This window comes from Dermacentor andersoni, chromosome 4, assembly GCF_023375885.2.
Source record: "Dermacentor andersoni chromosome 4, qqDerAnde1_hic_scaffold, whole genome shotgun sequence".
Lineage (NCBI taxonomy): Eukaryota > Metazoa > Arthropoda > Arachnida > Ixodida > Ixodidae > Dermacentor > Dermacentor andersoni.
Window position 1 is genome coordinate 186,715,561 of NC_092817.1, and position 72,089 is coordinate 186,787,649.

Consider the following 72,089-nt stretch of genomic DNA (forward strand, 5'->3'; position numbering starts at 1 on the left):
TGCTGACATAAACTGAGCAGAACTAGAGTGCATGGTGACTGGGCGACAAAACGGTCTGGTAGCATAAAATAGGCTCTCGTGGATGAATCCGCTGCAAATACGCTTCCATTCCACCCTGTGAAAGTGGATGCATAGCGAAGCTGTTGTCAATGTTAGACGAGCACGACTGTCGTTAGACGGCGTTAGACAAGCACCACCAGCAGCGACGTACGTCACGCGCGCCCGCATTTGGGCGGCAGTGCAGCACACATCCTTATTCTTGCAGGCCCTCCTCCAAGCGTCGATGCCTTATTGAACTAATTTAATTTTTCAAAGAAAATTGCGTCAGAAGATTCGTAAAGTGCAACTTACACACAAGCTGCCGACATGATACCTTCGGATTGTAGCTCAAATATGCGAGAAAAGATATGTTTGTTACGCGGAAACTCAAAGAAAAAGCGCTCTTCCGGCTGCTGTTTGAAGTCTGTCTGAGTTCGATAGGTGCCAGTACTGTTTTTGGGTGAGCATAGAACGAGCCCGCGAAAACTCCCGACCAACTGGAGGCTAACAGCTTCGCTGTAAAAAGGCTTTGGCACTGATTCACGCCCTAGTTGCCTGGTTCACTCAGTCATTGATCTGTGCTGACTTTTAGGTTATTCTGTAATTAATCGCACTTAACATTGCACCACCGCTTCGCATGTGCACCAACTTGGCAGACTCATTTTTTTATGACGGTTACCTACTCCTTTTCCCGTGTCAGTCATTATGAATTGATAACTATTGCCATGAACAGCATTCACCTGCGGCGCTTCTTTCGAAAGGCTCAAAACATTGGCTGCAGTGATAACGCTCGAAAAGTACCACAAGCGGACCTAAGTGCTGCTGCGCAGAGCAGCCTTTTTTACTTTGTGCTTATTGAATGCTGCGTGGAATTAACTGTTTTATAGAAAGGTGATACCTTCAGATGACATACCACATAACCGACCGCATTTTTCGTTCCACATTGTCTTGTGGCGCAGAATCTGCAAGACGCAGCATGACAGTTGTTTTTTTTTTTGTGCAGGGAAATCCGCCTTGCTTCGCGGCTTACAAGGGCTACGAGAAGGCGCTCGGAATTCTCTGCAGGGGAATCATACGCAACGTGGTATGGCAGCGTTGTAGTCATCGTTATCCCCGCCCTTTGTCACTCGCGATGCACTATGTGGGCATGTTTTCAGCATGACGGGGCAATGGTGATTTGAAATGTTATCATAGTACGAAAGGAAGATTTAGGGGAAAGGTTTTTGAGATACGGATAAGGTACAATAGAGAGATTCAGTATAGCGTACGCAAAGCCCTAGCGCATGTTACGAAATAGCGAGTCCAAATGCGCATGCGCAGAACGATATGAAGAGCTTTGTGGAAGCGACAGGTGCGCATGTTCTTGATTCAGCGCTGCTGGTGTGGCGTGGTTCGCGTGGCTAGCGCCTCTATTGCCGCCTCCTTTAATTGGAATTCAGCCTTTTTGCTAGTCTTTTTCTTCGTTGCAACAAAATATATGTGGAGAAATAATCTTTCCCTTTGTCTTAGCTGTCTTCGAGGACCAGGTGTTGGTGAGATTTTTGTCGTAGTTAAGTTAAGCCCCCTGTTCTTACGCGGCCAAGCATAACAAAAGACGCCGCCATTGCAGCGAAAGTGGCTTGATTTCTATATACCAGCTATGGCGCTACCGCATTTAGTGTCAGCCAACTGTTCAGCGTCCGGAACTTAATACGTATAATTTCGAACTTTCATATAGTGTTGCTGTAGATTTTATGGCATCACGTACATTTACAGCCGCAGCGCTTCACTGAGTTGCTTACTGAAGCATTGTTTTCAATACTAAATGTGAGTACAAATATTGCGAATACAAATATGCAATTGTATTCGTTATCATGCTGGCTATTTGTGTTTTAAATACACGAATAGACTCGTATTCATTTTACTGCATTTGGATATGTGTTTTTGATTCTGTACAAACAATCCACATAATATTGCTACGGAACAGTATTTGCAATCACGAAGAGGCGAGTAGTGTGAAGACGACGACGACGATTAGAGGCTAGCGCGGGCTATTGCCTCTTGGCCAAGCGCGGCGCATTTTCTTGTAAATATACTTGTATATAGCTTTTCATCTGCGTCTTTCCACGTAACATATCTGGTGGAGGTGGACGTTGCCTCTACCTCGTCACGGAGCTTCGCAGTGGACGGTACGTCGAGCCTTCTTTCATGGCTCCCGGTGACGACAATTCAACTCCGCCGGCTCCGACACCTGCTGCCACTTCGACGACCTACATCACTCTCCCCGCTCCCCGTGTTCCTGGCGTATTCTCGGGCAAAGATGGGGAAGACGTCGAGGACTGGATCAGCCTGTACAAACACGTCGGCCGCAATAACCGGGGGGACCCTATTATCATGCTCGCCAACGTAGTCTTTTACTTCGGTGGCACACCTCGAGTTTGGTTTCGGACGCACAAAGATGAGCTCACCAGTTGGGATTTACTTAAGCAAAAGCTTCGAGACTTGTTCGGCAACCCCTACGGTCACCAACTTGCCGCGCAGAAGGCACTTTCCGGCCGTGTGCAGACGTCAACAGAGCCCTATGTTACGTACATTCAGGACGTCTTGGCTCTGTACCGCAAAGTTGACGCACACATGACTGAGTCAGACAAGGTTCCCCACATCCTCAAAGACATTGCCGATGACGCCTTCAACTTGCTCGTTTGCGACAACGTGGCGATGGTGGATGCAGTTATAAAAGAGTGCCGCCAGCTTGAACTCGCTAAAAGCCGAGGTATTGACCAGCAGTTTGCCCGTCTGCCCAACACCCCAGCGACATCTTCCTGTGCCGACGCTCTTCGTCCCAACAACACTGCCAATGTTACCAGGATCGTCCAGCGTGAGATCGAGGCCGCCTATCCGGCTGCCGTCGACTCCAGTCCCACCAACGCATCTGCAGTCACGGTTTCCCTTATCCAGGCAGTTGTCCGCCAGGAGTTCGAAAACATGGGTCTTCACACCATATGCTCGGCCCATCACCCTGATAGCCGCCCGGCTTCTTCGATTCCGCCACGTCCCGCATATTCTTACCCACCACGTTCCCGCAACCCATCTGAATGGCACACTGCTGACGACAAGCACATTTGTTTTCACTGCGATCGAATCGGGCACATTTCCCGGCACTGTCGAAGTCAAGTTGCCCAACCCGGTCTACTTATACTGCCTACTCTCGCCCCCCAGGGGGCCCTTCTCGTCCCTATGCCGCACGCTCCGATAATGCCGCCGCTGATTCTCTTGCACCGAACCATCCCTATTCTCGTTCGCCTTCGCCCCAACGATGACAATCCCGCTCTCCCAGCCCCGTCGCTCCTATTCGCCGACTCCCTTCGTACGCCGCTCCCAGTCGGAAAACTAGACGATGCAGCGCTTTGAGGTTACTCTGCATTGCTCCCTGCACCGCCAAATCCTCTACTGACGTTGCAAACTCATCTGAACCTTCTTGACGTGCAAGTCGATGGTGTTTCAGTGTCTGCACTTATAGACACTGGGGCGCATTTGTCGGTAATGAGCGCTGACCTTCGTAACCAGCTCAAGAAAATTATCACGCCCGCCACGACCTCTGTTGTCCGTGTCGCCGATGGCGGAACAGCCCCCGTAATTGGTGTGTGTGCCGCGCGTGTCTCCTGCGTGGATCGCTCCACTATCGTGCTATTCACAGTCATCGCCCACTGTTCCCACGAGATCATCCTCGGCTTAGACTTCCTCTCCGCTCATTCTGCTCTCATCGATTGTTCCGCCAGTGCTCTTCGCCTTGACCTGCCTGTTCTGGATCCCGCTGAACTACACACCAGTCGCCTCAGTTCGGTCGACTTCGTTCGCTTGCCACCTTCGGCACTGACTTACGTTGACTTAGTGTCATCCCCACCAGTCCCCGACGGTCAATACATCGCGGCTCCTATGCAGGACGTCCTCCTCACACACGGGATCGCAGTACCTCATACAGTTTTATCTATTACGGCGAATTGCGTCTGCCTGCCAGTGGTCAATTTTCGCTTGACGACACAAGTGCTGCCACGCGGGATGTCTCTGGCCAAGCTTTGCTCAATCGAGGATCACTCAATAGCGTCCGTTGCAGTAGACGACAATTCATCCGATCCTCCTCTACCATCGCAGTCGGCAACTTGTACCATCGCCAACTTACAGAAAATCATTGCGCCCGACTTGCCATCCGAGCATGCTAGTGAGCTCTACCGCCATCTCTTTTCCTACCACGATATTTTTTACTTTAACGATCGTCCTTTGGCCCAAAGTACAGCTGTTAAACATCGCATTAATACCGGCGATGTCCCTCCTATTCATCGCCGCCCGTATCGAGTGTCACCGGCTGAGCGTCAAGTTATTCACGCAGAAGTTCGCAAAATGCTTGCCAAGAACATTATTGAACCGTCATGTAGTCCATGGGCGTCGCTTGTTGTACTGATCAAAAAGAAGGATGGCTCATGGAGCTTTTGCGTGGATTATCGGCACCTTAACAGGGTTACCAAAAAGGACGTGTATTCCCTACCTCGGATTGATGACGCCCTTGACTGCCTCCACGGTGCTCGCTATTTCTCCTCTATTGACCTTCGCTCCCGCTACTGGCAGATTGCCGTGGACGATCTCGACCGCGAGAAGACTGCTTTTGTAACACCCGACGGTCTTTAACAATTCACAGTGATGCCGTTCGGTCTAAGTAACGCCCCTGCCACTTTTGAACGCACGATGGACTCCCTTCTTCACGGTTTCAAGTGGTCAACGTGCCTCTGCTACATGGACGACGTTATAGTATTCTCCCCAACGTTCGCTACGCACCTCGAGCGCGTCTCCGCAGCCCTGGACGTTTTTCGTCGAGCCGGTCTGGAACTCAACGCATCGAAGTGCCAATTCGGCCGTCGCCAGATTACCGTCCTTGGACATATCGTTAACGCGAACGGAGTGCAACCGGACCCAGGCAAGATCCATGCTGTTACGCGCTTCCCTGTTCCGAAGTGTGTCAAGGATGTGCGCAGCTTCATCGGCATTTGTTCATACTTCCGCCGTTTCGTGAAAAACTTCGCCGTCATAGCGCGACAACTAACCCAGCTTTTGAAAAAAGATGCCCCTTTGTAGTGGGGCGATAACGAGGCCTCTGCATTCTCGCATCTAATCGACCTTCTCACAACGCCTCCCGTTCTGGCCGATTTCGATCCTTCTCCGCCTACCGAAGTCCGTGCTGATGCCAGCGGTCACGGAATTGGCGCAGTACTAGCACAACGCCAGCGCGGCCTCGACCGTGTTGTCGCTTACGCCAGCAGGCTCCTCTCACCCAGGTAGCGCAACTATTCCATCACTGAGCGTGAGTGGCTGGCCCTAGTTTGGGCGGTTGCAAAATTCCGCCCATATTTATATGGCCGACCCTTTTGCGTTGTCATAGACCATCACGCACTTGGCTGGTTATGCTCACTGAAAGATCCTACAGGAAGACTTGGTCGCTGGGCCTTACGCCTCCAAGAATATTCGTATACTGTCACCTATAGATCTGGCCGACTACACAAGGACGCTGACTGCGTGTCTCACTACCCGGTAGACGAGCCTGGCGACGCCCACAGTAGTAGCGCCAACGGCATTTCCTCTGTGTCTGTCTTCGCTAGCATCGCGGATGAGCAGTACCGAGACCTATCGCTGCGAGCACTCATCGAGCGTCTGCGCTCTACACCTACCATCGCATCCGTTCGCCGATATGTCCTCAAAGGCGGCGTTCTGTATCGAAGGAACTTCCTCCCTGACGCTTCTGACCTTCTTCTTGTCGTGCCAAAACATCTACGACAGGCTGTGCTCTTTGAGATGCATGACGCACCCACTGCAGGACATCTTGGAGTAACCCGCACGTACGACAGCGTCCGCCGCCGCTTCTTTTGGCCTGGTCTCGCTCGCTCCGTCCGACGCTATGTTGCTGCGTGTGATCCCTGCCAGCGTCGGAAAACACCTCAGGTGCTACCTGCCGGTCATCTCCGGCCGATCACTGTCCCTGTGGAACCGTTCTTTCGTGTTGGATTAGACCTCCTCGGTCCCGTTCCCATGTCATCGTCTAGGAACAAATGGGTAGCCATCGCCACTGGTTACGCCATCCGATACGCTATCACGCGGGCTCTCCCTACTAGTTGAACCACCGACGTCGCGGACTTTCTCTTGCGTGACATTATCTTGCTTCATGGCACCCCGCGACAGCTGCTTACTGACCGCGGTCGAAACTTCCTCTCGAAAGTTATCGCCGACATTGTGCGTTCCTGCTCCATTCAACACAAGCTGATTACCTCATACCATCCTCAAACCAATGGCCTGACAGAGCGGTTAAACCGAACTCTTACCGATATGCTGTCCAAGTACGTTTCCAAGGACCACCACAACTGGGACATTGCCCTTCCTTACGTAACGTTTGCGTACAATTCTTGCAGGCACGACACCGCCGGATTTTCTCCATTTTATCTACTGTACGGTCGCGATCCCACCTTGCCCCTAGACACGGCACTTCCTCCTGCTGCGATCCCAACAAGCGAGTATGGGCGCGACTCCATCGCCCTTGCCGACCATGCACGCCAGCTTGCCCGTGCTCGACTGACGGCCTCACAAACCACTCAGCAGTGTCAGTACAATGCCCGCCATCGTGACGTACAGTTTTCGCCTGGTGCGCTCGTGCTCCTGTGGTCGCCCTCTCGTCACGTCGGACTTTCAGAGAAGCTCATTTCTCGATACACAGGGCCCTACCGCGTGCTGCGCCAGGTGGCGCCTGTGACGTACGAAATTGCTCCTGTGAGCTCAACCTCCTCATCTACTCTGGCATCTAGTGATGTCGTGCACGTCAGTAGGCTCAAGGCCTACTACACTGTTTCCGAGTCTGGCCTTTAGTCGCTCCGGGACGGCGCTTTTGCCGCCGGAGGTAGTGCTACGAAACAGTATTTGCGATCACGAAGAGGCGAGCAGTGTGAAGATGACGACGACGAGTAGAGGCTAGCGCGGGCTGTTACCTCTTGGCCAAGGGCAGCGTATTTTCTTGTAAATATGCTTGTATATAGCTTTTCATCTGCGTCTTCCTACGTAACAACATTGGTAATCAGTGTTGACTGTGAGGAGAACTCAGGACCGAACATGCTTTATGAAATACTCAAGAATGGTATGTGAAAGAAAACCTTACAGCGAATGATATAAGCAGCATTAAAGGTATCCGATCTCGGCTCGCATAAGTTGATGCATCGTTTAAACGGTGCAGCTACAAACGATAGTAATGGGAAGAGAATAGTGAACACGGCCTGCGAGCCAGTTGAAAGGTAAACTGAACGAGGCAAAAATAAAATCAGCCACAATGTTGACACGTGTACTGGTGTTTATCGGGCGACACGTCTCACCGCCTAACAAATGTTATCACACAGAGCAGGACGCGCTTGCATGTGTCGGAAGTTTCTGGAATGTTATCGATGGTTCCATCCGCTGTCTGTTGTCGCCGAACCTTGTGTAATCTGATTGCATGTACGCGCGACGCAAATGGCGTAGAACTTTGTGGAAGACATGCGGGTCCCAGCGATTAGTCGGGAACATTCGACGACTGATCTATGAAAGCCGGCACGCTTGAGCCGCTGATCAGATTTTCGACGATCGCCGACCGTGTTCGCCGCTATCGGTGTGCTATATGTATAGCCTGTTTTTGTGGGCACATGTTCGTCCAATAAAAGTTCGTTTTGTATTTCACAGTATTGCTACTGTGTTCTTCAACGTCACCACCACGTGACAATATTATCGTAATCTATAGGTTGACAGCGGAAGCTTGTGAAATAGGCACTGATTTAAAACAGACGTTACTTATGGGGATAATCAGTGACGTGCTTAGAATAGACGTTCAGTCAGTTGAGCGTGTTCATTGCCTAGGTAGGGAAACAGAACCGAATTTTTCCGGTTCTGCTTTTACAACTTCAATGCAAAGATGTCAGCACTCCGGAACTGAAGCAAGACTGCAAGTCGGCCTAGTTAGAACAGATTCATCGTAAAACTTATTGTGCGCAAACAAACAGGGACGAAGAATAGAAGAAACACAAGGACGAGCGCTTTCTAACAACTGGTTTTATTTTTGAAGAACCACCTGCTTTTATACCCACAGATCTGCGCGATCTAGTCAACAGAGCACGCCTATAGCGCATATAATACACACAGATCTGCGCGATCAAATCAAGAGAGCACGTCAATAGTACATATAACACTTGTGATAAAAAACAAAGACATGGACCAAAGCCACCGGGTCAACATAAAAACAGCAAGGGGCATGAAACAACCACTTACGATAAGATGCATTAAAGATATGATGATAGAAGTGAATTTTCTTTATCCAACAATGAACAATGAACTTCGGAACTGCTTCAAACTAAAATGCTATTATTGATCCGTTCCAGAAGATTTCTCGGCACCTGTTCATGCGGTACGCATTATGCTTTGGCAGTCATGCAAAGCTGAACGCAATAAGATTGCCGTTTTCATCGATAAACCAAATGTGAATAAACACTTATAACATTGGAATAAAACAAAAGAGAGTATTGCTCAATACAACGCGTAGCGACGGTGCCCGGAAGTCAAAGGGTAAATGTGATTGACAAAGACTAACTACATAGTCATTGTCCATGACAGGATTTTTTTATGAAAAGCATCGCAAAAAGAATCGAAAAACTTCGGCTTCTCTTCATGCACTCTTCTGGCGTTGTCGTTATAACAGAAACCAAGCTACACTGTCGCGTACAAGACACTGAAATAGTTCCAGCTTGTTACTCTTTTATACGTCCTGATCGTGATTGTCAGGAGGGGGGGGGGGTCACAATCGCAATAAAACAGGGTCTATCGTTGCACCCAGAAGAAGGCATGTATCCTGAACCATAGGAGTGAATGTTTCGGTATGAAAGGACATATGACGCCTCTTTATTATTAGGTGCCCTTCGCAGAACTCTAAACTCTACTGACAATTATGAGGCACAAATGTACGACTCCTTTAATGGAGCGGTAACTTATAGAGACACAGTAGTCCTTAGTGGCAATTTTATTCTCCTTTTAACTGACAGAAACACAAACAGGATGAGTAATGAAGAATCTCCCCGCTGCGAACATCGGCGGACCATATGCTTTAGTTTTTACTTAAATCGGCTTGTGTAGCTACCTACGCGCATTCAACAGCAAAGCAGTTGAGTACTTGATCTTGTACTGTTTTCGCATAATTTTCCATCACACTTGTCAATAGAGGACGGTGTATCGCATCATAGACTGCCATTACTGACACAGAACGCCGGTTGTAAAAATTCAACACGCTCCAGCCCTCAATCCTGTATTCGCGTTAAAATCTGCAACAGAGCTGATTATGTCAGTACCATTGATTACCTGAGAGAGTTGATACACGACTTTTGCTTGGCAGGGTACTATAAATTGGAAAATTTTTGCAGATATTTAAGGAACTATTTGCATACTGCGAAGACATGAATAAACCTATATTCAAGGAGGAGCTTCGCTGAAAACGATGATGATGATGATTGGCTGATGATCATTGGATGTTATTGGCTCAAAGGCCCAGTAGCATTAGCATTGCCTTGGCCAAAGTGCTCCAAGGCTATGTTAAGTATCTGTAAATGAAGCATGAACTGTGCATTTTGAGATGTCACATGGCTGTATAGAGGCCTAAAAATATAAGAAGTGCATAGAACACACCCGGGAAAACACTGGGAAGGTGGCAGATGGAAATTCAAGACGATGAGCAAAACGAGAACAAGGTAAGATAGGGAGACAACTTGTCGGCAAGCGGACTTGTCTTTTTCAAAGCGTATATGCGGAGAAATGCATTGGTGTTCTAGTTACTTTCTTATGGAAGCATCGTTTTATGGATTGAAGCACAATAGTAACTGGAACGCCAATCTATTTCCCCGCAAAATATACCGGGTGCTTCAATGCGTAAAACGACGTTTTGTTAAGAAAGTAATTGGAACGCCAATGAATTTTTCCACTAAGATCGAGAAATAATATCTTGAAACTGGTGTCATCCTGAGAATTCGTTCAAAGTCAATCAGCCTTGCGAGCGCCAAGGATAGGATTTGTATATTGCAACATGGCCTACAAGGTGATTAGTTAAAAACCTAACTAGTGATTTCTTGTTATTTACTCGATTATAAATTTGAATTTCTTGTGCCAGTAATGTCCGCCTCTTTGAGTAGACCAAGCCATGAACTAAAATTATGCTATCTGCCACAGGCAACCTTTAAAATTTTTTACGCTGTTAGCTGAAACACCCTGTACATGTACTAAGACGATGAGAATTACACGTGAGGTTTGAGATCTGCGATGGTGTTAAAATATATGCAATAAGGGGATGATATATGAAAGATGTGGGTGTCCGTCGCGCTAATGCCTCAGCAGGATCTTTGAACGCACGGGGCTAGAAGCACGTGTTATATAAAAGCGTGTTACCGTAGCAGCAGCCTCCAGCGAGAGGATGTGCTACGAATGTCTTGGGTGTATAACATGTAGAACACCAACATCCTTCATAAAAGCTAAGACTGATTTTCTGTCAAAAGGTGGATCATTAGCTAACAACATTGTTGAATACAGTGGGACTTGCAAACGATATTGACACGTGTACTTGTTTATGGAGTTACCACGTTTCATCGTCTAAGAAATGTTATCGCTCAGCGCAGGACGCACCTGCATGTGTCGGAAGTTTCTCGAATGTCGTCGATGGTTCTACCCTCTGTCTGTTGTCATCTAACCTTGTGTAATCTGATTGCATTTATGCGCGACGCGTGTGTTGTAGGACTTTCTGGAAGACATGCGGGTGCCAACGATTGCTCTGGAACGTTGGATGACTAATGTATAAATGCCGGCGTGCTTGACCTGCTTATCAAATTTTCGACGATCGGCGACTGCTTTCGCCGATGTCGGTGTTCTTTGAGTGTAGCCTGTTTTGGAGGGCACAGGTTCCCCAATAAAAGGCTAGTGTGACGAAGAAGATTGGCAGGCTGAAAATTCCCGTTGCCATGGCGTGGCTAGTAGCCAGTTCGCTGGCTGGCTGCGCCCTACCTGCTGGTGCTGAGCTTGTCGCTGCTGCTCTACGAGCCGAATAAAGCCCCCTAAAAATTGGTGGAGCTGGTGGGTACAACCGGAATTCTGGAACTTCGTAATCGAACAATGCAGCCCGTCGTCATTATGCCGGAAGAAGGACCACCACCGCCACAACCCGCTGCCCAGGTGACTACCGTTGTCTGCCCCGGCCCGTTGCGTCAACGCGACCCACCCATCTTCACTGGTACCGAAGACCATGAGGTAGAAGACTGGCTCGCTGACTACGACCGGGTGAGCATCCACAACCACTGGGACGACACCGAAAAACTGAATTAAGTGTCGTTTTATTTGAGCGGTGTCGCCAGCGTGTGGCACGCAACCACGAACGTGATCTGACGACGTGGACCGCCTTCAAGACTAACGTGACAGAGGTATTTGGGCGCCCCGCGGTTCGCAAGCTTCGCGCCGAGCTACGTTTTCGTGGTCGTGCGCAACAGTTCGTGGAGACATTTACCAGCTATATAGAAGATGTTGTCGACCTATGTAACCTCGCTGACGTCACAATGGCTGATGCCCAGAAGAGCCGCCATATCTTAAAAGGCATTGAAGACGTTGCCTTCCAGATGTTGTTGACGAAAAATTCGTCGACAGTCTCTGAACTCATCAGTCTCTATCAAAGCTTCGACGAACTACGCAAACAACGCGTAGCCACCCGCCAATCTACACCTCAGGCCACTTGAATGTCGAGCTTGGCTGTTGCCCCGGCTGTCACTTTGCTGTTGCTAGAGATCAAGGGGTTTGTCCGTGAAGAGGTGGCTCGTCAGCTTTCTTTGATTACACTTACACACGGCCAGCCGAGTACTCCGTTGGCGACCGCTCTCCAATCCGACATCAAGGGGCAGGTAGCCAACCACATTTCGCCTTCTTTACAGCAGGCTCCTCCGGCCGCTGCCCTGACGTATGCCGAAGTCGCGATGAGGCCTGCACCACAGACCTACAGCCCCCTTCGCCCATCTTTGCACCCACCCGTATCCCCTCCAGTCCGGCCACTGGTGCACTGTGCACGACCTCAAGACCATTGGCGCACGGAAGACAATCGTCTGATTTGTTTTTATTGTGGCCGTGCTGGACACGTAGTACGTCACTGTCGCCTACTTACACGGAACGTCCCCAATAATGTGTGTCCATATGAGCCACGATTTCAACAACGCCGCAACTATTCGGACGCCTTTGAATCTCCTCCTGCCGTCGTGACCGCATTCTCCGCCGCTCGCCGTTCACCTTCTCCTCGCCGCCGCTCCCTTTCCTATATGCACCGGCGGCGGAGCCCTCTGCGTCAGGAAAAATCAAAATCGCAGTTCAGGAGGCGAGAACTGCGGTGTCAGTGAATTGTATAAGACCTCACACTTCCCCGAAGAACGTTATTGAAGTCGCAATAGAAGGAACACTGACGCTAGCATTTGTCGACACCGGCGCTGCACTTTAGGCGATAGATGCCCGTATTTGCCACAAGATACGAAAAGTGACGACGCCGCTTTCTGGACTGTCCCTTCGGACTGCCACCGCACAGCACGTCAAGCCATCCGGCACCTGCACCGCTTGTGTCGTCATTCAGTAGGTCCTCCATATCATAGAATTTATCGTGTTGCCATCGTGTTCACACGACGTCATATCAGGTTGGGACTTTCTCTCCACACATCATGCGATCATCGACTGCGCCCGCGCCGAAATCGAGCTGTTTCAGTTTTCGACCGATATTATCGCTGACCACAAGGACTGTTGTCGGAAAATCGCTGCTTCAAAACACACCGTTATACCGGCCTGGTATTCCGGTTTTGTCAGTATTTCTTTTGACTATGTGGCTGACGGCACAGTACTCTTCGCTCCATCTGAACTATTAGTTCGCGGCCGTTCCCTGCCACTGCCTTTCGCCGTCCTCGAGTTCAAAGCTGGCGCCTTTCTCATGTGCGTCTCAAACCCATCGGCTGAACCGATTACTTTACGCCGCCGTGAAAGCCTTGGCAGAGCAGAGCCACTGACCTCATCTTCAATATTTGACACGATGGACGACTCCACTTATCTTGCCGCTCTCGAGGCATCGCCTCCTCAGTCACTGCTACGTTCTTTTACGCCAGCTATGGCCAGTGACCTTACGACGAGGCAGCACGATGAACTTCTTCGCTTGCTCCAAGGCTTCTCTTCCTTTTTTGACTGCCAAGCAACATCACTCGGCAGCATGACTGTTTCGCATATTATCGACACTGGGATCCATGCACCAGTTTTACAGGGTACCTACCGAGTATCGGCGACTGAAAGACGCGTTATGAATGACCAGGTGAGCGATATGCTCAATCGCGCTGTCATCCAGCCTTCTAGTAGTCCCTGGGCATCAGCAGTCGTCCTAGTTAAAAAAAGGACGGCACCATCCGATTTTACGTCGATTATCGAAGGCTTAACAAGATTACATGAAAGGATGTATACCCGTTGCCACGTATTGATGACGCACTTGACTGTTTGCAAGGAGCGGAGTTATTTTCTCCTTAGATCTCCGCTCTGGCTCCTGGCAGGTGCCCATGGCTGATGCTGACTCTTATAAAACGACGTTTGTAACACCAGACGGCTTCTATGAATTCACTGTAATGCCGTGCGCTCTGTGCAATGCTCCCGCCACCTTTGAACGCATGATGGACGGCATCCTACGCGGCCTGCAGTGGCTTACATGTCTCTGCTACCTCGACGACGTTGTAGTCTTTTCCCCTGATTTTCTGACCCACCTTAGGCGTTTACATCAAGTTTTGACCTGTCTCCGGAATGCTGGTCTCCAGCTTAATTTAAGAAAGTGCCGATTGGCAGCTCGAAAACTGACTATATTAAGCCACGTTGTCTCCAAAGAAGGCATTCTTCCTGATCCTGCTAAACTTCGTGCCGCATCCGAATTTTCGAAGCCCAATAACTTGAAAGCACTACGCAGCTTCATTGGCCTATGCTCTTATTTTCGACGTTTCGTTTGCAATTTCGCTACTGTGATCGCACCACTTAACCAGCTTCTCGAAGGCGACAATGAACTTTCTGCTTGGTCGGAAGCCTCTGATGATGCCTTTACGACTCTTCGTCACCTACTCACGTCTATACCAATCTTGCGCCATTTTGATCCAAGCGCACCTACAGAACTTCGCATTGACGCCAGTGGTGTCGGCCTTGGTGCCGTGCTCGCCACAATACAAGAACACTAATGCCGAATACGTGGACGCTTATGCCAGTCGTGCCATCATGAAACCTGAGGCCAATTAGTCAGTAAAAGAAAAACAGTGCCTGGCTCGTATGGCTCTTCGTATGAGCTCTTCAAAAATTTCGCACGTATCTCTACGGTCGACGCTTTGACGTGGTGACGGGTCATCACGCCCGTTGCTGGTTGTCTAACCTAAAAGACCCGTCGGGCCGCCCCTCTCGGTGGGCCCTCCGGTTCCAGGAATGATATTCTTGTCGTCTATCGCTCTCGACGCAAAAACTTTGACGCCGATGCTCTCTCGCTCTTTCCAGTTACTTCAGACAGCACTTCTACCTACAGACATGACATCTCACCACTTGATATCCTGGACATAGCCTCGGAGCAACTAAAAGACCCATGGATCGTCATGATATTCGATTTTTTGTCAAATCCTTCGGCAGCTTCCGCAGCTAGAGCGTTACTCCGACATGCTCAGCACTTCACAATCCGCGACGGACTTTTATACCGCCGCAACTACCACAATGACGGCAGCAAATGGCTCTTAGTAGTGCCCCGCCACCTACGACAAGATTTATGCTCCGCTTTTCCCTCTGACCCGCAGTATGGTCACGGCGGAGTGTCAAAAACCTACACACGGCTTCGCCTACGATATTATTGGCGAGTTATGTACACCTTCATCCACAAATACGTACGCTCCTGCATTGCCTGCCAGCGACGCATATTTGTCCCGCATCTCTCCACCGCACCCCTCCAGCCACTCCCCTACCCAGCTCAGCCATTTCACCGTGTCGGCATTGATATATACGGGCCTCTTCCATCTACTGGCGCTGGCAACCGATGGATTGTTGTCGCCGTAGATCATTTGACACGGTATGCTGAAACCGCCGCCTTGCCTGCCGCATCAGCAAAAGACGTCATTCTAAACAACTTCGTTCTCCGTCATGGCGCATCTCGTGTACTGTTGAGCCATCGGGGCCGCGTATTCCTCTCGGACGTCCTGCAGTCACTTCTATTTGAATCCCAAATTCTTCACCGCACTACTACTGTTTATCATCCACAGATCAATGGCTTAACAGAACAATTAAACAGAACTCTTGGTGACACGCTATCAATGTATGTTTCGTCTGACCACTCCAACTGGGATCTTGTACTTCCATTCGTCACTTACGCATTATAACACTGCCTCTCAAGCCACTACCGGATTCTCACCATTCTTTCTGGTTTACGGCCGCCATCCCTCCAGCACCATTGATACGGTTCTCCCGTACCGGCCGGACCCTGCGCAATGCTCACCTGTTTCTGCGCTCGCTCAGCACGCCGCGAGATGCCGACAACTGGCCCGTTCTTTGACGTCTGCTCAACAGTGCCGCAAAAAAGACCGTCGTGACCTCAATCCTCCCCCTCACCCCTTCCCTGTCGACTCATTCGTGTGGATTTCGGTCCCGCCTGTTGCTGCTCCTGGCACGAAGTACCACGGGCCCTACTGCGTGATTGCAAACATCACGAGTTAACTATGTGGTCGAACCCGTATCGCCATCTCTCGATCTGCGTCGTCGGGGGTGAAAGACTGTGCAGATTGACCGGCTGAAGCAGTATTACGATCCGCTCACCTCTTCTTAGAAAGCCAGGTTGGCTACTCTTCAATTCCGGGGGTGATTGTGACGAAGAAGATCGGCAGGTTGAAAAGCCCCGTTGCCATCGCGTGGCACGTACCCAGTTGATTCACTGGCTGCGCCCTACCTGCTGGGGCTGAGTTTGTCGCTGCTGCTCTACGAGCCGAATAAACCCTCCTTACACTAGTTTCATCATTCACACTTTGCTGCTTTCCTCACCGTCACTACCATGTGACAATATGGTAAACGAAAACGATTTTTTCTGGAGCCTGTAATGCACGACATTCCAGCAATACGGGACGGACAGCTAATGTCGCTCCACATTTAACAAAAGTAGGTGGCTCGACATCAGTCAGCAGGTGCCATACGTGAGGCCTTTTCTTAGTCGACAGATGTTGTCTCGGTTCGACAAATTTTTTATACGAGTGGCCAATTTCCTATCTGCGGTTTAATAACATGCAACTAGTTAGATGTTTCATTGTCCCATGAGCCTTGCCAAGTAGTTCCTAATGTTGCTTTTGTAGGAAAGATTTTAAGTCTAGGGCAGGGACAGCTATAGATTAGTTAGTGCGTTCTGCTGCTATTGATGAGGCGGTTTCGTCAGCGAGCATCTTTCCTTCAATGCCTATGTGCTAAATGACCCAGAATATTATGACAGGTTGATTACACAAGCATGTTGTGCGCATGAGGAATAAAACATCACTTATAACCGGATATTTACTTTTATGGAATGAACTTAAGTATGTTAAAACACCTAAAGAGTGATGGAGTGAAGGAAAAGTGACGACGCCACTTTCTGGACTGTCCCTTCGGAGTGCCACCGCGCAGCACGTCGAGCCATCCGGCACTATTCCTCTAATGAGTGAATGAATCTTTATTAATACAAAATACACAGGGTGTCCCAGCTAACTTTAACCAGAGTTTAAAAATATGTAAATGCCACGTAGCTGTACCGAACCGAGGTAATGTCTGCCCTCGATTGGAGATAATCAGATTACTTCTTCATTCCGCTTAATTAGATTATTAGTCCTGATTAATTAATCAACATTTAAGATATTATAATTGGATGAAAACTCTCAATGAGAAAATTGTAGAGCAACATGAAAACTCCCGATACAGCTTTCTGTTGCAACAGTACGTGCTAGATTAAAGTATTTTGCCGAGCACGAAAGCAGCCCGGGAATACAAGCAAAGTGCCTCGAGCGGCTAGTCGCCATGATAGAGCGTGTAACCGCGATTGAACGAGGAAGTAGAAAGAAAACAGTTACAGAGAACCAGCGCTACTTTCAACTATAGATTTTATTTTCGCAAGCATCGATAAATATATACCGTACGAGCGGAAACAGACGTGACAGCAAAAAGAGACACTCAGGGGTGCATGTGGATGAACCGTACACTTGTGCAAGGCGTACAAGGTTAAATACAACGTGTGCAAGGCTAGTCGCGCGGCAATTTTGAGTGCACTTACGGGTTTCTTTCACGCTTGGAAAAACTTATATAGCAAGTATTGAGCAACAAAAAGCTGTATCAGGAGTTTTTCATGTCGCTCTACAATTTTCTGAGTGGCACTTCTAACTTAATTATTATATTTGAGAAGTTAATTAGTTACTTGAGATTAATTATTGAATTAGGTGGAATGAAAAAAGCAATTTGATGATGTCTAAACGACGTCAAACAGCATTACCTTGGTTCTACCCAGCTACGTGGTATTCGTATGTTTTGACTCTGGCTAAAGACGGCTAGGACACGCAGTACACGTAAATAGGGTAAAAGGTAAATATAGAAGGCGTTCCCAGCGTCGGAAATCAGTAATTTACCTACTGAACTCTGTACGACAAGGGGACTAAAAATACATTGCCGTATTTAGGCCATCAGTCAAGTTATACATCCATTGTAATGTTTATGTCATTACCGAATAAAACTAAGAAAGAAGCGCAAATGGGGAAAACGCGAGAAAAGAATGTGTAAAAACGAATTTGAAAGTCATATATTAGACTTGCAACTCTTAACGTTTGGTCGCACTGAGTTCCAGAAGAATGTGACAGCACATGTAGAGCGACAAGTTATAAATCAATAAGTCTGACTGGTTTTTTAACGACAAGCGTAGATTTTTGGGCTTATAGTTATGACATATTTCATTGTACAGCGCATACAATATACGAAGAGCCAGAGCTGATTCCACATTGCGCTTTCGTCACACAAGCATTAGTCTTAAAAATGGCGCTAGCATAATCCATATTATAACATGCGTTCCAAGCGACTTGCGCGGTTTCTTAAATAATATCGGTAGGAAGTATACGTAGGAAGTAGGATGTACTGAAAGACAAGCAGAGCAATGTCATCAGCAATCTTGAAGGTATAGTAAAAGCAGCGGAATAATTCTATACTGACCTGTACAGTACCCAGAGGAGCCACGATACCTACATTCGAAGCAGTATTGAGTAGGTTGCAGAGGCTCATTATATAACAAGCGATGAGGTCAGAAGGGGCTTGCAATGCATGAAATGGGGAATAGCGGCAGAAGATGGAATAACAGTCAATTTAATCAAAGATAGAGGAGACATAATGCTTGAAAAACTGGCGGCTCTCTATACGAAGTATCTATCGACTTCAATGGTCCCAGAAAACTGGAAGAATGCAAACATTATACTAATCCACAAAATAAAGACGTTAAGGAAGTGAAAAAGTATAGGCCCGTTAGCTTACTCCCAGTATTGTATAAATTATTCACCAAGATGATTTGCAATAAAATAAGGGCAACGCTGGACCCCATTCAAGCAAGAAAACAGGCTGGCTTCTTGAATGGATACTCTACAATGGATCACATCCATATCATTAATCAGGTAATCGAGAAACATACAGAGTACAATCAGCCTCTCTATATGGCGTTCATGGGTTAGGAAAAGGCATTTGATTCAGTAGAGATACGAGCAGTCATAGAGGTACTACGTAATGAAGGAGTACAGACCACTTATGTAAATATGTTGGAAAATGTCTACAGAGATTCCACAGCTACCCCAATTACACACAAGTGGGACGATACTTATAAAGAAAGGAGTCAAACAAGGAGACACAATCTCTCCAATACTATTCACTGCGTGCTTGTAAGTATTCAAGCTATTAAACTGTGCATGCTTAGGAGTAAGGATCGACGGCGAATACCTCAGCAACCTTCGGTTTGCAGATGACATTGTTCTGTTCATCAACACCGGAGATGAGTCACAACGAATTATTGAGGACTTTAACAGAGAGAGTGTAAGGGTGCGGTTGAAGATTAATATGCAGAAGACAAAGATAATGATCAACAGCCGAGAAAGGGAATAATTTTTAATTTGGTATTGAACGTTGATACTAAAAATTTCACCAGGACCAGATAATATACCAAACGCGTTTTTAAAGCGTTATGCGGGATGGTGTGCTAAGTACCTGTATGTCGTATTCACCAGATCTTTACGCGATGGTTCCCCACCGTATGACTGGAGAACGGCCAAAATCAAACCTTTAGATAAATCCGGGAAAAAAATACAGATAGACAACTACCGACCAGTATCTCTTACATCTAGATCATGCAATATTTTAGAGCACATAATTCATAAACCTATATTAGGTTTCTTAGACGAGCACAAGGTACTTACAGATGTCCTTCATGGTTTCAGGCATAGGTTTTCTACACGTACTCAATTAGTTGAGACTATTCACGATCTCGCACAGGCAATTAATGAAGGGAAGCAGAGATATTGTGCTCATGGATTTTCGTAAAGCATTTGACAAGGTATCACAAATTAATCCATAAATTAGGGTATTATATAAAAAATGAATAGATATATGGATCAGAGCTTATCTTACTAACACACACCAATTCGTCACCTTAAACAATACTTCTTCGAACAATACAGAGGTTGCGTCTGGAGTCGCCCAGGGATCCGTTTTGGGACCACCTTTATTTCTATTATTCATAAATGACATAGTCGCAGAACTTTCAGTTTCCGTGAAAATTTACGCAAGTGACGGTATTTTCTATGAAAATATATGTTCTGTTGATGATCAGGTGCGTCTAAATAATGACCTGGCAAAAGTCACTGCTTGGTGCGAACAATGGCAAATGTCCATTGATTTTGAAAAAAAAACTGTTTTTGTGAGAATGACACATAAGAAAAAACCTCATCGATTTCCATATAATATTGACAACCTATCTCTATCAGAGGGAAGAGAGTACAAATATTTGGGCCTGTGGATAACCAATGAGCTTTCGTGGATGAAGCACATAGATACTGTTGTTGCAAATTCATTGCGTAAACTGTTTTTCTTGAGGCGCTCACTGAAATCATCTAAGTCTAGTGTTAGTTTATTGGCGTACAATTCCTACATTCGTCAGTTGTTGGAATATGTCGTAAATACTTGGGACCCATTCATTTTAACCAATATTAAAGAACTGGAACGTGTAGAGCATAAGGTAGTTAGGTTTGTTTTTAATTCATACGGCCGCACGTCTGTTGGTGCGCTCGTAAGACGCAGTGGATTACCCCCGGTCGCTGTGCGCAACTGTATCTGTCGATTAAAATTCCTCTTTTAACTTGTAAACGGCCATTATAAGGTTAACACTTCCAGGTTCTTTGCTTTCTCATCAGGTTATAACACGAGACGAAGGCATGCTTTATCAATAACCCCCATGCACGCACGGAATAACTGTTTCAAATTTTCGTTTTTTCTTACGAAAATAACAGACTGGAATAATCATAATTCTGATATTGATACCCAGAATTCCTTATCAATGTTTGAAATATGCTTGCAAATGTTTTGAATTTGCGTGCGTTATTTGCTTGTATGTTACGTATTCTTCACCAATGTCTGAAAATGCCTGCATATGTGATGAACAAGAAGTATTTTAATGACTGGAAATGTAGAGAGGCCGGCCGGATAATGGAGCATCGGGCCTGCTACTCTACGTAAGGGAAGGGGAAGAGGGCACGAAAAAGGGTCACATTGGGGGATGATAATGCGAGGATTGAGGTGAAACACACATTACACAACTGGTATCACAGGCGTGAGTCCAGGCTCGTATCACCTAGGAAACGTGAAAGAGCACGCATTGTCTCTGTCGTCTGCCAACTCTGTGGCATGCGCCTAGCAAGAGGTCCTCCGACAGTGGTCCATTGTGCAAATGTCTCAAGGTATCTACCATTGTCAGTCTTTCGAGAGCATATTCGGGGCACACCACGAGCACATGGTCTATAGTCTCTACAGCGCCACACACTGAACAGTCCGGGGAGTCTGTCCGTCAATAATGTCCAAATATTTGCGCGTGAAGGCGACTCCTAATCGCAGTATATGTATCAGGCATGTATGAGGGCGTGGAATTCCACGCAGAATAGGAAATTTCATATCGGGATCCAGCCTTTTAAGGCGGACGTGACAAGCGTCTGGCTGGGCCCAGTATCTTCTCGTCGCACCCCTCATTAATTCCGACAGGAGGTATGTAATGTCCGGTCTGGAGAATGGCACTACAGTTTGCATGCCATTGCTGAGGGCGCGCCTTGCTGCAGCATCGGCCATCTCATTACCGTTGAGCCCACAGTGTCCCGGGATCCATTGTAATACTATGCGGTGGTGTTTTTCTTGGGCGCATGAAAGTAGCTCGGTGATCTGCAGTACCAGAACCTGATATGCGGTGTGGCGCAGGAAGCATTCCAAAATTTGCAGCGCTGGTTTTAAGTCCGTGAAAATGCGCCACTCTTGAGGTCTTTCCCCGCAGATGTGGCGAATCGCTTCCCGAATAGCCACAAGCTCTGCAGCGGTTGATGTAGAATTATGATCTAGTATGAAACCTCGAGTCATCTGTTGGGCTGGTATCACCACAGCTGCTGTCGATGCCTTTGGTGACGCGGAGGCGTCTGTGTAAACATGAACATATGTCTGGTATTCTGACCAGATGTACGCTAGAGCAAGTTGTTGTAGTCCACTGACGGGAACCAATGATTTCTTTAGTGTGCCGGAGACATGCACGCATACGGAAGGTTGAACCATCACCCACGGTGGTTTGACGGGGTGATATGGAAGGGCATAGCCTGATGTTATGTGCGGTAGATGGCAGCGGAGTGCACTTGTGAAACTGCTGTCCGGCCGCTCATGTAGAACAGATATCAATGGATGGCAATGGTGTCGTGTCAGTAAGCGTAAATACACACGAAGTAGTACGTGGGACCGGTATATCGATAATGGGCATACGCGGGCTTCCTCCATTGTGCCTTTGTTGGAGGCACGCCATGGCAACCCGAGACATATTTTGAGTGCCTGCGCTTGAGCGCTCTCTAATATCCGTAAGCAGCAAATGCTCAAGTTTGAGGGTATCGGAAGGCTGTATCGAATGTGGCCTACGAAAAGAGACTGATAAAGTCTTAGTAATGAGCCTTCCGTGGCGCCCCATTTCATGCCTGCTGTGAAGCGAAGAACATTGCAAAACAGATTAAGTTTTTGCTTCAACATATTAACATGCCTCGACCATGACAAACCACGGTCGATGATAATGCCCAAGAATCTGTGGTGGGAAACATAAGTTATTATGACACCGTTAATGGAGATCGGGTAGCGGCAGACGGATTTGCGCGTGAATGCAACCACAGCACATTTTTCGGCAGCTAAGAGCAAACCCTGACGCCGTATGTATCGTGAAGTAGATGACACAGCCCGTTGTAATATCGCACGTAGTTGTGGGCCTGTTGTACCAGAAGCCCAGATGCAGATGTCATCTGCATATGCACTGATGTGGATGTGAGGTTGAAGTTCGCTCACCAGGCCAATCAGTGCCACATTAAATAATGTTGGGCTGAGAACTCCTCCCTGAGGAACTCCACGGCATACCTGATGGCGGTTAGTCTCTCCGTCAGGCGTGGACATGTAAACGAAATGGCCACTGAGGTAGCTCACAATCCACAGGTAGAGCCGGCCGCCAATATTCAAGTCATCTAGGGCATCGAGAATGGCTTCATGAAGCATGTATGAATTTTGAAGGTGTTTACATGCTTGCATATTTCGGTGTATACCCACCCTGTTATGATCTGATTTCAGATCGCAGTATCTATAAATAAATAAATGAAAGAGTTCAGGATCGCGAGTCAGCTTCTAGAGTATGTGAACAGTACGTTTACTCAGGTCAATTACTCACAAAGAACCCTGATCATGAGAAGGAAATTAACAGAAGAATAAAAATGAGTTGCAGCACCAATGGCAGGCATTGTCTGCTCCTGACTGGAAGCTTACCATTATCATTGAAAAAGAAGGTGCAATATCAATGCATTTTACCGGTGCTGACATATGCGGCAGAGACTTGGAGATTCACAAAGAAGCTTGAGAACAAGTTAAGAGTCGTGCAAGGAGCGATGGAACGAAGAATGCTAGGCATAACGTTAAGAGAAAGAAATAGAGCGGTTTGGATCAGAGAGCAAACGGGTATAGCCGATATTCTAATCGATATTAAAAGAAAAAAATTAAGCTTGGCAGGTCATGTAATGCGCAGGGTAGGTAAGCGTTGGAAGATTACGGTTACAGAACGAGGCTGTTTAATCGAATACTCATGTTCACGGCACTTCCCGACGAGGTATTTTACAGTTCTTTATTTTGTAAAAGAGTTCAGAAACATAATTTTGTAAAGAGAAAATGTTAGGAGCACGAACAGCAGTAAAAACTGTTTCTTCCGCGCTTCCATGGTTTCCTGGATTGGGAATGTACGCGGGTGCGACACTCGGCATGGAACACGGAAAGACCTCCGATTGTTATCCCCTGAGTGGCGCCTAAATGACGTACAAGGCTATAGACAAAAAATGATAACGCGTTGCAGGTATGTTACGTATCGACAATGTTCAGATTTTGCTCTATCGCTTCCTGTTTCGATCGGGCGTAGAACTGTGGCACGGCGTCTATGCCCGTCACCGTTCGATAATGCGGCTATATCTCAAGTGAAAGCTTAGTACCGACGTATTAAGAGTATCCCAATCGCAAAAACACCTCTCAAGAAGACGCGAAAAATTGCAACTCATCGTCAACAGGGCGTTCGGTGTGCAACCTCCAGCTTGATCCCACATACCAGCATGGCGCAGGACGATAGACAGTGCTGTGATTGAGAAATGAGGCGCCCTCGATGAAACGGTCTATATGCGGCCGTGAATTTTGGTGTGCAATCGGGAATTTATACATTTAGATGCTAGGCTCTGGACATCTTTTATTTCTTTAGTGCCTGAAGATGTATTACGATTTATCTTATTTTTGTTGTGTATGTCGCCGTCCTTGTTTTCCCTGGCTGGTACGCTTGTAAAGGTTGCCTTTGTATGGTTTCTGTGCAGTTTCTGGGTAGTTTCGTCGCTGACGGCGTCTTTCTTTGTGCTACCTATGTTGAAGTCAATTATTCTACTTTCTTTTCTGCTTCACATTTCAAATTTGTTCCTTCTTTTAAACAGATCTCTGGGAGAGCAGATGTTACTATTGTTTGCCTACATTGTAGACAAACGCATACACATCTGCAAGTTGTAAAAACGGGCGAGTTGGTATAGCTTTATGGGTACAACAGTGTGATTAGACACGGTCTAAGTAAAATGAGGGGACACTACAGAGCACTGGCACTCAACTGAAACTTATTTCAAGAAGACACAAAATCAACAAAGCATAACAATCACATGATCGTCACCCAGCCTTCATGGTAAAAATCCGCAACTTACGAACGGACCGCGAGTGTCAAAAAGAAAAAAGAATGTCGAAAAATCTGGAAAACTACAAAACATAAAAGCTATATTGCTAAACACCAGGCAGATCGGTGGCCTTAACCGATATCATCATCACCATCAGCCTATATTTATGTCCACTGCAGGAGGAAGGGCTCTCCCTGCGATCTACAATTACCGCTGTCCTGCGCCACCTGATTCTAACTTGCATCTGCGAATTTCCTAATTTGATCGCTCCACCTAGTTTTCTGCCGCCGTCGACTGCCCTTCCCTGCTCTTGGCACCCCTTCTGTAACTCTAATGGTTCACCGGTTATCCCTCCTACGCATTAAATGTCCTGCCCAGCTGCATTATTTTTCTCCAAATATCAATGAGAATATCGGCTGTCCCCCTTTGCTCTGTGATCGACGCCGCTTTCTTCCTGTCTCTTAACGTTACGCCTAAGATTTTTCGTTCCATTGCTCTTTGCGGCGTCCTTTACTTGTCCTCGAGCTTTGTCCTCCAAATTCCTGCCCCATATGTCAGCACCGGTGGAATGCAGGGATTGTACAGCTTTCTTTTCAATGATAGTGGTAAGTTCCCAGACAGAATCTGGCAGTGCCTGTCGTATGCGCTCAAACCGAGTTTTATTCTTCTGTAAATTTCCTTTTGATGATCGGTGTCCCTGTAAGTAATTGACCTTGATAAACGTGCTCCTTCAAAGACTCTGGTTCCCTTACCACGCTACTGAACATTATCTTTGTCTTCTGCATATTAACCTTTAACCCTACTCTTGCGTTTTCTTTCTTAAGGTCCTCAATCATTTGCTCAATCATGCAACTTCGATTTCCTGCAGCAATACGAATGGGTAACACAATCTGAGTGGTTCTTTCCCATATGGTAAGCACCCATTCTTGATTCTTGATTTGTTGAATTCTTCATTTCGATTTAAAGTCCATACTAATTGTTTGGGAAGGGAAAATATTTGCTCAAACTGCATGCGTGTGTATAGGTTTCTGTGTAGCGCCTGTGCTCAACAGCACCTTGCTAGCCTTCAATGACAGAGGAATGAATCAAAACTTGAGTGCGCTAGCGGCTTAGTTTTACAGATACGTGGACGGATATAGTTTTCTTTTACAAAAATTATTTTCGCAAAGCTGTGGCCCACATGACGCTTTTCAGAGAACAGGGTAAAGCCACAGGTTAACACTTGAAGTTCCACAAGAAGACGAGCTCGATTTTAGTGATAATAGGATATATTTCACGAGTCAGCGTGTCTATTGGCAACCGAGAAAGACAAAGTCCCCTCTTGACTGTAGCTGCCGTAATTCTCAACTGGCTAAGGACGGTATTGCTACATACGCCATTAGAAGCGTACAAACCAAGAACGGTTGTTACCTTATGATGAAGAGTGCGACTAATCAGGTGACGAGGGTGCTTGAGGCAGGTAACCTGAATGTTGTATTTTATTCACTTGTGTCCAATTACTTTGATTACTAAAAACGCAACCTGTGCAGAAAAACACCTAGGGAGCCTACGCGGAACCAAGTTGTCGTAATCCACTATGTCCATTCTTTTTCGCTTGGGTTGAACAAGGTGGCATTAATGTTTCGAGTGAATGTCGCGTTTTCGATTACGGATAAGCTGAAGAGAATCTGAAAGAGTATGCAAGCGGGTGCTTAACAAGCATTTCAGAATATAGAGTAATGCAACGCCAAACAAGGCATTCAGTTTGTGCCGGGAAAACACAATGTATGTTCTAATCAGTTTGTCGGCCTTCAATACGCAAGACAGACTGCATGACGCTTGAATGTAAAACCAAGAGAGCAACATAGTTCACTAAAGTGCTTTGCGCATTCGTACCTTTCCATGCAGTGGCAAACTTGTGGATTTCATGCGGTCTTTGATAGCACTTCTGTGCTGTTCAAACGCAGCGAAAAGCTGTCATGTCTAATGACACAAATTCACTATACGAGGAAGAAAGACTCAGATTGTGTTATTCCACCATTAATCTCGCTGAAAGAAAGCGAAGTTGCCTTATTAGACATAGGGTGAGGCCATCGATCTGCCTATTGCCTAGCGATATTGATGTTTATTGTGCAGTTTTCTAAGTTAGTCTGTTATTGTCCCCCTTTCTGACGCGCGTGGCTCTTACGATGATTGATGATTGTTAACACCAAGGGTGTGTTTTGCATAGTCACATTTAATTATTGCAAGGGCCTAGGTGAAGGTAATGTCATTGGTATGCTCTTATGTTCAACATTTTATTAAAGTAATGTTCAATTGATAGTCAGCGCCGTGTGGTGGCCCCTATACTTTTACACAATCCGTGTCGATACGCGCTGTTGCAACCAAACCACGTAACACGCGAGTAGTGTTGTTTGGCAGTCCCATCTGTGGCAGCAAATTAGTTTGGCTGAAATAAATAGAAACTCTGGCTGAAATAATCAACGGCGACTTTCTTTGTGCTACCTATGTTGAAGTCAGTTATTATACTTTCTTTTCTACTTCACATTTAACATTTGTTCCCTTCTTTAAAAAGATCTCTGGCAGAGCAGATATTACGCTGAGCAGATATTACGGTAGAGCAGATAGTAGAGACTTTTAGCGTGTCCGGTATTCCGGTAAGTGCGGGCGGTTTGCCGGTTTAGCGGGGGCGTAAACGTGAGGGGCCAGATTGGTGGCGCCAGCTGGTGGTGCAAAGCTCAACCACACAAACACAGAGCTAATTACTATATTCTGCTTAGCTGCTGGTGTAAATATTCGACAGTGGCGTAATCGTGTTCACAATTACGCCACTGCCAAAAATTTGCACCGCTAGCAAAGCAGGATATAGTGGGTTACTGCAGTTTTAGCTCTGTGTTTGTCTGGTTGAACTCTACGCTACCAGGCGGCTGCAGCGATCTAGCTACGCCCCCGCAAATCCGGCAATCCGCCGAAACCGCTCCCGTTTACCGGAATAGCGGACAGGCTAAAAGTCTCTGTTATGCTGCGCACAGTTTCTCATTAGGCAAATCAGTGCAGTGGAAGCCCCCTAGGTGGACGAAAGTTCATGAAGAAAATTCACTTTCTGAGAACTTGTAGCAAGGATGCTACAAATGAAACCCACTGCTAGTTTTACAGGAAGCAAGCTGCGCAGTTGAAGAAAAATTTGTCCTGCTACTACCCAGCAAACCCGGTTTCAACGCCTTTGCTGGGTAGTCGCTGTACGATCTGGGCAAACCAGAAAGCTAGCCGATCGCGGCACTTTGCATATTTGTTCTAAAATTAGTCTGCATGGTAATTTTTGCTTTCATAGACTTTCTTCCGCCTTGCGGGGTTCTGAAAACTACTTCGCCATATTCATTGTCCCCGAATCGCTTATTCCCTCTTGCGTGGCAATCGGCTAGCCTCCTGGGGAGGGGGTGCTTAACGGTCAACCTAGTGGACATGGCCATTTCGGATGCTGTTGATTGGCTAGGCGAGAGAGAAAAAGTGTTCACAGCTAGTTTAATTCCTTCTCGATTATTCAAGTCCAGACAGTCAGCGGCTGCTGAAGTGGGCACTGCAACTTCCCCGCAAGTTACATCGACACTTGCAGAATACCACCATTAGTTAGACTAATTAGTAAAGCGACTGCCCCGGAAAGGCATTGTTCCCGGGTGTGATATCCCCAGACCAGGAAGAATTTTTGTTGATCTGCGAACCTTTCTTTCTGCGAAACCGGTGTGGCTTTCCTTTGAAGGTTCGTTCTACACGTTGGGTTTACGTTAATTTTCCCTTTGTGTTTTGATAAGGTGTCATCAGCTAAATCGCAACTTCGTGTGAAACTTTTCAACCTCCCGCAGAACGCCTTCTGGACAGCCCTGGGTTTCTGCCTCTGGATGTTCCTTGTTCTGGGCACGGTGTCCCACTTTCTCTCCAAGTACTTCCTGCGCATGGTCAACTGGACATATGATGGCTCCGAGGTAGAGTCGTACACCAGGTGAGCAGAGTTTTCGGTATACGCTCAGAGAAACGAACATTTTTCCAATGGATCCAATAGTTGTGTTTCGTGTTTGGGTACGTAACTATACTATCAAATATTACTTGAAATATTCTATATTGTGACATTAAAAAGATAATACGACAAGTGGAAGTGATGCACCAGAGAAATAACCCCATCCGTGGCCCCAAGGCATATCAGTCCCATCGTTAGCTTGAAGTGCCACTGTAAGCCAACTCGTCTGTGAGCTCCTCACGGCAATGGAAGTAGAGATATTGTTGCCTAAGTCAAACAAATTTCGCTACTTTTTATGCACAACGCCCATAATTGCCGAATATTCATATTTACGTTGAACATATTACGCTTCGAACATTAGATCTTCTTGGCTTACATGCCAAACGCTCGTCATGCTTTTTTTGTTGCTATCGGAACTGCTCTAAGCAAAGATCACGACCGGGTATATTATTGCAACGATTCTGCTCCTGTGTTATTTCTTTCCGCACACCCTAGTTCTCGGAGTGGAGCACCGACCACGTTTTCACAAGGATTGGCCAGTCGTAAAGGGGGCATATAAGAAAGGAATAGGATCGAGCTCACTGAGGATCGAGTTCACTGAATCCTTACCTTAGACTGATACAGGTTTGTGCGCAATTGATAATTTTGACTAATAAAAATAAATGACGATGTGCGAAAACGTGAGCCACTTGCCTTAGCAGCTGCTACCGTAGGCTTTATTATTTCATACAAGGTGCGTTTGGCGACAACGCCTAGTGAAGGTGGCGAAAGCATCGCGCGGCATGCGCCAGAACCATAGGTCTCCACGGCGCATTAGATCGTACTTGAAAGTTCGGAGTTATTTCGCACGTGTTAGGGATGTGAACGCCATAGTCAGAAGTGTATGATGATATTGATGATGATAGTAAACATACTGCGATCGGTCTCATGCATGTGAGTCGGAAGTTATGCCCATCACGCATAATGTATCATTATTGATACGCGAAGTTTGGTACCTCAAAGTGCTGATTAAAGTGCAAGAAACTTAACGAAAAACTCGTAGAAGTATTTCTGGCACGCTGAAGCGATGGTTAGGGCTTGTAGAGCTGAGGAAACGAACGACAAAATACTTTTCTTAGCTAATGTAACCCAACTGACATTTTGTTGTTCCTTGCGTGAATGTACTCTCTATAACCGCACATAATGGTTAACTCCTTCGTTTTCTTCGATGTGGAAGGGTGTTTCGGCTTTGTGGGGATAAATATAACACTGCTACTGTAGATCCATGCGATGTCGTTACAATTCATCAGTTTTGTTAGCTACGTTATGCGCCTTAGTGGAGTGTCAAGTGTGATGTGCCTTATTATTATTAAATATTATTATTATTATTATTGCTGTTGTTATTCTGTGTGCCAAGCCTGGATGTTTAGCAGCGACACAGGGGCAAAGAAGACACGAAATATAAAGCGCTGGTTGCTTGCTAGTACTAGCGCTTGTCCTCGTGCCTTCTTCTTTCTGGGTCTCCGATAAACGTTCGCTCATCACAAAAGTATGATTCCACACCAACTAGCTGAATCAGCTGAGCTACTGCCGCTAACCCTGCGCGTACTGCAGCAGCAGCAGCACTGGCAGCAGCTCGAGCAAGAGCGGCGGCTCCTCGCCCAAAGCGGGCGCCGAGAAGCCGGAAGGGGCGCCACCCGACCACCCTGACGCACCCGAAGCAAAAGGCGAGGGCGCCGAACCTCAGAAGGAAGCCCCCAAAGACGATCTCAAAGACACACAGTGAGTCCCCTTGTGTGTCCGCGGTGTTTTTTTTTTTTTAATACGCGTAGTTGGACTGCAAATGCAACGGCCGGCGGTGCGTAGCGTTCACCAATAGAGATGAACTTAAAAGTCAGCTTGGCTCGGCTGCGTGCACTCTTTCAGGAGACGGAGAGTAGCTAAAACTCGATCCACACAAGCAAGCGCTGTTACGGAGTTTCGGCAGAGCCAGGCTAGTTTGAAAGCATGGCTCGGTGATTGTCTGTGGAATATTACACCGTCGTTAGTGCGACCTTTCTTCAACGCTGTCCTTTTTATTTATAGAATTCTTATCATTACTTGTATGGACATAAGTTCCCAATTAAATATGTTATTACTGCTCAAGAAGTATTTCTGCACTGTTTCATTCAAGGAATTAGGCGCGCGGGACACCTGGCTCACTCTCTCGGTGTGCAACCGCTCCCGCTGCTTAACTGAATTGGCAGCGAAATTATAAAAAAGTTAACTTCACCAAAAACGATTGCAAATAATTGGTATTTGATTTGTATATCAAAGAGGCTGTTGTGAAATACTTTCCACTAATTTCAGCTACGTGATAAGAAAGCTTAAGGCCCATTAGGGATGGAAGTTGTGTAAACAGGGATAATGACACTCATACACATTAGTGGACGCTTGCTAACATCAGTTCGTCCGCCATTGATATAACGAAGGTTGCCGAGAAGTACAGTTCAAAACCACGTACCTGAAATGTGACGACGATGTTCCCTGATGGGTCTTCTTCATGTAGATAAAATCCTAATCAATAAATACGCCGAATGGACGCCCACCGAGAGAAAATCAGGCGTCTGGCGAACCTCATGTCTTGCACTTCTGGCGCAGTGTGTTTGGTGCACAGGTTGAAGTGCGCACTCATAGGGATACACACTCTTTTCACAGTCGCGAGCACGAGTGGGTGACTGTTGGCGATATGAAGGGGACGTGAGCTATCCGGGACGATGGCTAGTGAATTGTGCAGCATGACCTTTTTGAGCGTTACAGAGTTGACGGGAGTAGGAGCACGAGTAAATGCACCTCTGGGCAACTAGGTCTGAGTACTAACATGAGTGAGTGCCTATGAAAGGGAGCGGACAGGAAGGAAAGTAGCGAGAAAAGTGAGGAAAAAAAAGTGAGAGGACAGAGGGCCACTTGGCGGATATCTTTATGGAATGTGAATTTCAATCTTGGGTTCATTTTGATGTCTATGAATTCGCGCTCTGTGTGGTGGGTACACACATACACACACACACACACATATTGTATTATATATATATATATATATATATATATATCCTCGTGCACTTTATTCTCGAAGATTCCGCGCACGACAACGGACCAGTCGCGACTCTGATGATGCTATGTACAGATGAGGAAGATGAGATGCCTGTTCGCGCCTGTTCAACAGTGTAGTAGGGTCCAAGAAAACGACTGTGAAATTTGTCATGTGAACTGGGGAAACCTACAGGTGCCCAGAGTAATACTTCGTCGCCAGGGCAGAAAATCACACTGCGGTGAATGGACTCGTAGCTGTGCTTGCAAGCAGATTGGGAGATGTCGGTGGAAATGCGGGTGAGGTAGCAGCAGTGGGCCAGGCGGGAAACAAATTGTTCTCTACAAGGCACTGCCGAGGAGATAGAAGCCCAGAAGAAAGATGCATCAAGAGCAAAAGTTGGTGAGCGGTCATAGACAAGGAAGAATGGGGGCGAGCTGGTGGTACGTTGAGGTGGAGTATCGTAGGCAATAGTCACGAATGGTGGGATTGCATCCCAGTGCGTGTGGTCCGGGCTGATGTACGTACACTGAGGTTATGTCGAAGATTGCACTATGAAAGCGCTTGGGCAAGTCAAGCGATTTTTCTGTGGACGGTACCTGGAAGTTGTCTTACGAAAGTGCTGGTAGCTCGTGTTTAAAAAGAATGGCAGAGGAAGTCGTTTCCGTGGTCGCTGAGGAGAACCTGTGGTTCTCCTTGGCTAAAAAGATACTTCGCAGGAAAAATGTGCGCAACTTCAGAAGCTGTGCCAGAATGTAGGGAAGCTGTCTCAGCATATCGAGTGAGATGATCAACAGCTGTCACAATCGAGCTATTATGTTGGCGGTCAGAGGAAGAATTCCGTATACGTCTATTCTGAAGGCTTAAACGGAGAGGCACGACAATGAATGGCTGCAGGGGCCCAGCGGTAGCAGACGTGGGGCGTTTGAGGCCTTCACGAGGCACACAAGAGGCGATATACTTTGGCGACGGCGGAGAAGCGGCCAGAGCAAGAGAACCGGCTTCGGATCCTGTTGTAAGTCCTGTGATCTCCAAGATGACCTGCCGTTGTATCGTCGTGAAAAGCTTGCAGAGCATCGCCTTGCAGAGAACGGGGAATGTGGGGACCCATTTGTTTCCATAAGAAATGATAAATCTAGCGGCACAGGGCCCCGTTGTACAACTTGAAGTGGTCAAGTTGTTGACGCAGACAGAAGTTTGGGGACGAGGAGGAACTGCAGAGGCGGCCATGAATAGTCCGAGACTATAGGTCATGGCAGTCAGCGCCTGGCCATTCAGGTGTTGCTATTTGTAAAGGGGATGAAGATGACTCGCGAAACGGGCGTTTTGGGGAGGCGTGAGTGGACGATGCGAGATCGGAAGCGGGATATGGGAGATAGCGTTGGCTTCATGCTGCTTCTTTCTAGAACTGTAAATTATGCCGAAGTCGTACTTTTGTAAGCGAAGCACCCAACGTCCAAGACGACCCGATAATTTCTTCAGAAAAGAGAGCCACCACAACGCGTGATGGCCTGCAACGATCTGAATCGGCGGCCGTGTAAATACGGGCGAAATTTTCGCACAGCCAAAACAACAGTGAGTAATTATATAATTTTTCTCTGCGTTCCACTGGCATAGGCAATGACTCGCTCTCGAGAGGTATGGTCACGTTGCAGTAGAACAGCGCGTATGCCATGACCACTAGCGTCCGTGTGGACGATGGTAGGTGCAGCCGTGTCACAATGGCATAGCACCGGCTCGGACGTGAGGGCACGCTTTAGAGCTTGAAAGCTTTTTCGCAGTCCTCTGTCTAAACAGAGGGTACGGCAGCTCCAAGAAGTTGGTGGAGCGGAGATGCAAGCGTTGCGAAGTTGCGTTTAAATCGGCGGAAGTAGGAGGCGAGGCTGGTAAAACTGAGATAGTCTTTTTTTGCGTTCTGGCTTGGGAAAGTTGAGAACTGCAGTAATCTTCCATAGGTCCGGCCGTATCCCTTCTTTACCAACTAAGTGTCCCAGAAGCTTGACGGTTTTGCTCACGAAGTGGAATTTTCTTTACGTTGAGCTGCAGTCCAGCCTTTGCAAGACAGGTAAAACTTCATCAAGGTGCTCGAGATGTGAGGATCTTAAAGGAAAGACAACTATACCGTCAAGAGAGCACAGATAGGCCTTCCATTGAGACCACGTACGACACTGTCTGTCATGCGCTCGAATGTGGCAGTCGTGTTGCAGAGTCCGAAAGGCAAGAGTTTCAATTCGTATAGCCCGTCCGCCGTGGCAAATGCTGTCTTCTCCTTGTCGAACTCGTACATTGATATTTGCCAGTAGCCACATCGAAGATCAAGACTTAAGAAGTACTGAGCGCCCAGCAGCGAGTCCGATGCGTAATCAATTCGTGACAGAGGATAGATGTGTTTTCATGTTATTTTGTTGAGGACGCTGTAGCCGATGAAAAAGCTTACTGAGCCCTTATTTTCTGTACAAGAAACACTGCAGTAGACCAGAGAGCAGTCTTATATTCCGCGCGAGGTTGTTGCACAGAATTTTTTTTGATAACTTTGCGCTCGGTAAGAGAGACTCTATGTGGACAGCGGTGAATGAAGCGGGAGCCATTGGTGTGAATGCGATGAGGGGCGATATGCGTCTTACCGAGGACGGGTGCATGGACGCCGAACACCGTGGTTTTTCAACCAATGCAGTCGAGCTCGAGTTTGAGTAAGGGAACAGTCTGGGCTGATGGAACTTGTCAGAAGAGAGTAAGAAGAGTCGAGATGAGGCAAAGTTGACTCCATCGGTGCAACAGTCAGAGGAACGAGGACAACGCGTTGAATAATAACAGCGCATGTAATAGTTGATCCATGCGGCAACAATTGGGGATCGCGAGTAGCATTCAATGCAGTAACCACTGCGCACCCATCAGTGAACCGAAGGAGGCTGAGAGCGACCGCAATGTTTCTAGATGAAATGCGTCCATGAGGGTGAATGAACACGTCGCCGTGTACAATCTCGGCGGTAAGAACGGCGTTGATTTATTCTCTACACGGCCAAAACATATAAGCTGTGGCTAGTACGAAACGGTTATGCGCATCATCTGTAGAATGGCATTGCTGACTGATGTCGGTCAGGGAAAGGAGGCGCTGGCCACAACTGATAAACACGGAGGCGGTCGACAAGAAGTCCTAACCCCCAAAAAGTTGGTTGGTACACTCACGCGGCACCGCAAAGACTATCTGATAAAGGACACCATCGATAGAGGCACGTACTGTACATTGCGCGAGTGGTTGAATTCTAGCATCTTTTGCCGCCACCGTATGGCGCCTTTTTTTTTATAGTCCCGAACATAAATGAGCGGGAATGATAGAAATGGCGGCACCAGTGTCAATAAGAGCGGGCACAAATGTGAATAAGAGCTTCGATACGAACGCCTTCCACAGGCACTAATAATAGATTCGACGGGCTCTCTGGATGAATTATAGGCTGTCCGATGGATGCAGTTTCCCCTTATAGTTATAACTCCAACATGGAGTTTTCCGAGTGGAGGTCAGGGGCCTGTAAGGCAAGCCGAGGTGGCACACTCAGCGACGGCGTGGGGAAGGTGAGCGGCACCTAGATGAACGGTAGGTGGGAGGCATATCGGCTGTGTACGGGGCAGACGGTGAATGGTGGAAAGAAGGCGACTTTTTCATGCGCTCGTAAGGCTTAGGTAGATGGATAGTGGAGCGTTCTTGAGTAGTGTAACCGCGCCTCTAGTCCTGTTCATGCCGGCGGCAGAACCGGGAAATGTGCCCTCGATACCCGCAGTAACAACAAAGAGGACGGGTGGGACGCCAAGCAGAGTAGGAAGGTTGAGCGCGAACCTACGCCGATATTCAAGCGACGGGTTTTTGTGCAGATGGTGTGGTCGTAGGCGTAGTCGTGAGTAGAGACATCGTGGCGGTATCGGCATATGTAGTTACAGTAGGAGCACCGGCCACGTCAAAACACATGGCGCTGAGAGTAGACGGGAGCTTTTTAATGAGTGCGCGCAAGCCTGTCGCAAAAGGGGAGGTGACGGTGCCAGAAGCACAGGAAGAGCATTCCGCGTGGTGTTCCTCACGTATGATCGTACGGATCATAGTGCGCAGTCGCGTAGCCTCAGGGAGACTGACCGTCATGCGTATCTGTGCGAACGTGAAGGCAATGCAGTTCCTCAAAGCGCTGGCACATGATTGTGACATCTGGCACGGTTGTAGGGTTCTGTATAACCGGGGCGTTGCAGCCAATAGTTTTGATTTCCTTGATGATCTGACGAATGTGGTTGCCTTCGGGCATATTGGAGTTCACACGCTTGCACAGGGCGAGGACATCTGCAGTGCATGTCGTGCACGATTCTCCGGAATATTGAACACGCTGGTGGAGCTTCTATTTCGCGATTTCAGTGGGGATAGCCGTAACGCCAACGATAGCACGAAGCTTCTGCCTGAAAGTGGTGCAGTCTGAAAAGTCGCGCTCATGGTTCAATAGCCAAGTTTTAACGACACCATAGAGGTAGAAAGCAACAATGCGTTGTTTAGGAGAGTGCTCCCCCTACTGCAGTCACTGACTCGATCGTAGTTCTGGAGCCAATCTTCGGCGTCTTCAGCACCTAAGTCAGCGAATACTTGGAGGTCACGCTGACAGCTGTTGATTGTCTAGATGGAAGACTGGGCATAGACGGTTAGTTGTGCAGGGTTGCCTTGGACTGGACATTGCAGCACACGGTGGGGTGGTGCGACGGCCCGAGCGCACCTCCAGGGAAAAACGATGAGAAGACTTCGGGACGAGCAGCATCCTCTAGGACTTCTGAGGAAATTCTTTATTCTCGAAGATTCTGCGCCACCACGACAAAGAAGTCGCGGCTCTGGTGATGATATGTAGACTTATGATGATGATATGTACAAATGAGGAAGATGAGATGAGATTATTGCGTGCACAATATATACATAATGTTGTGAATCAGCATGCGCTGTTGACACGTGTTTATATATATATATATTCATCGGCCACGCCTCTTATATATATATATATATATATATATATATATATATATATATATATATATATTGTCCAATAAAGATCCACTAGGGAAGTAGCACTCTGTCTCTGTCTTCTCGCACTTTTTATTAACTTCTTCCGCTACTTTCGACCCTGACAACGCGCCAACTAGCCCAGCAAAGGGTGTTGCTAGTATTAGTGGAATTCATTATGAGCGTCAGTGAGTGCCGGTGCTTGTAAGTGCATGTTAGTGGAAGTGCGGGTGAGCCCAAATACCAAAATAATATTGGTGAGTCAGTGAGAGTGAGTGACTACTGATTGTGACTAGCTTTGGTTTCGAGCTCGTCAGGCTCTCTATGCAAGGCAAGTGAGCACTCCATGAATTTCTGCTTGAACCTATTATTTTCTCGAAGTCGCTTGACTTCTTGCATGTGATGTGCGCAGGACATCATCTATGTTGTATCCGAACAGCGCGTTGAAGGATGGGAAGGCCCTGCCAAAATGGTGAGCTGAACAAGGCACCTGGTTTATCAACATTGCTATTTTGCGTGTTTCACTAAGCACTCGCAGAAAGAGCGAACGCCTGAAGTTTCTTTTATCTTACCACGTCTAATTGCATTTTCCAAAGTGTGTGCAATGTAGTGAATACAGAGACTGCGGTGTGACGTTTTCGATCGAGTTCTAAAGTAGAGACATACAGAACTCGTTGAATGTATCCTACCTATGCTAGAGAACTGCTGCTCTGAGGCAGCAGTAATACTCAGCGCAACTTAGTGACACCCATTGAGCGCGGGCATCGTGTGCACGTTTTTGTGGCTCGCGGTTTTGAATTGCAGCATATGAGTACCCACTAAATACGCTATTCTCATGCAAAAAATAGACTATGGACATTCATCGCAATCAGGCTTTGGTTGAATTATTGATGTAGTGACCTCTCTTTGAAAGAAAAAAATTCAGCGCATTAATTTGCAGCGATTAGTAGAAACGTTTGAGTTAATACATTTGTTTAAGCAATACCATATCCTTCCTTGCGCACAGTATTGTCACATTATTCTAGGAAGCAATAAGCTAATGTATCGCGCCTAACATAATGCTGAATGCGCCTGGAAGTGTTTTAGTCTGGTTTAATTATACTGGTGCAGCCACATGTCAGCAAAAATGGCACTAATTCGACATTGGCTGTTGTATCGTCCGAATTACAGTGAAATAAGACGAAAATACAGGATGCAGCGTGAACGTGGCAAACCGCCGCACGATGTTGCATCCTCATATCAGTGCCCATGAAAAGAGAAGCACTTTTTACCACGAGAAAAGTGAGGAGTTGATTACTTTGTCTACGTACACAGAGGTTGTGCTCCTGCCATCTAACAGAAGCATCTAAACAAAGAATGTGTTTTTTTGCGTCTGTAATATATGAGTAATAGGATCTACCATTAAAGTCGATTTTGTCTCTAAACTGCCTTCAGGACTCAGAGGTATAACTTTTTTTTCTTAAGATACCCTCATGATCATAATACTTCACAGAGGTGAGTGGTTGCAAACAATAGTTGCATAAATTCAAAAGATACTCTATTAGGAAATCATGTTACAAAAATTGGTTTTATTGTCATACAATGTTAGGTAATACTTTCATGAATACGTCTTCATTTTCAATGGCGACTGCTAATGCGGGAAGGCAATTCCGCTCCTTGGACGTACGTAGCATATCTGAATTTGCAAATCATGTCGTCCTGCAATGTGGAACGCCAGCTTTATGAAGGCAGTCAAGTCCTCGATGGCTATTAGGCAGGAAGAATTACTTCGTGCAGATCATGGTTACGATACAACCTATGAAAAAGCCCTGATCGAGATGTTTTGCGGCGAGTTGTTAGGTTTGTTAGGTTAAGAGATAATTTTATTTGGCTTTATACTAGTGGTACGGTCGTAACTAGGTCGTATGAGTCGAATCAGAGCCATTTCAAATGAATGCGCTAAACGTGTCGGCCATGCCACCCTTACTAATGCAGAATAGTCAGGTTTAGTTCCGAGATTTCTTTGGTATAGGGCCTAAGCGTAGAAGGTGATCTGGAAAAGTTACGCCTTATGTATCCCAGAAGTGGTTAGCGTTGTTAGTAGCATATTGAATCTGAGTGTTCGAAGAAGTGTTGGGCACAACGTAGACACCGAGATACTTATATGAGGACACATTTTCTGACGCGAAGCTGTTCAGACTGCATAGGGGAATAGTTAGTTTGTTTCTCTAGCGACATACGTTATTTTCATTTAGTAATATTTAATTCCATTAGCCATGGTTCACACCACGAGGAAACACCGTTAAGATCACATTGAAGCACTATCACGTGATCGTCGGAAGATATATCACAAAATACTACGCAATCGCAAGCGAACAAACGAGACTTGGAAGAAGCACACTGTGGCAAGTCGTTGAAATGAATAAGAAAGTAAAGCCGACCAATAACAGAGGCCTCCGGTTCAACAGAGTGTAGCGCAGAAGGCTGAGTTAAAATCGATAGCGGAAATTAACTGAGAGCGGTTTTCCGAGGTAGCATTCTGTACATGTTCGCATTTTTGTGGCAATATTAAGGAAGCTAAGTCTATATAACGCGATCTTCTCAGCTCCTGCGTTTATTTCAGTAAGGAACTCGAAGACAATAGCAATAGGTGGTCCGAGTAGTAGGTAATAACGTCTTTCATATCCATAAGCATAGCCCTCATGTTGAGTTTCGATCTTGCGAATTGCCTTCGATTATGTTTCTTTCTTTGTGCTCGGTTTTTCTCTTGACTTTCTTTGAATGTTTGCAAATCTTCGCATGTATAGCATGATAATGACTAAGCTTTTCGAATTTTTTGAGCTCAGTAATAGCAAAGGTAGCCAGGGACGTGTTGCTTTACACTCCAACAAAATTTTTTGCCCTTTTTGTCAATTATCGTCTATCTTGGTTGCCTTTCCTTTCTTCAACACTGTGGGCCCGGTACTTCTGTCACAAACGAGACGTGCGTACCCGCGTGACGTATCGTTCTTGCCAGTAGACATGTGTGTGCAGTTTCACAGAATGATAATAACTATTTCGGGAAATGTTTCGCCAAAGAAGGTTGCATCACCATTTTATTTAGGTTCTAGACACGCTTTCTCGCGATGACATATCGGTGGCAAGACGACGTGCTTTCCGTTTATTGCCCAGGTTCAGGTGCGCGCATGAGGCCTACCAAATTAGACAGTCGCATACGCCGTCATATACCTTCCTTAATCTACGTGTGCTCAGACAACATTTATCATTGCGATGTTGTGTCACGAGCAAAAGTTACAACATGACGGCAGCAGTAACCGAGCTGATCACTGCGCTTTGAGGGTGTGGCATGTGTTCCATGGGCTGGATAACCTCATATTGTGTTGGTTCGGCCGTTTCATGTTTTTCACTTGCTGCAGTGCTCGTCTGCTCGTTTCAACCAGGCGCCCATAGGCCATTCAGAAAAAGCTCTAGGTACGGCTTCGCCACCGAGTCGCTGTGCTCATCTCACTCATTGCTATACAGAATCGTCAGCGCTTCTAGGTGGATGCCACGTTTTCTCTTATGACGATGATGTGAGCGCTGCCTTAGGTCCATGGAGGAATGAATGCAATAGGAGGGAGCGTCACGTGACAATATCGAACCCTAGTCAACAAAAATAAAACTAGAAGTCGGCCCTAGTCATATTACAAACAACCGGCACATTCTACTTGGCCCCCTTTGGTTTCACCTGCTGCGGGGCTTTCGAAATAGGCGCACATGTTAGGCATCACAAACGCGCACGCCGAGGTTAGTGAAAATTCAAGCGTGTGATTCAGTCGAGTCTGGGTTACGTCAGTCACTTAATGCACCGAACCATCTCACGTCACCTAGACTTGACTCGCAACTTAAGCAGCGGACAGGTGCCAACACTGCAGCGAGTGAAGGCCTCGACTAACCGGTATTGCGCCCAAGAAACCGTGGACCACCTCAAGGGGTCGCGTTTTGGAGTGGTTTCGAAGAAACAAGGAAAGGTTTCGTCCTACTAACTTGTGCAGGCAACCTAGCCACCCTGCCGAGGGCTACTCGTCGCGTTTGTGGAAGTCTTCTGGCAAACAATGATTTCTTTCGCCCCCGCAAGCATGCACAGGCGATCAAGCGAGCATCCACAGTCCACAGCGACTGCTTTCCAGGGTGAAAAAAATTCATCACTTCTTATGCGCAAGGATGCAATGGCGAGCCGGGGACCTCGAACATATTTAAGGCCGTGGCGGCCCATTGTTAAAAGAGACCATCCCAGTTGACGCTGTCGTTCTTAAAGCCTTGGGCCTCTCAATACCAGACGGACGAGAACGCAAAAGGCCCGTCTCAACCAGCCTAACGACGTCGCACTACACAATCTTACAAAATAGTGCAAGTAAATCTCTATAAATGGCGACGACTGCGGCGTTCAGAGTGCAAGCGAATGCTGTTTATTTCTCACAACAAAAGACGCGCAGCAGAATCTTTTTCTAAGCAAAAACGCAAAAAAAATGTATCTCAACACATCTTCTCTCTTCCTATATATTTGTAACGTAGATTGAAGATGGAGTCTTACAAAGTAGATGTTTCTCTTTAATGGCGGGCCAGAAGAGGAGCGTGCAGCTTACGCCCTTCGTCGTCTTTCGTGGCGCCGACCTTTGCGCGTGCCATCCTGCGGTGCGGGAGCCCCACACATTGGTGTCAATATGTGCAAGCCAACGGGACACACATTAGCCAGAGAATACGCACAGCAGATTATGGTGCAAAACAGGTGATTTGACGAAAGAAGACCTGGACGGGTTTCGGACGCGTTTCAGACGGCATTCTGGACTCGTTTCGGGGCGAGAGTACTGGAAATTCCACTACATTTGGTGGTAAGTGCAAGTGTCGTTTTGAAAGTTCTGCCGTCATGGGTCAGGTGCCCCCGTCTTTCTCCACGTTTAAAGGCACTGCATTTGAGGCCAAGAAAGACGCCTGCAGTTGCAGAAAATCACCAGTAATACTTGTACTTGCCTCCATGCTTGCCACGGCAAGCGCCACTAAGGGTTACCACGTACCAAAAAATTTCGTATCGTCTAGCATCCTGTGAGCTGAATCCTACCCAAAAGTCACCGCGCACAAGGCCCCAGAGAGTGAGAGGGTAGTTACCATCATGATGGCTCAACGATCGCAGCGTCAGAGTTCCGTGTAGTAATTATTGCATGAAATTCTATGGTTTTTCCTTCATGCTGGCGACAGGGGGAGCGGCGGGGGCGATGAAGGGCCACAGCGCGTTTCCGGTTGTTAGTCGCCTGCGATGACAGTTTTCGAAAGCGCTACAGCCGTTTTGTCGTCTCTGGAGGACGGTAGATGTGTCTGCTTTAACGCGATCACACTTCAGATGACAGAATCACATCAGGGAAATAATTTAATGAAGCACCCTGCTTCCTTTTCTGCTTCAATGGAGCTGTAACGTCGTCTACTTCACTGCAGTCGTAACTCCGTGCTAGTGGCCAAGCTTTTCTCTGCGTGTTGTGCGCATCTATGAACCTTTGTCTTTCGCTTTTTTTTCTCTTTTTTTTTGTGCCAGAACAAGGGCATGAAGGAACTATAGACGACAACTAGCACGCTGTGATATGTTTTTAAAAGAGCGAATAACCTGTTTCTGCCGCGGGCAACGGTCACACATTGTGCTACATATTTATCTTGTTTTATCATCTCGATCGTGGTATGCTCTTAGAAAACCACGATCGAGATATGTACAATGAAGTATCTTTCTGTTTTTGCACGCTGCACGCAGTCACAGGAAAGCTGTAGCGCCTACGTGTTCACTGAGATTTTCACACGAAGCAAGTCGATCAGCGTGGCCTACATAGGGCGCATTCGCACTGAAAACCAACACATTCAGCCACAGAACCAACTAGTGGGCCAGTGCATGCAGTGTGCGGGAGCGAGAAGCATAACGCTTTAAATAACCTGTGCTGCCAGTTACAGGCGCTTTAATAATTTTTCCGTGCCAATCCACAGAGCACACACATTCATTTGCGTACCCTTCTCTAAGATTGCGGACGAAGACACCAGTTCTGTTAACATGTAAATATGATAATCGTTTACTTGAGTGTAAGCAACACACGATTAAGTCAGTTAAAGCGGTAAAAGCGCCCCTACTTTGCGCTAAAGAAAAGAAAAAGGAAGGGAGGCATTCACGCGTGCGCATATGCTGCTTTCTGTTCTGACGGTCATAAATACTTGAATCTGAATCATTCATAGACATGCAAAACGCAGGACACGAAAAACACCAAGTTCCGGGCAGTCTCGTTTATTTGCCGTTATACGGAACAACCACAGCGGAAGCTACGCAGGCGACATGCGCACCCGGCCACTTTCAGTTCGCCATACTTTTGTATCCAAAACGCAGTTTTGGGCACGCGTTGACTTCCGCGGCTTTGCCATTCTGAATGACAATGCAGCAGAGCCAATATATATACTCCGAACCGGCATAGACAGCACTACTATCACAGGCGCGTAGCGTATACGAAGGTGTAGCTTACGGTGGCAGCAAAACGAGTACCCACACGGGCAAGTATGCTGGGCACGAAGTCGTTTCTGTGTAAAGCCAATACTCAATGCTGTTTCACACAAGCGCAAGCCTCTCGAGCCCCCGTGTGGGTAGCAAGGCTGTTGCTTGAGCCGCGTGCTTTTTCGCTTGTTGTTGCTGCAGCCAACGACGGCGCAGTGTGGCCGAACAAATAACTCCTGTTCCGCTTTCACAATATCCCCCTTATCACAATACGCATAAAACAGACAGCTTATCAGGTGCGATAAGAAGTGGCCCAAAAATATCACAACAGCGAGCACGCCCTCCAAGTACAGCCATTTTCTACCTTGTCCCACAGTCCCCGCCAGATGGAAACAACTGGCGTCGAGACCGTAGGCGCGATTCTCACTCTCGGTATACGATACTATAAGAAATCTAGTCTATGATAAAGAATGGAAAAGCTGCCGCGCCATGCGACGTGGTCATTTAGCATGTTCAAGACATGCGAAGCGTTATTCCTACATTTTTTGTGACTGTCAAAGTGAGCTGACTGACCATCCCACTTAGTAACGCGGGCCATTGCGCGGTCCACCGGTTTCCGGTGTTAATTGATCGCTGTATGCCTCTTCCCACCCTGTCGATCCCCGTGTCTCGACGTCTCGCGCACACTGCACTGGAAGGCTACCTTCCAGATTCTAGGTTGTGACGGCACTCATGGACGATGGCGTGGTTATTGAACCCTGGTTTTGTCAATCTGCGAATGATCGTGGAGGCGATGTGCAGGTCCAGTGTGTCGCGTATTCTTCTCGCCAGTAACAATGGACTACGGTAGATTCGTCTATGCGCCTGGTGCTTCCACAGCGCTCAGAAATTTTCTATAGAGGACACACAAGAAGTGAGCGAGTGCTTCTCTGATTAGTGCCCTCTGTTTAGCGTGCGCATTCTTTTTAATAATGTGGCTTGTCAACAACGCCAAACATCAGCGTTTCCCAACTTGCACTGCGCTTTTAATCCGCTTGTTTAATTCTAGCGCGTTGTCGTTTCTCTTCGCTGCAGTTTCGTAATCACGCTTAAGAGGAAGCTTTATCTCGGAAGCTTGTGTGTAAATACATGGGAACGAATTAATTGTTCTCGCAGCCAGTGCACCGCATTTGATGAGATTGTTTTGTATTTAAAGTTGACGTTCACATGTACTGAGCGCAGTAAGCGTATTTAAATTTGTGCTGTGTATTTAGGAGAAAAATTACTGAATGTTGTTAAATGACGAAAAAAATAAGAAACACAAAGTTGAAATATGTGTAACTTCGTAATAAATAAAGATATCGCAGTTTTGTAAACAGGCACATCATAAGAGATTTGAAAGGGAAAAAATTATTGTCTGATACAGCGCTCTAAAATCGACCTCTAATTTCTGGGCAGTACTTTTTCAAAACCTCCGTAAGGTTTTTGTAACAATTTCAGGCAAGCAGCAACCTCGTCTGAAATTTGTCCGCTTTAGGTATTCTAACAGATACACTTTGTAGAATTGCAATATTCACTTTTTGTGCAGAGTTACGGATTTGTAAACTTTGCGCTTTTATATCTGTTATGTTTTTAGAGTGTTGGTATTTCGAAAAACTTGAGGGCCGGATGGACACTCTGGGTTTTAGAGTTGCTACAATTTCATTTTTTTTTTCGCTCAGAAGCAGGGAACTTCATTCAGAAAGATCAAGGGGTAGCCTAATAAAATTTATTCTGCCCCGAGCTAAAGCTTTCTATAAAGTGCTACCCTTGGGTTATTATGGGGCAGACATTTGGTTCAGAACTGAATTTTGGTCCATGTTACTGGATCTCGCAGCGACAGATGAGGCGGAACTTCGCGTTCTCGCAGTGGCTCATGTGCGCGTGCTGTTCATACGAGCAGATGAACAAGGTCACAGATAAAGAAAACGCACGTTCGCAGTACATGGATCGTCAACTCAGACTTTGTAGCGCCACTGAACACAACGTTTCAGTCCGGTCACTGCTATCGTGGGTTCACGAATTCACCTCTGGAGCGTTCGTTTTGCCTAATTGCCAACGCAGTGTTGATGCTTTGTTCCATCGGCGAGAGTACATATTGCCAAACAAATGTCTTGGTGAGCGAGCACAGTTTACGACCTGGTGGGAACACCAGCCTCATGATTGATTAACCAAAAGGAAGCCGTGAAACTTCGCTTGTAGATTAAAAACAGAAACCAAGGATTAAGTTCACGAGAGGCGAATTACGTCTAAGAGCCTTTAGTCGCTGCTCTCATGAGCAATAAATGAGCAAGGCAGAAAAATCTGTCGTTATTATTGACCTCTGAACCTCGATAAGATGGCGCTGCTATTACTCTAAAACAGTTGTCCCGCCGAATCTTATATCACCATCTTACGCTACCGCACACATAAATATTTACGTAACTGGTTTCAAAAAGCGTTCGCTCCCTTTCACTGACACTCGCGCCGCGTTGCTTGTTCTCTTCGCACAGGTTGACGAAGAAGCGGTAAGTGTTGGGACATCGCACGCGTGGCATCGTTTAACTACTGCGACGATGAGCGTTCACCACCAAATATTTGTTTTTGATGGTCGCTTATCCTACACATGTTGCTGTTGAGAAGTGGAAAAAGACGCATCGAATAAAGCTTGCATGCTTAAAGATGAAAAACATATTTACCCCCAGCAGGCGAGGATGGAAAGAAGTCGTTTACAACGTCCTTCCTTCCTCGACCGCTGGCGCTGAACATGTTTTCCGAGGTAGAGTAACCAACATGCCCATCATACAGCATTGTTGTAAGAGCTAAGGAAGATAACGAGTGCACACCCCGAGCTTCATTTTTTTGGAGGGTTCACGAGAAAGTTAAGAAAGGAACCTTAGAAAAGAACCAACACGCACTACCGAAATGCTCTCTAAGCTCGCCCACAACGGAGTCACCTGCTTTAGAATAGCAGCTGCAAACGCCGGAAGTATCGTCTGAAGCGGCGTCAACCGCTCTGCTCAAATGTTTCGCGCAGCGCCGGCAGGACTACGGGTACAGCATGTTGCACTGTCATTTGGGCTCCACGGTGGCCACCGGGACGCGTGGAGGGAGCTTTTGTTTGGGTGCGCGACAAAACCGCTGTAGCGGCTTCGCTGACACTGCGTAAAATGGCATTTTCTCAACCTTCCATCCTACATGTTTAGGTGTAGATCACCGAAGAAATGCCGGACATCACTGCGCAACTTCCTTCAGACTAGACCTGCTTTACGGAAGCGAGAAAATAGAAATAGGTTTACTGCTCTCCTCTGTGTATTACAACTGCCAAGTAGCCTGTATAGGCAGCCAATGAATGTTTTTTTTTTCTTTTTTGCGCTGACGTAGATGTCCACTACGCTTTCCCGCAGAATTATTATTCTTGAGGAAACAACACTGTTTCCGGCTTTCGAGTGCTCCAATAGGCCACTGTCGGGCATTCATAAGCTGGCCTGCAGGAACATCACGTGCCGCTGCTGCCACTTTATGACACAGCAAGTTTCGAACATGGCTTCAGTTTGCTTTGTAATTGCTGAGTCTTCTCTTCTTTTTTTTTTCTTGTAACGAGGTTTGCCCTCGCTTGTTATTTCCCGCCGCTTGTTACACAGGTAGGTCTTGAACCTGCCCGTTTTCTTAATTGAGCCGATTGAGTTTGCTTATTGAGTAAGATGGTCGTGAAATGTTTAGCGTAACCAGTACCACGTCCATCACTCAAACTTGAATCTCGATTTAAGATTTCGTACGGCCATACCACACGTGTTAAACTGTCATATGGGTCCTTGCATAATGCCCAAACCTTAAGGTGCAAAGAGTCAGCGAGGCTAAAAAGAAACAACCAGGGCAGACAGAAGATAACAATGCAGGATTTGTCTATTCGGCGCTTTTCATGGTATCCTGTTTCCGTTCCACAAATGCAGCGCCAGAGCCAGTGGTACTGCTGGCACAGAGCAGCCTACGACAGCCATTCGTGCTACATTCAGTCTTCGCTTTCAGAAACGCATTTACCGAATGGTACACGTTCTTCGTGTACCATTGAGAGCACCGCGGCAGTTCGATATTTTTATGTGGACGTTGTACGGATGCCCACGGGTCAGTCTCGTGAAGAGACAAAGGCTTAGTAAAGCAAAAGGCTAATAAAAATGAGGACATACAAGGTGTTCCTTTCATTGGTAATAAATCTTTTACGAATAACTCATGGCATGTAGCGTCATTCACTTCTTCAGCTAGGCTACTCTCAGCGTCAGACTTAATGTGCACGAGAAATCAGTCAATGTTTAACTGTACAGTAATGTAATTTCGCTAATTATCTTTTAAACTGATTACGACACATGTTGCTATTTACGACTTGCAGCTGGTGATTCCGAAAGTCATATTCACTTAGAACGAATTATTAGAACGATAGCGGTTTAGAGATATGCGTTCCCAAAGTTAGTAACAAAATGCATCAGTAATGTTGGAACTTCAGTGCATAAAAAGACATGTTATTAAAAAATCTATGAAGCAACATTGCCATTTTTGCTGCTATATTTAAAGTTCGCGTCTCATATGTGGTAATAGCTGAAAAAGCTGTTCTAAGTGAGTCTGACATTAAATTACTCGATAGAATTCACATATCTGAATAATTTGTGAGCTAATATGTAACTAGCTAACACTTATTAAGTTTTGTTGATCAGGGAATCACGCATATGATTTGCAGTCTAAGGAATGTCCTCCTCTTTGAGTGGGTTGATTTGTGCCACGCGCCACAGAAGGTTTTTGAAAATTCTTGTCTTGTGAAAACATCTGGTATAAGAAAGAAGGAAAAGACTAACTTAGCTTTGTAACGCATGCAATTCTGATTCCCGATTTGGGAGATAAAGATTCTAGGGCTAGACAGAAGCACAAGCGCACGACTGATATTCGAAGGTTTCTTTAATACTAAACAGTGGGAACCATTGCGTAAGCGATCACTTGATGAACTCGTACTTTGGAGAGAAAGATCTCATCACGCACCTACATACAACGTTGTTATAAGCCTGCATGTTTTCGCGCATGCGCTCTTTGTGGCAATTATTTCCTAAATATTTAGCGGATCATGCGTGCGAACGAACTGCGTGACTTCAGCACTTCTTCGTACCGTTCCATGAGATTGTATATTTGTTGCGTCCTCGTGCTACAAGTACGTCCCACACACTAGGCCATGAAAGAAGTTTTGCTGAAGGAACAACGAGAACAATAAACAAAGAGGCCTATCAAGGATCTGCAATAGTGTGACGTTGTAGTGACGGTGAGCAACCACACTGGGCGCAAATTACGGATCTCACTGTTTACTGGGCGAACCTGCACCTCGATAAATAGGTAACGCTCAGCACTATGATAACCCCGAACACAATTGTCGATTGTCGAAATCTAGTCTTACATTTGTCAAGTGCGTTGACTTTCATGCATGACTTGTCGAGCGCTCAAGCGTAGTCGCTGGTGCTATCGTAGGTTCTATAACCTTCGACGCTATTCTCCTAGCGCACGCAGTCCGCTTAGACAAGACTCGGCGACAGCATCAACAACTGTTAGGACCAGCGATAACATTCGAGAAAGCTCAGATAGGAGCTAGGTGATAACATTGAAGATTTGTTAATCGGCGAAAGGCGGTCACTGGTAATGCCAAATAAGTACACGTGCAACATTTCATCGGTGAGAATCTTGGATTGCGTCTTCTATTTAAGTTCTTACTTTACGTCCTACCGCTTGCAGGAAGAGCATCGCAAGGTAAGTATATTGAGGGAAAAGGTGAAGGGTAATATTCTCTTTACTACGAGCGTGTTGCGCTGAAAGCTTTCTTCTCACTCAATACGCAGCATTGGACAAGGAACACTGCAGAGGATGCACATTGAAGGAGAGTGAGTATGCATTCATCCTTTCCGACAAGCAAGATATCGCCGCAGGCGCTTCAGCCACAGTTTGCAAAATAGTGAGTCCATGAAGTTCATTGCAAATTGTGGTTTCATTTTGCTACGTAAGCTTACGCTACCGCATTTTAACCACTGTATATTGGTTACGTGCCATAGAGTAAAAAAGTGACCATGCTGCTCAGGAAATGTTCAGCTGTACAAAGTGCAGTACACATCAGTACAGACTGATACGGTGCCACCCACGTGTGGAGTGAGCATCCGAGTACTCGCGGTACGGTAAAGGAGCACTCAAATACTTCTTTGGATACCTGAGAAAGACGCAGGAAAGAGTGCGATGCCTTGAACGAATATATTACCGGATAAATGTTTGTGAAAGACATAACGATCGAAGATATAAAGAACACAATGTTTACTCTCCTCATTCGATCCTACCAACAATTAGGCTCCATAACAGCGGCGCTGGCGCTTACGGCAATGACGTCGCCCTGCCGCGATCTTCTTTGATTTATTCGTTCCAGAGTAACATTTTGACGTTGCCGTTTGACAAAGATGCCTGGAACGGACGAAGGAGCGGTGACATAACCGGAGGGATTCACTTGCAGACAACCGCCGATTCCGTACTTTCTAAGAGATCTGGGCCCATAGTAACAAAGCGTTCCTACGCTAAAAGCGTTCATGCCTGCCAACAGTGATGTAGGACACATTATTACCGAAGGCGACCTACCAGTGAAAAAGAGCACTTACGAACGAAAAGCTCTGTGAATTCGGCCCCTGAATCAGTGCCTGTGCATGCGCGCCAGCTATTGCTCGGGATTAAGCCATGGTATGAACAGCCGCTTTAACACTGGAATTATGATCAGTTGCACTGTTTTGTCATTATGATGATTTCCCTGTCACGTGATAAAAACAGCAGGGGCTTCGAAGCCACTCTACTGAGCAAGCGGTGTGAGGCTGTAGGTTCTCGACCGCATGCAGCGGAATGACATTTTGCTCGCGTTTTCACAGCACCATTCTCAACAGATCGCGAAGATTTTCTTCTTCAACTGAGAGCGAACCTCCCTTCAACTAAGAGCGAATCATTCCTGCAAATGAAATCTTCCTTATGCTCATTAAAGATTTTTTTAATTTCTCTATCTCTCTTCAACTAGTGCTGAAGTGCGCTCAAGAGGTTTTCTGCTGTTGCTGCTAGCAAAAGTGCTGAGAAATGACTGCGCAGCAAAGTACACCGGAATGAGCGAAACCTACCGCAAGCAATATGCGGCAAAGCCGGACCGCAGTTGCGTAATGTCCTTCGGTTATTTGTGCAGTGCCGTCGCAGTGCACACAACACGCTACTGCCGCATTCAATTACTCCCACAAGTGCGAATACACGGCACCACATCGTAGCGCCCCATACGGCAGATGTTCGATCAGAGCTCATGCGCCTACTACTTTCATAACCTGTACCTTAAACACCAAGCGTTGACAGCATTAATTTGCTCAAATCAATGCGAGAGTTCGCGGTTAAATGTACCTGGAATCATGTGAATTTCAGATTACGAGCATGCGTACAAACAATTCTACCATCATAAGTATTCATTGAAAATGTTTCGTGAATTTGCTGTGCTCGTGGTTCCCAGCAACCGTTTCAGTACACGTTTCAATAATTTCACAAGTTCTACCTGCATTTTTCTTGATCAGGATAGTTACAGAATCGTCGAGTAGCTTGTGATGTTGGTATGTTATGTGGCCTTCAGTAAGTGAGTACGGCAGCGGGAACACAGACCTTATTACATAAAGCGTACACACGCTCTTTGTGCGTCCCATGTTTTCCTTGTTTTGTGCATTCGCACTGCAATATTGACTTTGGGATAGCAGTGCAACGACTTTCCTGGCAAATAGTATTTCTAAAATAAAGTTTGTCAGGTCTGCAACGCAAATGACAGTTCTAAAGAGGTAACATTTGCGGTTAGCCACGGTTTTCTTGTGATCCTTATACAGGTGTAATATTACATTTTGTTACCCTTTTGAATCTTACGTCTACGTTTGCTGCGTATCCAGCTTTTCTGGACACGAGGGTTTACTTCGCGTGAGTGCCCCCACGTGGCGTACTGACCTTAAACTTTTCAAACATCCCACGGTCACGCGGTGATGACGTCAACAAAAGAAAAAGAAAATAATTAAAAGCTATCCCTGCGCATTGAACTTCGCCACAACGCTTGTCCCGCCGGCGTTATCAGTGTTCTAGATAAAGCGTAGACGCTCGTCACCTTGAAACGACTTATCTTAAGAGCGTTTAGTCGCGACGAGCGGTTATTGATTCTGGGCTTTTGATACGGTTATTTATTTTATGCGAAGCATATTACTAGAGCTCAACCCAGCTCCTCAGGCGCGGTGGTGTCGCCTTCAATGACCTTTACTGACCCCATGCCATACCACGTGACACCGTGACGTCACTACAGAGGAGAAACGGGGCTCCAACCAACACCCTCTGAATAATATTGAGAGGGTGTTGCTCCAACTCGCGCCTTCGCTCGCGGCGTCGCCTTCAAGGCTGACCACGTGACACCGTGACGTCACGATAGAGGAGAAACGGGGCTCCAACTCGCGCCGTCGCTCGCGGCGTCGCGGCGGTATATAAGCAGCTGCGCTTGTTTCTAGGTGGCTTTGGCTTAACACTTGCAAGATGGGCTGGGTGGGAATCGAACCTGGGTCTCCGGAGTGTGAGACGGAGACGCTACCACTGAGCCACGAGTATTTTTTTTTCTTTATTTCCTCGTTACAGAAATGCCATGCGGATACATTGTTAAAAAGAGAATCAGCTTAGCTTATGCTGACTCTCTGAAATTAAAATCGCTTGAATTTAGCCAACTCATCGAACAGCGGCGACCAATCGGGCGGTTCTTTCTGGGCTTTGTACACTTCTCGCATGTAGACGACACTTTCAATAAATTTTTCTCGCACAGAATGGGCATTCACATCAGCATGACATACCGACATTCTTGTGGACCATATACTATGGAGGCTCAGCAGCATAATAAGGTCATATGGAATATCGTTATTGCCTGTGTCTAAGTACCTGATACCACGTGGGGTTATTGGTAATGCTTTCTTTAATGTTCGTTGTAAGATGTCCCAATGAAAAAAGGGATCCCAACAATCAATGAAGACGTGATCGACAGTCTCTGGTTTTTTACACATTATGCAATCGGTGGTCCATGGCACATATATTCCCTTGTCGGCCAGCCAAGTCTTTACTGGCAAGGTATTTGTGTGGAGTTTGAAGAAGAATGATTTTACCGATGGTTTCACAGGCATTCTTTTGACCATTTTGAGAACATCATCGCCTGAACCTCCATAGTATGCTAACCTATACATTGGAACTGGCATTAATGAGTCTATCATATCATGGTACAATTTCTTTCTTTTGACGGAACTTAAATATTCTATAGAGAATCGAAAACTAAGCATACGGAAAGATAACACTACTTCCTGAAGGAAACCTTTCACTGGAGGGGATTTAACATTTGAACACGAAACAAGGAAGTCAGGTAACAGATTACCTAATCGCACTTGTGTCATGGTGCGCAAAAATGGATCACTGTGGTTCCGCAAGAACATAAACCGCGATACAATCTGGCGTACAAATAGGTGTGACAGTCCAAGACCACCGCTGCGAACTGATCTGAACAGATTAGAGCGGCTGCAGCGTTCCCAAGTTGAGTTCCAAATGAACACAGCGAACACTCGATGCAGTTTCTGTACATTCACTCGCGACATGAATAGCGCATGTAGTATGTACCATATTTTTGCAACCAGAAAAATGTTGCACACAGTGGAGCGCGCGAACATTGAGAGATTTCGCCCTTGCCATGCCAGCGCTTTTTCCTTCTCCGTCTGTGTTTCCTGTTCCCAGAACTGCTTACTGTCATTGTAATGCTCAAGCGGCACGCCAAGATATTTCACAGGCATGGTCCCCCACTGTATGTTTGTGAAACTGCGTGGTTTGCTTTGCCACGCGCCATGCCAAAACCCGATGCACTTATCCCAGTTTATGGCACTACCTGTTTTTTCACAATAAGTTTTCGCCAGAGTTACCACTTCGCTGACACTGTCATAGTCATCGCAAAACAATGCTAGATCGTCTGCGTAGGAAAGCACTTTCACCTCACTTTGCTGTAATTTGAAACCTCTTATTCTTTGGTTCTCTTTAATGGCTAAGCAAAAAGGCTACAGGTATATTGCGAAAAGCAAAGACGAAATTGGGCACCCCTGTTTCAGAGATGAGCAGACATTGACACTTCTCGTGAGACTCTTGTTAATAATCAGCCGTGTGCTGCAGTCTGTGTATACCATTTTTAAGCCATCTATAATCACTGATCCTATGTTCGTGTATTCTAAAATCTCGAAGAGAATATCATGAGCCACACGGTCAAATGCCTTCTCCAGGTCTAGCTGCAACATTGCATCTTTACCCTCGAAAGCATCGACGCATTCTAGAATGCTCCTGGCGACGTGTACATTGGTAGTTATTGTGCGCCCTTTAAGCCCACACGTTTGGTGGGTTCCAACTAAAAGTTTTATTACGCCCTGTAACCTTTTCGCCAGTATTTTCATAAAAATTTTATAGTCAGTGTTCGCAAGGCTAATGGGGCGGTACGATGCAACAGACAAGCGCTTTACAGGATCGTCAGATTTTGGTATCAGGACCATCTGAGCTGTTCGAAATGACGCGGGTATTCGGTTGTTTTTGTAGGACTGCACTAAAAATTTCTGCATAATTAGTGCTATTTCTGCTTTAAAAGTTTTGTAGAAGGCTGCGCTTAATCCATCCGGCCCAGGTGCCTTTCCTGAGCCTAGTTCTTCTATAGCAGCTTCAACTTCACGCACAGTTATAGACGCTTCGAGGCCTTGTTTAACGTTTTCTTCCAATCGTGGCATAAAGTGTAGGAAGTGGCTTATGAAGCCACCCAGATCAGTTTTTCTTTCGCCAAACAAGTCTCCATAGTGTTCAACAAAGGCGCGTTCAATGGTCCTACGGTGACTCGTTACTTCGTCATTGTAGCTTATCTGTTTTATATCACTGCGGCGAGCGTAAGCTTTCTCGTCACTTAGCGCACGTTTATTCGGTGTTTCCCCTTGCCACAATCTTTCTGCACGGGATCTTATCATGGCACCACGGTACTTCTCTGTGTCAGTGATTTCTAACTGGCTTTTAATTTTCTTGATTTCCTTCATGACTTGGCCAGGTTCTGTGCTTTCTACATTAAGTAGAAAGTCGAGTTTACTCCTCAGGGCTTTTTCTTTCCGTTTTTCTTCTTGTTTCAGTTTAGTTGCCCTTTCTATAGCAGTCATCTTCAATTCATTTTTAAAATCTTCCCACATGGTGACTACATATTTCTCTTCAGCTACAATCAATCGTCCAAGTTTTTCTTTAATGTCATTTACGAAACAGTCATCGTTGAGTAGCTTATCGTTAAATTTCCACAAATCCCACGAGAAGTTTGTTTTTCGTTCTTTTGTTCCTATTGCGAAGGCAACCAAACTGTGGTCACTAAAAGAGACTTGCTTGTTCTCGTACGTTTTACATAACGGCACCAGTTCCAGTGACACATAAGCTCTATCTAGCCGAGCATGGCTAAGTCCTTGAAAATGAGTAAAACGCGGTACACTGTGATCGTACAACACATAGCCGACGTCTTCCAGGTTGTATTCACTGACAAGATTGTTCAATAGCAGTACACTACGATCATTCAGCGGTAGTTTTTTCACGCGATCCTCCGGAAAACAAACACAGTTGAAATCGCCAAGTAAAACCAAAAGCTTATCGGTCTTTAAATAATCCTCAACTCGTTCAAAAAAAGACTGTCTCTCGCTCTCTCTATTAGGGGCGTAAATACAGATAACTCGCCATAAAACTTCATTCAAGGTAATATCGACAACAACCAGGCGTCCCGTTTCACACACTGTGACTGCTTCTACACTTATATTTAGGCTATTGCGCAAAAAAATAGCGCAGCCCCCTGATGTGCCGGCCGCATGACAGACGCATACATTGTAACGGGGAACGAATTGTTGCACCATGCGATCCGTTTGCTCTTGACTCGCTATCTTGGTTTCCTGAACTGCGATTATGTCGAGATCGTTTTCCGGAAAGATACGACTCAATTGATATTGCCGCCGCCTCGTGCTTAGTCCTCGGACATTTAGCGTGGCAATACGAATCGCGGTGTTAATTGCGGCCTCCATTATGAGCAAGAACAATCGGGTCGCATAGCGCTTACCTTGAGCAACCCATGCACTATGCATAAAGTGGTGTCCTCCATTCTGTAGTACATGGTTCCGCCAGTCAAGCTGGCGGTATCACGCGTAGTGGCCATATCTAGGTTGCACTACCCGAAACGAAGCCGCTACGGAGGCGGCCCCGTCTCGGGTGTCCGCTCGACTTGGACGTTGGGCCTCGGCTTGAAAGGTGTACGTCGCAGCTGAGCCGCCTTTGTAGGTGGTTCGCTGCATGTCGTTGCTCCAGATGTCCCGGTTACGCCGATCGTTTCCTCGTGTGCCCGCTTCGCAGGCATGCTAGTGGCTGCTGACATGTCGACGTCAGTCGTAGCAGACGCCTCCGCACACGTAGTGGCAGGCGACGACTTCGAGGGGACTTCACTCTGTTCTGTAGCGAAACTGATTTTCAGGCGCCCCGTTTTCAGTCTTTTCCCGAGTATCAGTCTCGTCGCTGGTTTTCTTGTCTGGGCACAAGTTTTTGGGGTGGAGAGACTGCTTCTGTGTGACCGCGTTGCCAACCTTGTCGCTCTTAACCGGAGAAATATCTTCAACTTCAGCCTCATCCATGAGGTGTTCAGATACCTCTTCTTCTCTTCTCGTTGGTCCTGCGACGACGGCGTATGTCTTGACGCACTGAGATCGTTCATGGCCGAAGCGGCGGCAGACCTCGCAGCGTGGAACACGACAGTCCCGGCGAATATGACCGGTTGTATGGCACCGCAGGCAAAGAGGGGCGCGGCCCGGAATGACGGCAAGGACGAGCTCCCCTGCTATGCGTAGTTGGTGCGGAATATCGTCGACTGTAGTACCTGCCTTAAGCTGCAGGGTCACCGACCGCGTCGTTGAGCCCTTGTCCAAAATCCCTTGAACACGCCACCGTTCTTTCGCCGCGTCCGTAACCGTTCCGTATGGGGCAAGAGCTTGTCTGATGTCTTCATCTGACACGTTTGGCAGCATCCAGTGTAACTTCAAGCGCACGCCTTGATTGGTGGGGTCAACGACAATACAGCGCCGTTCTTTGACAATGATGCTTCGGATAGCAAGCAGTTTCTTTGTGGCTTCAGTCGTCTTCATCATGACCGCCCACACGTCATTCATCTGATACGCCCCCAAAGCAACTACTTCGGGGAGCAGTTCCAGACGAACCAGAGCGTCGCGGAAATCCTCAACCTTGTACGGTCTTCCACGGACGTCCGCGTGTAAAAAAACAGTATTAAGGACGATTCGACCGGTAGGCAAGTGCGGCAAAATCACCTGATAATCCTCGTCTTCAAAAACAGCATTCCTGTTACCGCGGCCCTTCGCGGCCGCCAACGCCGCTCCGTCGGAGCACATGATAACACGTCCGTTCACTGCGGTGCCCGGAACGAGTCTCCCCACTGAGCCACGAGTACGATGCTTCAAAGCGGTACAAAAGCGCCTCTAGTGAATGCGGTGTTGCCTTAGAAACGAGCTGTTTCTAAGGCTCTGGCGTGCGTCGCTTGCTCAGGCGCACATTTCGTTGCCGCGCCGAACGCTGCGTTGCTCGACGCTCACCGCGTCCAATGCTGGGCGCGTAGTCGCTGCGCCGGAGCCCATTGTCTTGCACCCCTTGGAGGGTCGACGGGAACGCTGTCGCGTTCCACTCTTGAAGGCGAAGCAGAGTAACGCATGAGTTGTTTCTTCGTCTAGCCGAACCAAATATAGCCAAGCAACAGCAGTTCACCAGGCTAAACACTGGTTCAACAACTAAAATAAAGGCGAGTATGCTTCGCATCCTGGGCTTAACCTTAGCTAAGCCACAGCCATTTTCTTTCTTTTCCTTTTTTTTTCTTTTTGATGCTACAGAGTAAACAAGCTATGGTAACCGTCAGATCGAAGCACTCCTTGGCAGCCTTTCTTCAGTGGGCACGCATTCTTAACGTCCGAACAAAGCACAGCGTCTACGAGAGACGCCGTCGTGGACGGCTTTTGCTTTTGACCTATCTATTTCGTTAAGACGCCCCCGATTATTTCCGTAGCGATTTTGCTATTCGCACTCATGGGCTACCACAGAAGCTCCAAATCGAGATGTGCTTAAGTATTAAGGTATATACATGAATATGTTGGTTTTGCACCTTGAGGCAAAAATCACGACGCAAGAATTGAGCAAACTGTCTCTGTGTCGTCATCCGTTAGCAAGCTATGGCCGAAGCTGCTCGGAATATTACGTCACCAGCCCAGGTGCACCTTCGGGTATGACATATTGTCACGCGCTAAGGCAAGAGTAAGCAGCAGTATCAGCAGCCAGATACGAAAATGTCAGACACAAGAAGGATGGTTTTCCAGCTGGCGCGAGATCCTTGACTTCGTCGTCTTCAATCGCCGTTTTTGCTGGCTCAAAACACCAGGTGGCAATATATAGCACACGTAGTTTCCAAATTGGTCTCCTGTCGTTGTTATCCACGTGCGTGAAGGAAAAGCGCTATTTAAAATTATTGTGCAGTAATATATGCGGAATTTGTATGTTCTCCATATGGTCTATCATGTTGCCGTTCCGCCTTCATAATATAGTCGCAATGTAGACTGGTAGGTGTAGAAAGCCATAAAGGCTACTCACGTACTCAAAGACCTCGCGTACAACTGACACTTACTTGTATTCAAGAGTTGTGCGATTGCGAAGGGCATCCTTAAAAATGTTACATAATAAATTATGGAGTTTTACGTGTCAAAACCGCGATCTCATTATGAGGCGCGCTGTAGTGGGCGATTTCTGAATAATTTGGACCACTTGGCGTTATTTAACGTGCGCCTAACTCTAAGTACGCGGGTGTGTTCGCATTTAACGTCCATCGAAATACGGCTGCCGTGGCTGGGATTCGATCCCGCGACCGCGTGATTAGCAGCCGAATTCAATAAAAAACTAAGCAACTATGACGGGGAAGGAATGTTGGCAGTTCGAGGAAGGTGACAGTTGGCACGTGAGACAATTTCTTCCCATCCTCACTGCCCGAGAATCGGTACCAGCCGTCGAAGAATGACACCGTACAGTGCACTGCATTAAATGTGATGGAGTCCGTGTGGAATATTTCTCACCCGAATCACCCTGTAACGACTGACAACCGGGCATCTCGCTTATACGTGCAGTCGCCTGACACCTGCCAGGCGCTGGCGTCGGCCACAGGACTTACTTGACCTCTCTTCAACAGCTGCCGACATTCTCGCCTTATTTCGCACCATCGCGTTTCGTCTGAACTGCTTCAACAGCCAATTTATTAAAGCGAAGCTGTATACCTCTACCGTCCAAGAAAATTTTCGTGTCCGTGGTAAGCAAAAAAAAAAAACGCCCCATACGTGGGCCGATTCCGGAGATAGTGCAATGCCAGGCCGACCCACGGCGGAGGCGCAGAGAAACACAGTTTCGCTGGTCATCCTTCTTCAAAGAGTGGAAGGGCACTGCGATTTTTTTTTTTTTGTGCCCAGATTTGAGCATCCTGTCAACGTTAAGGTTTTTTATTTTTCGGTCGTTTTTTATATTTAAACTAATGCTGTCCTGAGATTTCCAGCGGATTTACCTTTCCCAAAATGTCCGCATTTTTGTCGGCCTCGGATCATACTTTCGGGGATCTTTAATAGATGTTGAAACCGTAGCACGACCCTCTAACAACGCTGCTCAAGAAGCCAATTTATTTTCCTGAGGTCTTGTGCAAGCTTCTGCTTTCTTGCCGTTCGTCAACCTTCCGATTTCTCTGTCACTTGTGTCCCATTTTGACGACTACGATCCCATGGAAGTTGGCAATCATGTAGTGGCCATGGGATTGAAGCTGTTTCAATCAATTCTACCGTCGACACGACAACCGCTCTTGCTCACTGCGAATGAGAATATTGCATTAATGAGCGCCATTCTTCAGCATATAAATTCATAGTCTAAAAAATTGTGCGGATCCCACCCACTGTGCGATTCGATGTAAGCAAAGCTTTCTGCTTTGTTTGCTTTGATTGAGGTTAATTAGCGGTAATTATGACTGCGAAAGTATGATTTCTTTAGTGTATAGTGCAATACGAGAGTAGTGAGTTGATGCCAAATGTAGCTTTGCATGCACTACTGCTCTTTGTCTGCGTAGTACACCAACATACAGCGAGCCGTGTTTACTTGAGATGTTGTTGCGCTCCATTGTTTGTAACCTGTGAGAGGGTTGAGCATTGTCATTGCTTCACATGGCACGTCGCATCGAAGCCGACGCGTTCGCAGAATTATTTATTTATTTATTTATTTTTTTATTTACGGTACCCTCAGGGCCCAGAAGGGCGTTACAGAGGGGGTGGGTACAATAATAATAAATAAAAAATACATGCTCAAACAATTGTTAGTATTAAGGTGATAAATTCAAAACATAATCAGCCATTGCAGTCTTGAAAGATCATGCCTCCTCGATGCAGGCGATGGAGGGGGGAAGGCGGTTCCACTCGGCACTGGTTTTCGGCAGAAATGAGTCAGAGAAAACATTTGTGCGACAGAAAGGAATGAACACCTTAAACCGATGATCAAGACACGACGACTTGTACGAAGGCTCTGAAATGAAGTCTTGCTTAAGCGAGCTGTTTTGGTAAAAGATTGTTTGAAAAAGGCACAGACGGGAAATTTTTCTTCGAATGTGCAAAGTTAATAAGGCCAAGGTTTGACTTCATTAAAGAAACGCTAGATGTGCGGGAATAATTAGAAAGGATAAAACGTGCTGACCTGTTCTGAACTGACTCAATGGTATCTGCTAGTGTTGTTTCACCAGGGTCCCAGACAGATGACGCGTACTCTAGCTTCGGTCTAATTAGTGTTTTGTAGAGCAGTAACTTCAAATGGGGTGGGGCTTTTGAGAAATTCCTGCGAATGTAGCCAAGAGATCTGTTTGCATTGTTCGTGATATGTTCTATGTGCGCATGCCACGAAAGATTACTGTTTAGCTGGATACCAAGATATTTCTAGGAAGTCACGTGCTCGAGGTTGGTTTCATCGATAATATAGCCGAAAGGAGTTGGTGAGATCGAGCGACGTGAGACGGACATAATTTTGCATTTAGTCGGATTTAAGAACATTAGCTATTGTGAGCACCACCTTGAAATGTTATCTAGATCTTTCTGAAGCATAAAGTTATCATGCTGATTAGTTATTTCACGGTATAGAACGCAATCGTCGGCAAAAAGTTTAATAGAACTATTAACTACGGCAGGTAAGTCGTTTATATAAATTAGGAATAATAACGGTCCCAAAACAGAGCCTTGAGGAACACCTGACTTCACGGCGCAGTGCGGGGATGCGGAATTGTTAGCTGTTACAAGCTGGGTTCGGTTGTTGAGAAAACATTCTATCCATTTCAGAATATTAGGGTCAATATTAAGAGTACTAAGTTTAAGAAGCAGTAAGTGATGAGACACCTTGTCAAACGCTTTCACAAAATCTAGAAAGATACAGTCAATGACTTGGCCTTTGTCTAAAGAGGAAGAAATGTTATGTATAAACGATATTAGTTGTGTTTCGCAGGAGTAGTTTTTGCGAAAGCCATGCTGAGATGAAGTGAAGAAAGAGTTGGATTCAAGAAATGAGACAAGATTGGAAAATATTACGTGTTTAAGGATTTTGCAAGGCACGCTGGTAAGTGAAATGGGTCTGTAATTGAGAGGAGAATGCGGGTTACCTGATTTCAACAGAGGGACAACCTTCCCCACCTTCCAGTCTGCGGGCAAAGTTGAGCACTCAATAGATTGGATGAAAAGATACATAAAAAATATAGAGGAGTAGACAGCAGTATTCCTCAAAAATTTAGAATTAATTTCGTCGGCACCACAGGAAGACGATAGTTTTAAATCTTCAATTAACTTCAAAATCCCCGCAAAATTGACAACAAGTGGATCCATGGGAAAAAAATCTTCTTTGCGCATGTGCGGCACTGTATCAACACAGCAAATAGAAAAAGATTTCGCGAAAGTGTCATTTAGGACATTGCAACATTCTGCATTGCTCATGGTGTTACCATTCGTGTCTGTAAGAGATATGATATTCTTCTTTTTTATTTGAACAGTGCTACAAAATTTTGACGGATTTGTAGAAAGGAGTGAAGGTAGATAGGTATTAAAAAAAAAACATCCTTCGCTTCTTTTAATGCGGTACGATAAGCATACAGCGCACTAGAATAATCATTCTAACGAGTAGATGTTTGACTGCGTTTTGCAATGTGGAAAAGGCGTTTTTTCTTGTTTGACAGTCTTGTTAGTTTCGTGGAAAACCAAGGAGAGCGTTTCTTTCTTGAAAGTTTGCGCAGTGGTACATATTTAGCGACAAGGGACGTGGCTTTGTTTTTAAACAAGTTCCAATTTTCTTCCACGGTAAGGCTGAAAAATTCTGGTATACAGCCATCAATGAATATTGCAAGCTCATTATTAATTGCAGTGTAATCCCCGCTCGCATAATCTCTAATAAATTTTGCATTGTTCTTCTCACATCTAACGGGGCCTGTTACAAAAAAAATGCAAAATACAGTGATCGCTTAGTCCTGGGAAACAAGTTAAAGAATGTACTAAGTTTGGTTCAGTGACAAGGATCAAGTCTAGAGTGTTAGATGAAGTAGTGCCAGCTCTAGTTGGCGTAGAAACAAGTTGCGTAAGATTAAAGTTCAGGCACAAGTTAAGGGCAGATTGACTTTCCGTGGACGTACCGACAACAAAGGGCGATGCCGAAGTCCACCTTATTTTTGGGAAATTAAAATCGCCTAGAAGGAATAACGGTGAGTGTGGAAATTTTGAGACAAGAAAATTCAGAGTGTCATGCAGTTCATCGCAAAAAGTAGATGGTGCACTTGGCGGCCGATAACACGCACAAAGCAATGTGTTTTGGTGGTTTATGACAATACGCACACAAACCAATTCTAAAGACGACGCAAGTGGAATCCTATAAGACACTATATTATCGGCGACGGCAATTAAAACACCACCGCCCGATTTTAGGTTGCGGTCATGACGGTGAACAACGTAATTCTTGTCACAGTGGAACAGCTCTTCGCTAAGAATTTTATCGGTCAACCAACTCTCCGTCAATACAACCACGTCAGCGGCACATGAATCGAAAATAGATGCTAGAGCGTCACGTTTATTAACTGCACTTCGCACATTCGATAATAAAAAAGAGAAATCACGACAAGGTTGGCTGCGTGGCCGGTGCCTAATTTCTGTTAAGAAAAAGACGCGTCAGAATGGTGGTTAGTAGCAGTGGGCGATAATTCAGCAGTGCAGGGAACATTGCCCAATTGAAGTTCACAGACACTGTCGTTATCAGGAGAGTAAATATAACATTTTTTGTTGATGTATAGCTTGTTGCATTTCACAGTGAGAAATTGACCGCTTTCTTTGCCAAAGTCGTACAGTTTAGTTCTGACAGCTCAAGTTGCCTTACAAAAATCTTCACTTACGGAAACACCAGTTGTCTTTAGCTTACTTTTGGAAGAAAGAATCGTTTCCCTTAGCTTAGACGATAAAAATCTGACAATAATTGGCCTGGGCTTGTGCTAACAGTGCGCTAACTTCAACAACTTTATTTCCAGGAAACAACCACCTATATAACCCATGCACAATGGCGACACATCATCCAAATTTAACCTTCCCAAAAGGCAGTTTCCTTATCTGATAAGTCAACAGAAGGGGCATTAACACGTTTTACTGCTTCGACAGATAGCCTGAGCCACAGTTATCACTCTCACATCTTTATCTTTGCGCTCTGCAAGAACTAGGCAGGACCTAAACAACGGTGTGCAGCCACATTCATGACAATGGGCAGACAAATGACCGTAATGCTTATTGCACACGTTTACACAATGTTCTCGTAGCCCCCCATTAAGTTATGTTCCTGTTTGTAGGATGTATTTTCTCCCACAAGGCACAGAAGTTGGTAGACCACAGCTTCTACGCAACCCGCAAAAGTGTTACGATGATGCTTAGAGCACCCGACAGGTTACTTACTGTACGGGTCCGTTCAAAACGACACATTTCGCTTAGTTTTTCTGGGCTGTAAAGAACACTCTTGTGTGCACGCAGCTAGCCATTTTCTTAAGACTGCGCGCCGCTCCATGCAGATGGGCAACTACCGTTACCTTCCTTCTGTTTTGCGTCCGTTGATACGCGGCATCTCGAGCCTTACTGTCTGCATGCCATCTTTTTAGCAGACCCTCTACAACTGAAACTTGCACTGACTGTGGTAACGCTGTTGCTGGTGACCTTCCCGACTGATTTATTAGACAAGTATAAATATTATGATGGCAAGGTTTCTTCAACGGATTTCCAAAATACAAGTTCGTAATGCTGCCGTTTCGGTCCGCTCACTTGAAGCTTGTACAGAGGAGCATTACCAGCAGTGTACCTTTTTTGCCAACATTTATGGCTGACAGATTTTCAGATATATCATTCCTTCCTGATGTATCTGTCAGGTTCATAGTACTCCTCATTATTCACTGGCATGACATTATTACGACTCGCCGTGGTTGCTTAGAGGCTATGGTGTTTGGCTGCTAAGCACGAGGTCGCAGTATAAATGCCGGCCACGGGGGCCGCATTTCGACGGGGGCGAAATGCGAAAACACCCGTGTACTTAGATTTAGGTGAACCTTAAAAAACACCACGTGGTGAAATTTCCGGAGTGCCTCACTGCGGCGTACCTCATAATCAGATAGTGATTTTGGCGCATAAAACCCCATAATTAAATTTTTTATATTACAGATACACTTGGCGCACTTTACTGCAACTGTCCTTTAGGCCCATTTACAGGCCACGTCACGTCTACTTCTTGTAATTCATCGCTCCATTGTCAACTCATTACACAGTTTTAGTTGAGCGCCGCTTATGCACCCCTCAGATTTCAAGCGTAGAGACAGTGCAGGCAACTTCGTAGATTCGCATTTCATAAGCCCGTCTTTCCGAGGCGCGCTATGAGCTATACTCTATCTCAGTACCTTGCAGCACAGTAGAAGGTACACGAATTCTTAACCAATGGAAAGGCCGAAAGTCCCTCGAGATCTGCTCATCCGCGCCGCGTCGTCTGCTCAGCGCCTGCTTGGCATCCTGTCGATACAATCTCCATGGTCGGTGGATTGACGCAGAAAATATTTCGACGCCATAATTTAAGCTTTGTTTACATGCATGCGACAGCAGCGCTTCGCTTCACCTGCCAATTTCCCCTGCACTTACCTTGCAGCCTTCTCAGCAAATAGTAAGCGCGAACACGATCATAAATGTTCACCTGTGGCACAGCGTCTAATCGGCGTCAGTATTTGCTCGCTACCGTTGTCACGTCCCATGCTAGATTGCAGTAGTAAATTAAAGACGTAGTGAACATTTAGGTCTTTATAGCTTTCCGCATCGTCAACGTTGACGATGCGGAACGCTATAAAGGCCTAAATGTTCGCTAGGTCATTAATTTACGCATCAGCAGTGCTAATGGTGTGGCGCCATCTGCTAACTGGAAATCAAATCAGCTTTAAGGTTCGGTGCCTTGTCTGTAGTCCTAGCAGCGTGAAAACAAAAGAGCCAATCTCAATAATTACGACAAAACATACCCAATGCTTTCACCGCAGCTTGAGGTTAGACTTGGCGATGATGAATTTCGAGCCAGTAAGAAGCAACGATTCGGATCCAAGCGGGTGGTCGGCACGGTACGGGTGCTGCCATGTTTCCATGAGTAATGCCGGTTAGGATGGCTATTACAGTTAGCGGCAGTAACTGCCACAGTAATTATCGGTATACGACTTGCATGGGCAAAGGCCTTAATGCTTCACGTATCCCTGTGCCATATCTTGGAGCGAGCAAAAATCAAACTGTCTAGTGCAGCCAATAGTCAGCAACTTAGACCTAGAACTCTATGCCGTTGCTGAAGGATATTGGCTGTGTATACGTCGTACCTTTCGCAGTGCTGAAATGCACTTGTGAGGAGGAGTATAGGCTGAGAAACGACCGAAAATTCGAAGTAGACGCGCTCTCATGCTTCGCTCAGTCGGCTTCGTAAGCAGATCGAGCGACGGCAGCGATCTTTGTTTGGCTACCGGCATTAGCGTTGCGCACAAGCGTCCTAGCATTTCCGCTAAGCGGAGAGTGCTGTAAACGGTCAACTAAGACACTCTAGTAAAGCTTCCCCAACACTGTCTGACCGTGCTTAGCCCTTGCGCCTCAAAAGGCCAAAGTAGTCATCATCGTAGATTCGGCTGCGTTTTCGGGCAGGTCGAACATGTCCACGATTCAATGAATGACTTCTCGGGTTTTACGTGCCTAAGCCACGATTTGATATAAGGCAGGCCGTAGTGAGGGACTCCGGAATAACTTTGACCACACGGGGATACTTAACGCTTCCCCAATGCAAGTGACACTGGAAGTTTTATTGCAATAGGAATTATAGGGACGCTTCAGGCGCATTTTTGCCGTCGCTCTGATGTTCCGTATAAAGTTCAAGGGCTCCCCACCGTGGCTATGCGTCGTATTCACTACTTGCGAGTGAACGCACGCGAGGCAAGCCGACGCTCGCGGCTCAATCTGGCGCACGCCAAAAGGAAAGCGGAGAGCAAACGCACCGTCATCCGACGCACTAAACGCTGTGCAAGGGTTGGAGAGAGGGAGGGAGGTGGAGTTGTGATCCGGCTGCAACTACGTATTTCGCGACCGCACGCAAGGTGAACTGACGATTGCGGCTCTATGTCGCGCGCGAAAGGGATGAAAGTGGGGAGGCAGTGCGGGATGGAGTAGGGAGGAGCGGTTTGGACTACGCCAACAAGTGCCTACTGTGCACGGGCGCGCGCGCCGTATCTTGAGAAGGATCTGCAGACGGACCTTTGTGCGCACTCTTCTCTCGCCGCTATTGGGGGTGAGCTCCACCACTGGAAAAGCTGGCGCCACCATCGGCGTGACGTGCTATGAGGAATCACGTGGAGACAGCGGCCGCGTCGGCTGCTTCGGAAGCGTCGAAGCAAGCTGAAAACGAAAGAAGAAAGTCGCACCTGCGCTGCGCTTCTGATTAAGTGGTGAGGCTTTCCCGCCTTGGGTGTCGCTTTGACAACATTTGAAATCACTATAATAGGTAGTGGCTGGCTTATCGGTACCGGTATCGGTATTAGGTATCGGCGCCGCAGTGCCGGACGTACGCAACGGAGCCCGGTGTCAGCCTTATTCACACGTAGCCGCAGGATAAGAAGCTCCATGAAGCTTGGCTGGCGAAGCTTAGAACCGGCAGTCAGCCATCGGGTACAACTCGGTATGGAGCAAGCACAGCCGGGAGAAAGATTTCTGCTACGGCGACGAGACTGCGCGATGTTCGGTGAGTAGCAGAAAACGCGCACTGAGACGCTCGCCCGTGCCTGCTGCCCGGCTAATGTCATGACGGTTTGGTCTACGAAGTTGTTGATGCTAGATACTGGCAAGTTCACCGGAACGGAAAGGGAGCGGTAAGAAGCCCATTAAAGAAAGGCATGGCATATGGTCACGTTTGTGTTGTGAATTAATGCGCATTTGATTACGAAAAAGATGCAGAGGGAATCGCACGCCGAGAAGACCGATAAACATAAAGTGCGACGCAACTTGAGAAATAATATGAAATGTCCAAGAATTTAGAAGACAACAGAAGACAGAATCGTCGCGACGGCACATCACAGTCGCCGTAAGCGTCGAAGTCTCCATAACGAAATTATTTTTGAGCAGGTCTGATAGCGTCCACACAAGAATGGTTGCTAGTGTGCTGTCAAATATTCATATGCTGCGGCCTAAAGCTCACGGCAGGGTGCCAAAACGCGCTCACAGTGAAAGCAAAACATTGTGAGCGGACATGCATGCAGACGCGCAGTCGGTCGCGGCGAACCCCTGCGATCACTGCATTGAGGCTTCATTCTGTTATTCCCCATATGGTTACGTATCTTTCACGTCATTGGTTATGTATTGATATAAAATCTGGCGAAAGCCTGCGTGGTTTAGAGACAATAATTAAATTACTTGAAATTCGCATTACAATGCGTTGGTATTTCCTATTACTTGTCTTCTCCCACCAAGGGTCGTGGGTTCGTGTCTTAATTGGCTATATCTTAATTAACTGTGTTTTCATAAACATCGAATAATTAAGACCACAGGTCGTTGGTTCGACTCGCATCAATTTTGGTGCGATAAGCCTGGATGATCAAATTTTCAAAAACGCCAGACATCGGATTTTTCGACATATAACCCACTTCAGGCTTTGACCTTTATTGATTGCACTGTTTTGTCGTTGTTAACGAAAGGAGTGTCGGGGAAAATGTGTGAGCGAATTATAGCTTCTAGGAAGGATTTACTATTACAGACTAGGTGTGAATGAAGTCTTGGTATAACTAAGTACGAGCGCTGGTAAAACATCTGGCAGCCAGCAATTTTACGGTGGCGTGAAAAGTCCAGAAATATAGTGCGCTCTTTAGCACTGCCTGTGAGGCTTCAGATAAAATGGACCCAACAATGGAAGCTTGGCACTGCCTTTCCCGTACGTAATATTGCGCTGTGCTGCAAAAAGGCCCTCCCTGAACGGTTTTGTAATCAAGAATGGTTTGATAGTGATCCGCGCTTAATTATTCAACGTCACAGCATTTGCCTCCACCAGTGATGCAAGCAAACAGTAATGTAAGACAATTGCCGACAGTTCAAATTAAATTGCAATTGCGAATTCTGGAAGCTTATTTGTTAGTATAAACTTCTGTTAATGCCGAAGATAATGAGATCAGGACGTAATCAATGTAACCGATGCCGGATCGACGGATGTATAATGTTTGAAGCGAGTGTTGTTGTGGGTGACGCTTGTGTCTGGCGCATCGTTGTTTAGAATAGTCGCGTACTCGCACAACACTTGCTTCCTACAGTCTTTATTGCTTATATATCTCATGGACATTTTTCCCGCTTTACTTCAGGGACGATGAAGCAGCGGCAGCCAGGTGAAGTGTTTGTTTCTGTTTTAGAGAACGCCTCGCGTAGCACAATAAGTATTTTTGTCCCTCAGAATACTAATGCACAGCTTTGCCTTTCAGCACCCAGAAGCGTAAGCCAACCCCTACACACTGTCTTGACAATTTTCTGTAATGGCGATGCAAGTTTAACTTTTCATGTTATATTATATATATATATATATATATATAGGGAGAATATGTACTTGATCAGTATTCGAACACCAAACCATATATAGCAAAAACAGCTTCTTCACACTACACATGACTTGGAGGGGGTGCCACATGCTAGAGCGTAATTGCATTGTTGCAGGCAAGCTTGAATGAGCTCAGTGGTACGTCACCTATGACAATTATGCCATCTGCTGCATAGTTATGGACATGAATATTTACTGAGGCAATAAAAGTAACTGTCAAAATAACGACCCTTTCTAATAAACACAGGATTTCACAGCACACGCTGCCTTAATTTATGAGTGAAAACAAATTAATCTATTACGAACGGCACAAAGCTACATACCCGATATGAATTCTGCAGTACTCCAGATTCTCAATAAATTGGCTTGACAATCAAATTACAAGCACGTAACCTTAAAACAAGGGCATTAACGGAAAAAAAATAAGAACTTGTCAACTCTCTTATTTAGAGAAACTCTAATACATTTTCTATATCTTATAGCATGGAATATAGCTTTTCCCCCTTGCGCAGCTGTAGTATATTTTTTTATACGGTATAATCTCGCCAAACGCAAATCGCCTAATTGTAAATGGCGGCATAAACTGAACAAAAGCCACTATATTGGTTCGTTTCGTATTCAGATATTGCAAAAAAACGCCCATTATTCACTATGAACATTTTGCAACACTAAGTGAACGGAAAAACAGAAGCAAGCTGTTATTTATATATTTATAAATAGCCCAAATCTGGCTTTTATATCGGACATCTGGCTTCTACATACAAATTAAGCGCCATAATAGGAAGCTTTAGCTGGGGCCAAACTCCGATACGGCTTCTTCAAACACATGTAAAATGTTAGAACGTCTTTCTGAAATAACCACTGGATCAGTTCTAATGGCATTTGTTGAAATTACGAGAATATGTTAAGTCCTAGTGACTTTAGGAAGGGGAATCTCGATTTAGGGCTTCAACGCTTTTACAATAATTTCTTAATATTTGTAAGATTGAAAAAGAACAGCACGAAATTTAAGAATTCGTAACTCTGCACGAAAGACAGATATCGCAGTTTAGCAAGCCGCATCTATTACCGCATCTAAAAAGAAGAAATTTGTCATATTAAATTACAGCTTACGAAGTTATATACAGTCGTTACAAAGGTTTCTCAATAGTCGTATTCACAAATCAGCAATACAGTGCACAGAGGTGTATACTATATCAGATTTGTCTGCTTTAGATGCATTATTATATGCAGTTGGCATCATTTTTATATCGCTATTTCAACGATTTCTAAAGAAAAACCTACGACCTAAATAAAAAAAATCTGCATGCGTGAGCCACTGCAGCATACCCTTTTACTTTAAGCGTAACAAGTCTAATCAAATTCACAGCAGTAGTTACCGAGAAAAGCAATTTATTCGTTCCATCTAGACGAGTTACAACAATTGATTGAGGAGCTTAACTAAGAGAGTGCAAGAGTGGGGTTGAGGATTAATAGGCAGAAGACAAAGATAATCATGAATAGCCGGGCAAGGGAACAGGAGTTCAGGATCGCTAGTCAACCTCTAGTCTGTGAAGGAGTACGTTTACCTAGGTCTAGACTACTCACAGGGCCTAGACCTAGACTAATCACAGGGAACCCTTATCATGAGAAGGAAATTCATCAAAGAATAAAAATGGGTTAGATCGCAACGGCAGACATTGTCGGCTCCTCACTAGAAGCTTACCATTATCATTCAAAAGGAAGCTGTACATAAGTGCATTTTACTGGTGTTGACATATGGGGCAGAGACTTGGAGACTGAGAAGGAAGCTTCAGAACCAGTTAAGGACCGCGCAAAGAGCGATGGAACGAAGAATGCTAGACATAACGTCAAAAGACAGAAAGAGAGCGGCTTGGATAAGAGAGCAAACGGGTATAGCCGATATTCTAATTGACATTAAGAGAATAAAGTGGAGCTGGGCAGGTCGTGTAATGCGCAGGTTAGATAATCGTTGGAGCATTAGGGTTTCAGAATGGGTACCAAGAGACGGGAAACGCAATCGAGGACGACAGAAGACTAGGTGGAACGATGAAATCAGGAAATTCGCGAGTGCTAGTTGGAATCGGTTGGCGCAGCACAGCGGTAATTAGAGATCGCAGGCAGGCAGAGGCCTACGTCCTGCAGTGGATATAAACAGGGTATGAGACTGGGCTAGTTGGTATTCCAAGCTGAAGTGACTAACGCAAGAGTGCACACGGGACACTAAAAAGGCGACAAGGACAAGCGACATGGACAATCTGCGCTTGTCCTTGTAGCCTGTTTAGTGTCCCGTGTCCACTCTTGCGCTAGTCACTTCAGCGTAGATATAAAACAGTGTAATGATGATGATCATGTATTTTGATAACAAAGATACAATGGAGGTACAATGGAGGTACAATTAAGATAATGTATCTTTATAAGAACCTTCGAGCTCCTCTTAAAAAAAGTGGCAAAGACTCAAGCAAGGGCAAATTCTACAGATATTTATTACATTGTATGTAACGACCGGAAAGCTTGGCAGCACCCCACTCGTCCCGTATATGGCCGAAATAGGAGCGCCTCAAATTTCGGGCATCGTACAGCACGGCATACGATAACTTAGACTGCACCAGTACGACCCCATTTTAATTCTGCTGCCGAGTCAAGCTTAAAAGGCGATGTCCTTGCTTTGATATGTCGCCCGCGTCTCCTATAAATGGAAAATACCGAAGCCCAGTCAATCCAGAAGTCGCCTCCATAACTACTTTGTTCAGCGCAAAACAACGGACACGAGAAAGACGACAGGACAGGGCACTACTCTCAACTGACGATCATTTGTCACTTGTAAGGTGGTTCCTGCTCCTCCTCTAGATTCTGCTCTCTATAAAGGAGTGACGCAATAAAATGGCGTCACTTGGGAGTAGCCCCTTGTCCTGTCGTCTTTCTCGTGTCCGGTGTTTTGCGCTAAACAAAGTAGTTATGGATTAGCACCAACCAGCCCGCCAAGGCATGGTGAAAAAGTCGCCTACCATGCTCAAACCACCGGACAGAATAGCTGCCACTAACGTCTTTATTCTTAACACGCTTAACACTTCTAAGAGGGTCTCACATATAGTTATGCAGTTCTAGACATTTGTCTGAGTAAACGGACTCCTGTTAATCAGAGCATATTTGTCCAGTCTCCTGAGTTTCCGTTTAACAAGATTCTACTCTATAACAAAGTTGTATACTCCTCCGCAGGCACTACCAAGGCGAATTCTTGGCCTTATTCATTAGATTTTTACATCGCGCACTAGAATCACTGATGCGTGTGCAGCTTATGTTTGTTTACCGAGTGACATGCCTTGTCTGTATAAAAGGCGTGACTTATTGCACGTGTACTTGCAGTGGAACCAGCCTAGGCCCAAGGACGCCGGGATCGCTGCAATCGCGGCCGCTGTGGGGAGCGTCCGCTACTCTAATCCACACAGCAGCAGCAAGACGCCCCGCAATTTACATTCCCCACGTGAAATCATCGCGTGTCGAAATTTTATTTGTGCGCCTTTTTTGCCAAATATCCCCGTGTGATGTGCGCACAATAAGGTTATTTATCTACGTGTGCTGTCCCACAGTTATTTTTCCCTTGCATTATGAAGCTGTACATTCTCCTTTGGCTA

The 72,089-nt window shown here is 46.2% G+C and overlaps 2 protein-coding genes across 2 annotated transcripts; one reads left to right on the forward strand and one right to left on the reverse strand.

The window, feature by feature from the left end:
- The first annotated feature begins 522 nt into the window (after positions 1-522).
- On the forward strand, positions 523-30,710 carry LOC129380120 (uncharacterized). The gene is made up of 3 exons (XM_055070341.2): positions 523-1,123; positions 28,451-28,587; positions 30,196-30,710. The coding sequence occupies exons 1-3, from the start codon at positions 944-946 to the stop codon at positions 30,365-30,367; spliced, it is 489 nt and encodes a 162-aa protein (XP_054926316.1). The 5' UTR covers positions 523-943; the 3' UTR covers positions 30,368-30,710.
- A 24,992-nt stretch (positions 30,711-55,702) lies between these two features.
- LOC126532389 (uncharacterized) lies at positions 55,703-56,908 on the reverse strand. Its single transcript, XM_050180102.2, has one exon. It carries the CDS (start codon positions 56,658-56,660, stop codon positions 55,704-55,706), a length of 957 nt encoding a protein of 318 aa, XP_050036059.1. The 5' UTR covers positions 56,661-56,908; the 3' UTR covers position 55,703.
- Between the last annotated feature and the right edge of the window lie 15,181 nt (positions 56,909-72,089).

What these genes read in the sequence shown, in the direction of transcription:
- LOC129380120 (XM_055070341.2), top strand. Translation starts at nt 944, where the DNA reads ATGACATACCACATAACCGACCGCATTTTTCGTTCCACATTGTCTTGT. An exon ending in GGGGAATCATACGCAACGTG is followed by an intron (nt 1,124 to 28,450) that starts GTATGGCAGCGT and finishes AACCTCCCGCAG; the next exon opens with AACGCCTTCTGGACAGCCCT. An exon ending in GAGGTAGAGTCGTACACCAG is followed by an intron (nt 28,588 to 30,195) that starts GTGAGCAGAGTT and finishes CGCGTACTGCAG; the next exon opens with CAGCAGCAGCACTGGCAGCA.
- LOC126532389 (XM_050180102.2), bottom strand. Translation starts at nt 56,660, where the DNA reads ATGTGCTCCGACGGAGCGGCGTTGGCGGCCGCGAAGGGCCGCGGTAAC.